General features: G+C 38.8%; 1 protein-coding gene across 1 annotated transcript; it reads left to right on the top strand.

Moving 5' to 3' along the window:
- The first annotated feature begins 23979 nt into the window (after positions 1-23979).
- LOC128127294 (uncharacterized) lies at positions 23980-48315 on the top strand. Its single transcript, XM_052765747.1, has 2 exons — positions 23980-24343; positions 48185-48315. The coding sequence occupies exons 1-2, from the start codon at positions 23980-23982 to the stop codon at positions 48313-48315; spliced, it is 495 nt and encodes a 164-aa protein (XP_052621707.1).
- The last annotated feature ends 23774 nt before the right edge of the window (positions 48316-72089 follow it).

Here is a 72089-nt window from a genome sequence, read left to right as displayed (position 1 = left end):
ACTCAAGGAGAAACACTGCGTGCATACAAGTTAAGCATACTAGCCTAATTTCGACCTCTGCCAGCAAAGAACAAGTCGGGGAAGACCTTCACAAGCTTCAAACCATGCAAACCATGGTGTTTGTCGTCCACACACAGCCTTCTCTAACAGCCCATCTTTTTTCCAGGGCAAAAGAGTTGGGCATGATGGGTGAAGGATACATGTGGATCATAACAAGTAAGGCTACCAACTTGTTGAATTCCATGGATGCTGAAGCAATCAAATCGATGCAGGGGGCTGTGGGTTTCAGATCGTATTTTCCAGCATCAAGAAAGCTTCACAACTTTGCTTCAAAATGGAGGGAGGAACATTATGCAATTAATAAAAGAAACCATTTCAAGAAAGTCAATTATAGACTTCATTCAAGTAAGAATGAATCAAGAAGATCCCTTGAATGAATTGGTCAAGCAATTAAAAACAAGATAGTATTTTAAAGATGTTAAAATTAGGTAAATTTACATCACAATGAAAAGTTCAATCCTACAAGTTTTTAAGCAATTAATAAAAGAAACCATTTCAAGAAAGTCAAACATCTATAAAATTGTCTATTCATGGAAGATGGAACTACCAAAGAATTTGCTGATTAATTGCTTGAAGGTAACAAAGTTCAAACTTTTTAAAGAAACAGAAACAAATTCAAGTAGATTGTAACAAAGAACCCTTGATTAGAAACGTTCAAACAATTGAAATCAAGAAAGTAATGTAAGTTTCATGCACACACTAAGTTCGACCATGGCAAATTTCAAGCAATTCAAAATAACCCACTTCGAGTAAGATCAGATTAGTAAGTTTATTCAGTGATACGACCACATATAAACCAAGATCAGATCTATAAGAACGCTCCACTGATCTACTCAAATAGTAGACATCGAAGTCAAAGGATAGTTTTTAAAAATTATTAAACAGGGCAATCTCTGATCATAATCCTTTTCATCCATGGTAAGATATAGTAAGGTTATAAAGCATAAATAAAGAGAAATTTACCTTGCATAGAAGGTCTAGGGCAAACAAAGCCATCATTCACTAGAGAAATATTTGAAGGCATAGGAACAGCGGGCGAGTCGACTCTGAACTGCGTACCCACAAAATCGACCTCAACCGACATCTGATTCACATCTACAGCAGTTTCAATAGCAGTCTTGAGATCAGCACTTGGAAATCCAGCAAAAACGGTGCCGTTTCCAACCGGACCCGGAAAAGTAGCAGACCCATCAGCAAAATTGACAAACACCCTCCATGATTTAAGCTCTTCGTCGGCGTTATTGAGGACTCTGAGGGTTGATTCGAAGCGGTAGGGTTGATTTGATGTTCGGTTTGGTGGGAGCTTGGATCCGGATGTGTAAGTGTAGGATAAGTAGACGCCGTTGCAGGAATCGAACGCTGGTGGCGGTGACGGTGGTGTTGGAGTTGGAGTTTGGGCGGCGGTAATGGTGGCGAGAAGGAGAAGTGTGGTGGTGATGAGAGAGAAGCTAGCAAATCCCAGGCTTTTAGCGATTGAGCGAGTCTCAGTTTGGTCTCTCACTCTAGAAACCCTAATCCCTCCGCCACAATGAACACCATTACAGTTTCCACATTGCCTTGAAAGCCCTAACCTGAATCTCTCGATCAGAAGCGTATCTAGAAGGAAGCGGGTCAAGGAATAGTGCAAGAAAACTATTGGCGAGTATTCTCAATAACAACAGAGAGATGAAGAAGGTGAAATTACAGCAACGATGAAGTAGATGAATGGAAATCAGAAGCCCTTTTTCTTGATTGAGATGATGAAGTCGAGAGATGGAGATGAAATCGGAACCTTCGATCTTTGATTGAGAAGTTGCACAACAGTGTGAGGAGAATGAAAGATGCGTGAAAATGCTTAGGGCAGGGAGGGTAGCGGGCTTTTCTAATTTTTTGGCTTTTCTTTTCCCGCTTGTAACTAAGGAACGCGCGTTCATTAAAATTATAAAGCGACACATATAGAGGGCGCGCATTTAAGGTACAGCGCCCTCCGTGTTTTTAATTTTTTTTTCTTTTGACACTAATTTAAAGGCACGCAATAATGCGTGACCTAAATCCTTAAATTTTCTAAAGAGATGACAATTTTTTAATGTCACTCTCGTTTGCGTAACATAAATTAATGAGTGTCGTAATTTGCGCGTCGTAAAAGGCTATTTTTCTAGTAATGTGGGACACTTATTTTCCCTTGGCTGAGTTTTCTTACAACAACCGCCATCATTCGAGTATTGGTATGCCTCCCTTTGAGCTTCTTTATGGGAGGAGGTGTTGGACTCCCATTTATTGGGGAGAGGTGGGTCAGCGAGTGATGGGCGGCACTAAGATAGTGCTGAAGACGACCAAGCAGATTCAGCAGGTCAGGCAGAGGTTACTGACAGCCCAGAGTCGCCAAAAGAGTTACGCGGATCGGCGACGATCTGAGCTAGAGTTCCAGGTGGGAGATTTTGTCCTCCTAAAGGTATCTCCATGGAAAGGGCTGATTAGATTCAGGAAGCATGGCAAGCTGGGGCCCGATACATTGGTCCTTTCAGAGTGATCACAAGAGTAGGTAAGGTGGCCTACCGGTTTGAGCTACCAACAAAGTTGAGCCAGATTCATAACACCTTCCACGTGTCCCATCTGAGGAAGTGTGTAGCCGATGAGACGGAAGTGGTACCATTAGAGGACATTCAGGTTGATGCGATCCTGAATTATATTAAGAGACCAATTACGATTTTGGATCCGAAAGTGAGGTTCTGAGGAACAAGGAGGTACCTCTGGTTCAGGTCCAATGGCAACATCGGAAGGGGTCCGAGTGCACTTGGGAGTCGGAGTGCGAGATGCGAGAGCAGTATCCAAAGTTATTTGCGGAGCATGACTTCGAGGGCGAAGTCTGATTCTAGTGAGGGGAGAATTGTAACATCCCAAGTCTAGGTATACCATGTAACCCTTGGTCTTTTGTGTACTTGTCCATTTTAGCCCTTTTTGAGAAAAGGTGGTGAATGAGTACATGGGGGGTATGTGAGTGTACGCTCAGCGTACTCATGTGTGTGCTTTTGATGCGGAAAGTACCTAGTATGTTGGGCGTACCAGAGGGTACGTTGGACGTACTAGGCCCAGAGTGAAAACGCTAATTTAGGGTGTGTCCCTATATAAAAGATATGATGGCCTCATTCCTGGCCACCATTCTCAGACAACAAACTCTCTTAAACCCTAAACCTTCATTCATAGAGCTTGTGAGTGAATTTGAGAGCCTTTAAATGATTTTGTGTGTTCTTGGAGTGATGAAGAAGCTTTGGAGAAGAAGGAGTGAGAGTCCAGGCCCTTGGATCTGAGCATAGCTGTGTTGGGAGCTTCATATAGAGGTATAAAGCTTCAAGCTTCCTCACTCTTTCGTTTTTTGCATCATAGTACAATATTTTAGGGTTTTGTCCCAAAAGTTGGAGACTTTATGAGATATTGTGCTCTAGAGACTATGATCAACCCCTTTGGGTGTATTCAGTGGTGTTGTAACAACCCAATTTCCACGTCCAAAAATTTCATTTTTAAATCAATACTTGGAAAACATTTGTGAATAAACATCATTTGATCATATCATTTCATAAATATATTTCGTGTCTGAAAACCAAAACATAAAAACAACCATAATGTCAGAGTACAAAATCCCAAAATAACTCATGGTGCGGAAAACAATGTGCGTGTATGATGTGCCGCTACCGCGCCAGCTCCTTCCCCTTCGATGAAGAGGTACCTGAAAACAAAACTATAAACTATAAGCACGAAGCTTAGTGATTTCCCCCATCGTACCACATACCATACATTCACACAACATACAAATACTGTCAGGCATATCTGGGTGCCCGACCTACCCCTTCGGTCCTTTCGACCGGATACTGCCTATCATATCCGGGTGCTGGCCTCCCCTTCGGTCCTTTCGACCGGATACTACCTAGCATATCTGGGTACTGGCCTCCCCTTCGGTCCTTTCGAATGGATACTGCCTAGCATATCTGGGTGTCGGCCTCCCCTTCGGTCCTTTTGACCGGATATTGGGGACTATTTCACCCCTCTACTACTACCACATAACATGTATCACATAATCACATTCGATCTAACATGACTGGGCCTGACTACCCTCTTCGGCCCCATCGACCGATAAGCTCGGGGACTATCTCCCCTATAGCTACTAGCATATAACATATCGTACTATCTCGTATCATATCAGATAATAGCAAACCTAGATGATATCACAAAGATCATCATCTAACATACGTCTCCTACTGGTGGGCCGACATTGTGGCCTTAGACCCACCGCTACTTGAAGGCAACTCACCTCGTAGTAGTTGTTGATCTGTGTGGGAAATCCTCTGACTACTTCTGCTGCTACTCCGGAAATCCTTCGACTATAATTCCCACAAAACACTTAGTCATACACTGCCAATTGCTCTTAGGGAAAAATGACCATTTTACCCCCGACCAAGTCAAAGTCAAAGTCAACTTCCAGTTGAACTGACTCGCTGAGTTGGTTCGCCAACTTGCCGAGTCCCTATCCTTCTATTGTCCTTATACCCGTCTCTACTCGTCGAGTTAGGCGATGACTCGACGAGTTTTCCTTCTAATTGAACATCAATTGAATCTTCATCCGACTCGCCGAGTTATATGAACAACTCGTCGAGTTCATCTTCAACTGATGAACAGGTCCTGTCCTTGACTCTCCGAGTTGTATGAACAACTCGTCAAGTTCATCTTCAATCTTAAGAAGATTGTCTTGGATTCGCCGAGTTGTTCCTGCACTCGCCGAGTCCCATGAATTCCAAGACCATGGCTTAGTCCAGAACGTTGGGTCACTCCCCGGGACCTCCCTGAAACCTTTCCACACTCAACTGGGTCCTTGACCCAGAACAGAAAAGGGAGTCAAGCCTCGGACTCGCCGAGTCCCAAGAACGACTCTCCGAGTCGAGTATGACCAAGTCTCATTTTTCTCGATTTCTGGTGTACAACACTTGACCAAAAGGTAGATCTTGGCTCCTAGGACCGTTCTAGCACGTAAAGTTACGAACTTTACGTGCATGCATGGGACTTTTGAGCCTAAAAGGCCTTAAAATGGCTCCTACAATGCATGGGGCCTTCCTTGAGTGCAAAAGCCACTCCTTTCTGCCTTGCAACCCCTCCAAGGACCTAGATCTGAAACTTCAACCCTTAACCATGCTTGCAATCATGGTTGGTGACCAAAATGGCTTAGAAAAGCCCTAAAACTTCACAAAATGGGATCTATCAAATGGAAGAGCAAGGTACAGACTTTTTACCTTCACTAAGCTGAAAATGGTGCACAGACTCGGATCCCTTTAGCCTCATCTTGTTCCTTTAAGCTTTTCCTTCCTTCCTAGGATCACAAAAGCACCAAAGTCACTCCAAATGCCTTAGATTGCTTCAATAACGGATAGGGTTTGCTATGGGGGTCTTCTGGGAGCAAAATGGGACGAAGGACGCCGAGTTAAAGTGTTTAAATAGGGTGCAAACCCTCAGATTAGGTTTTTCGTCAAAACAGGGTCTACTCGCCGAGTCCGGGACCCGACTTGCCGAGTCCATCGCTTAAGTCCCGCATCCCCCCTCGCTTCTACTCGGCGAGTTGGTCCTTCAATTCGCCGAGTCCAAGGCCAAAATGCAAAATATTTAAAGAATTAATAAAAGAATACATACCAAGAACCATGTGCTACAAATCTCCCCCACTTATTTTAGACTTCGTCCTCGAAGTCTGCTGCTCGTTCCTGAAACAGCTCGGGGTAATGCTCCATCATCTCGTCCACCGGCTCCCAAGTCCACTCCGACCCCTTTCGGTGCTGCCATTGCACCTTTACAAGTTCCACTCTTTTGTTCCTCAGGTCCATCGACTTCCGGTCAAGGATCGTTACAGGTTGCTCGATGTAATTCAGACTGTCATCAACCTGAATGTCCTCCAAGGGTACCACTGCTGAGTCATCCACCAGGTACTTCCGCAGCTAGGAGACGTGGAAGGTGATGTGGATCTGACTGAGTTCGGCTGGCAGATCCAGCCTGTACACCTCCTTGCCCACCCGGGCTACAACCCTTAACGGTCCAATGTACCTCGGGCCCAACTTGCCTCGCTTCCTGAATCGAATGACGCCTTTCCAAGGCGACACTTTCAGGAGGATCATATCCCCGACCTGGAACTCCATGTCTGATCGACGCTTATCGGCATAACTTTTCTGCCGACTCTGAGCAGTCTGAAGCCTGCTCCGGACCTGCTGAATCTTCTCTGTCATCTTGAGCACTACTTCGGTGCTCCCCATTACTCTCTGTCCAACCTCGCATTAACATATCGGGGTCCTGCACCTCCTCCCATACAACATCTCGAAGGGAGGACGGTCGAAGCTTACATGGTAGCTATTGTTGTAGGAGAACTGTGCTAATGGAAGGTAGGTATCCCAACTACCTCCAAAGTCTAACACGCATGCCCGCAACATATCCTCCAGATTCTAGATGGTCCACTCGTCTGCGGGTGAAAAGCGATGTTAAAGTGCAGACGAGTACCCAACTCATCATGAAACTTCTTCCAAAACCTGGAAGTGAATCGCACATCCCTATCCGAAATCACCGAAACTGACATTCCGTGCTGCGCCACCACCTACCTGATATAGATATCGGCCAATTTCTCGGCCGAGATGCTCTCCTGAATCGGGATAAAGTGGGCGCTCTTGGTTAATCGATCGACGATGACCCAGATTGAATCCACTCCCCGCGCGGTCCTGGGAAGCTTGGTGATAAAATCTATCGTGATGCCTTCCCATTTCCACACCGGGATATCCAACGGCTGCATCTTGCTGTGTGGTCTCTGATGCTCGGCCTTGACCTTCCTGCAGGTCAAGCACCGCTCCACGTACCATGCCACATCCTGCTTCATGCAAGGCCACCAATAGTCCAGACGAAGATCCTTATACATCTTCGTCGCCCCAAGATGAATGGAGAATCGGGATTTATGCGTCTCCTCCATCAAAACCTGAAGCACACCCCCATGGTATGGCACCCACAACCTACGATGTAGTGTCAGTAATCCTTTACTGTTGTAGTCGAAGGAGGAAACTTGTCCCATAATCCGCTCGCTCTTCCGATGTTCCTCCTTCATGGCCTCCCAAATCTGCTCCAACAGCGGAGTCACCACTGTCATCCTCAGAAAAATATCCTTGATCGGCGCTGCCTTGCGGCTAAGCGCGTCAGCCACCACATTGGCCTTCCCTGGATGGTAAAGGATCTCGCAATCGTAATCCTTTACCACATCCATCCACCTACACTTCCTCATGTTCAGATCCGACTGATCTGTAACAGCCCGGATTCCTAGGTATTATTTATTCTTATAATTTTTGGTGATTTGTAAGGAGACTCGGCGAGTTGGAGCTCAAACTCGCCGAGTATGATCGCGGATTAGGCAAGGGTTCGCGTCCGGACTCGGCGAGTCCACGCTGTTTAATGAAACCCTAATTTCCAGGGTATGAGACCTATTTAAAGGGGCTTATGGCCGTCATTTGCGGCCACCAACCCCAGAGAGAACCCTAAAGAGTCTTTGAGCGTTTTGTGAGAGAGAAGAGGAAGATCCTTGACTATTTGTGGGTGTTTTGCTTATAGAAGAGGATCAAGGCAAGAGGAGACCAAAGAAGGTGCGAATCCAGTGATTCTTGAGCTCAGAGACTTCATTTGAGGTAACCATTCGTTCCTTTCTCAGTCCTTGGTGTAAATCTTAGAGTTAGGGTTTCTTTGTGGAATGATCCATGGAGTAATTGGCCTCTTCTTGTGTTGGTGCTTTAGATCGGGACCCAAAGAGGTCCAGAGACTCTTTTCCCTCAAGCTTTATGAGTGTTAATGGAGGCCATGAGCTTAGAATAGCATTCTAGAGACCATATCATCAAATAAGGCCTTTGGACCTTTGCATGAGCACCAAGATTGTAACTTTACGTGATGTATGTGCTTGGAAGGACTGGATCTATGAGTTATTGGAACGGATCTGACCTCAGGAGTGAGTTTGATTTTATGCATGGCATAGACTCGCCGAGTCCGAAGAACAGACTCGGCGAGTAGCATGAAGATTGTCCATAACCACTCAGCGAGTGGTCTTGCCGAGTTAAGGGGTTGACTCAGTGGGTCAGGGAGAGTTAGAGAGGGTTGACGGGTGGACTGAGTCAAGCTGGAACTCGCCGAGTTGTTCTTGAGACTCGGCGAGTTGAGTCGTGGTGGCCCCGTGATTCATGCCAGGTGGAACTCGTCGAGTCAGGGAAGTACTCGACGTGTCAAGAGAGGATCCTAGGGAGTCAGTGAACACGTATAGACTCGACGAGTCGCTCTAGTGCACTCGCCGAGTCCGGTCAGAGTTGACCATTGACCGTTGACCAGAGTTGACCAGTGTTGACTTGATAGGGGTAGTCAACCTTGGTTGTGAAAGTGTTAATTAGAGATATATTGTGTTATAGGAGGATTATAGCTCAGGGGATCGAGCACGAGTGATTTCCGGGATTTGCGAGTTATCGAGATACGCGAGGTGAGTCTTCTCACTATACTTTACCTTGAGTAGGTGATCAGAGTTATGTGACAGAGTATTTGTATGCTATATGTATGTTATGTGTTGTACTGCATTATTTCTATGTGATTTATGCTGTGCATGTTTATAGAGTTGGAACCGGAAGGTTCAATGAGTTAGAACCAGAGGGTTCACAGAGTAGGGTCCACGGACCCACAGAGTTATAGCCTCGAGTGGCTAATATGTGTTATGTGTGGTATTTTGGGGAACTCATTAAGATTTGTGCTTACAGTGTTGGTGTTATTTGTTTCAGGTACTAGTGATGACCGTGGGAAGACGCCGGCTTGATCAGTACACACACACGGGATTTTTTATGTTATTAGATCTTGGGATTTTTATATAACATGGATTGAGTTTCAAACATTAATGTTTTTATGAATGTTAAATGAATTGTGTTTTTATGAAATGCGAAAAATTGTTTTGAAATTTACGGTGTTACATGATCCATGAGGTACCTCAAACTCGTGTGGTTCGTGTATATGGTACAATGAACCCCATAGAGGTAATGGCGCCAAATCTTGAGGGCGAACACAACAGCCCCCAACTCCAAGTCATGCGTCAGGTAATTCGCCTCGTGAGGCTTCAGGTGCCTTGACGTGTAGGCGATGACATGCCCTCTCTGCATCAACACTGCGCCCAAACCTAAGGTGGACGCGTCGCAGTACACAACAAAATCCTCCATGCCCTCTGGCACGGCTAAGATTGGCGCCTCGCACAATCTCTGTCTCAGAGTCTCAAACGCAACCTACTGCTCAGGCCCCCAACGAAAGACCACGACCTTCCTTGTTAGCCTGGTTAAGGGCACGACTATCTTGGAGAAATCCTGGATGAATCTTCGATAATGGCCAGCTAATCCTAGGAAACTCCGAATCTCAGATGGAGACTTCGGAACCTCCCATCTCATCACGGCCTCCACTTTGGCCGGGTCCACTGAAATCCCATGCTGGTTGACGAGATTCCCAAGGAACTGCACCTCGCGTAACCAGAACTCACACTTGGAGAACTTGGCATACAAGTTCTCCCTCCTCAAGGTCTCTAAAACCTCTCTCAGATGCTCCTTGTGCTCCCCCTGCGTCTTGGAATAAAACAGGATGTCATCAATAAATACTATCACAGACCGGTCTAACATTGGTCTACACACGCGGTTCATGAGGTCCATGAACGCGGAAGGAGCATTGGTGAGCCTGAAGGGCATCACCACAAACTCGTAATGGCCATATCGCGTCCGAAATGCAGTCTTATGTACATCCTCCTTTCTGACCCTCATCTGATGATATCCTGAACTCAGATCAATCTTGGAGAACCAAGATGCTCCCCGTAGCTGGTGAAAGAGGTCATCTATCCTCGGGAGTAAGTAACGGTTCTTCACCGTTACCTTGTTCAGCTCCGGATAATCTATACACATCTGATGCGACCCGTCCTTCTTTTTCACAAACATAATCGAGGCTCCCTAGGGTGAACTGCTCGGTCTAATGAACCCCTTATCTAACAGCTCCTGCAGTTGTGTAGACAGCTCTTGCATCTCAGGATGAGCCAACCGATAGGGTGCCTTAGCTATCGGAGCCGCACCAAGGACTAGGTCGATCCTGAACTCCACCTGTCGCTCTAGAGGTATCCCAAGAAACTCCTCTGGGAACACATCTGCGTAATCTCGCACCACCGGAACCTCGCTCACCGTCGCCTTACCCGCCTCCTAGTTATCCATAACATACGCGACATACCTGGTGCAGCCCTGCTGAAGGTAATGCCTAGATCTCATTGCTGAACATACATCTGGTCCTGACTGTGGGCTCTCACCCTAAACTACCAACTCTCCCCTACTCGGGGTCCTGATCCGCACCAGCTGCTGTGCGCAATCTATCACCGCCCCATTAGGGCTCAACCAATCCATGCCTATAATCACTTTGTTCCCTCTCAACGGAATAGGAACCAAGTCTACCAAGTAGCCCTCCTCAAATAGCCACAACACACAATCTCGGAATACCGCCGATGCTCGCACTGATCGGTCATCAACAATCTCTACCTCTAAAGGTCAATCCAACATGCCCGAAGGCTCAGGAAACGTCTTGCTAAGCGCAAGAGAAATGATTGGGAAGCACCCAAATCAAACAATACATGCACTAGGATTCCGTTCACATGGAACGATCCTAAATAGGGCACATACATCACATCACAACAGCGAATCATAAAACATAAATAAGAAGTCATACATGTCACTACATCGGGTGCAGCACGTGCCTCCTCGGCAGTCAACTGAAATGCCCGACTCCTCACCACTGGAGCGTCTGCCTTGCCCTATTGGCCATCTGTAATCCGCAGGGTCGCTGGAGCCGGCGCCTTCACTGGCGCGGCTGCTGACAATTGGGGGCAGTTGGCCTTCTTGTGGCCCCTCTGGTTGCAGTGGAAACACAACAACTCAGACGTTGAAAAGACAGGTGCAGGAGCGGTACAATCCCTGCTAAAATGCCCCGTCTTGCCGCACTTGTAGCAGCCCGACGATCCCAATCTACACGCCCCCTTATGTGCCTTGCCGCATTTCCTACAGTGGCCTCGGCTCTGTTGGCCTTTCGGCACATCATTTGATCCCTTGGGCTTCTTCCCCGAAGCCCCTGCAACCTGCCCCTCCTCTACCTTCCTGTTCCGGATATGCTCCAGATCAATCTCCTTCTCCCTTGCCTTGGCAATCATGGAATCCAGGGTAGGGCAAGCTGAAAAACTAACATGCTCCCGACTGTCAGCTCATAGCATGTCATGATAGCGGGTCCTCCTCATGTCCTCATCACCCGCATACTGGGGCACCAGTAACGCCCTCTCTTGGAACTTGGCGGTGATCTCCGCCACAGTCTCCGTGGTCTGCCTTATATCCAAGAACTCCCTGGCTAACTGCAGGTGCAAACTCCGCTCTAAACCGAGTCACAATGTCTGACCATGACATAGCCTCAACAACCGAGGCTCCCAGAGAGTCACCAACCGACTCCCACCAATCCCTAACCCGGTCCCTCAGACATCCTGCTGCAAATCGTACCTTCGACCCCTCAGGGCAGAAGCTGGTCAGCTGTGCAAACTTAATGTCTGCAATCCATCGTCTAGCAGCCATGGGGTCCTTCGCCCCATGGAAATCTGGTGCACCACTGCCCTTGAAGTCCTTAAAGGATAGTATGTGAGATCCTGACTGGCCAGATGCCATGTCACTCCTGAACGCCCTGAGGCGGTCCTCCATCAGCTCAACTATCCCTTCCTTGATCGACCCGAAAATGATGGGGGTCGACTCAAGGATGCCTCTGGTGATCTCTAACGTGATGAACTCGCGCAGTCTTTCATCTACTGGCTCGGAACCTGATCCCAAACCCGATCCCTCTCCTAAACTGCCAAGTGCTGGCATCGGACGTTGTACCACCATTCTGGATTACATACATGCAACCATTAGTGATATTGATACCTCTAAAGGGATCATATCTACTACAAGTTCCCTGGTCTTGCCTCAGCCCTCCTTAATTCGGTAACGAATCCTTTGCTTTCAGTAGTACGTGCCCATACTACCTTCCACATCTATCCGTACCTTCCTCAAGGACAACTTTGACTCCACCAGATCACTATTACCACTGCTGATCACTGCTATTCTCATCCTAGGCTTACCCTAGGGAACCTCTAACTCTACCCAAACTAGTCCTCAGCTGCTGAAGGCATCTTTGTAATGCCAATTAGCCATTACATGAATACAATCACGTGCAACGAGGCTCGGATAATCCTTCGAGTAAGGGACTCATCCCTACAATGGTTAGGACTCAGACAAAAGCTACGCAATAGGGTCAAATCCAACACTTTGAGATTATTCAACCCTGATCACATGTGACTTTAACATATATGCCTAACAGCTAACTCCCATCACTCCAAGCCCCTCAAAGCACAAAGCAAGCAGCATTCAGACAAGAAGGGAACAATCTCATGCAAATCTGTCCTCATAATGAGAAACTGTACTAGCATACAATGCTGAGCTCATACTATCAGGCATAACCTAAACATGCTATCCTACTACTATCTACTCAATACTAGCATGCAATTCTCATAAGCTAAAGCACATAAAGCAGGCACATAAGGCATCATTCTTAGATCCTTAGTCCTATTCTAGCATGTTGTTCTACTGAACCTGATAAACATAATCCAACCATTGTATGGGTACTTTGGGGAATACTTACTTGAGCTGGGCCGGTTGCGCACATCACACACTTGTTCTTTCTCAAAAATTCTTTTGTCTTATTCTTTAGAAAACCATTTTCTTAAAAAAAAATCTTTTAATCCCTCGATTTGAGTCCAGACACCCCCGAAGGTGTGTCTGAATCCCTCACACCAGGGCTATGATACCAACTTGTAACAACCCAATTTTCACGTCTAAAAATCATTTTTAAATCAATACATGGAAAACATTTGTGAATAAACATCGTTTGATCATATCATTTCATAAATATATTTCGTGTCTGAAAACCAAAACATAAAAACAACCATAATGTCAGAGTACATGTCACAACTAGAAATTTTGGTGCCTTGTAACTACAACACTTATAGCAACTATGAATCAATAACATGAAAGCATGCATGATGCTTATTCTATAACAACAAAACTTCATCAAATACTTCATTCTAGCCCTACAAATGGTCAACAAAGAATTGGAAACCTTTGAAATCCCAATTTGAGTCCATTTTGGACTAGGATTTCCTTATTGGGCCTAATAGACTAATAAACTTCTAAATTATCCATCTTGAATCTAGAACTCTCTAATGGGCCCTAAATGGACCCATATACATGAAGCATAATATTTTGGGCCTTAATGGGTCACAACCAAATTAATTTAGCCCTATTAGGTCATAAAAATTACACTTTGATTTATTTGGGCCCAAACATCATCTAAAGTGAGTCATAATATTGGCTAAGCACTCAAGACCCAATTCTTTCTCTTTTCCCTCTCCATTCTCGACCCAAGCCCACAAAGAAGGAAGAGTTGACTTTGTGTGTGCCAACTCATTTTTATTTAATGGTCTTCCATGCATACTCTCATATTTCCATGCAACCATCCTTCCACTCATCTCTCTTCTCTCTTTCTTCTTCTTGGCCGAGAGTCTCCCAAACACACACACACACACACTTCACTTAAAACTCTCTCAAAGAAACTCTCTCCATTCCTCTCCAAATTTTCGAGATCTAGGAAGCTTTCAAAGAGATTATTCCACAAAACTCATTATCTAAGGTAAGTTCATGCATGGATCTATGACCTAGACTCTTTGTTTTATCAAAAACCTCTTTCTAATCCATACAAAATCATGATCACTCTCTTAGAAATCATTTAAGTTCGAGATCTTCCAAGAAAGGTTGCTAAAGTTGAGAAATAACATCAAACTTCTTCTATTCTTCTTCAAAACCGAAACTACAACTCAAGGTGAGCTTCATACCCCCTTTTTTTTCGGTTTTCATATGTTTTATGGGGGAGAATACCAGAAAATGTGTAGATCTATGTGTTGGATTAGGTGTCTAAGCCCATAACTATAATTGGTATGTACTTGAATTGATAGCAGCACAGTCCTTTTGGGTTGCCCTCAAACCTAGCAATTGGACAAGGAAATTATGAAAAGAGAGATATTAATTTATAATATTAATAAATTAATATAAATGATTTATTAATATGTTAAAAGATTAATATATTAATTAGAAATCATTATGTTTAATTAATAGTTAGCCAGATTTAATCAGAATTAATTTTGGAATTAAAAGTATTAATTATAAAGTGTAGGGACTGGCTTGCAATTATCAGATAGTTGAGTGGAAGGCTCCAGAACCTCCTTGGAAGGAGGTGGATGAAATCTATAGGGGAAACCCTAAGGATTTCGTCCAAGGGGACTTGGATAAGGCCTTGGATTAACTTAGGCCCCAAGCAAAGGAGTATTAGGGTTTTCCCTAAACCCTAGATCCCTCAGCTATATATAAAGAGCCTCCTGACTCCCAAAATTGGACACTCCTTCTTTGAAGAAACCCTAGGGCCAAAAATTGCATAGTCCATCTACCCTCTCTCCTTCAAGTTTCCTTCTTGCTAGTTCTTGGGTGTGATTCCATTAGAGGCATTACATTTGTGGTGCTAGGCTTCCAAGAAGATCAAGTTCAAGAGGATTATCAATTGTTTACTATAACAATTGAAAGGTATGTAACTCTTAAACCCTAGTTATTTTCGAAAATAGCCTCTCTCATCTAGGGTTCTTGTTTGCAATTCAAAGTTATATGTCCAATAGTTAAAACATAGATCCAAAGTAGGTTGCATGTGAACTTAGGAATTATTTTTCTAGTTTATTTGTTTTACCTAAAACCCATCAGTGGTATCAGAGCCATTGTTGTTTTAAATTGAATTGCAAATCCAGGTTTATAGCTATTAAACCCTAGAAGGCCAAATTTTCGATTTCTAGGGTTATTGGTTCAAAGGGTTTTCTAAAAACCCTAGCCTCCATGAACCCTAATCGAAATTAGGTTAGGGTTTTGGAAACCCTAGCCACCTCCCTTGATTTTCGAGATATGCTAGAAGAATTAGGGTTTCTTTGTTTTGGATAATAGTTGCCTTATTGGATAATTGAGAAAAATAAGGAAATTATCCTATCCCCATATTTTCGAAATCTAAAAGGGATATGGATTAGGATTAAATTAATTGTTTAATTTAATTAGATAATCCTTACAAGATTTAATGAATTAATTAATAGATAAATATTAAATCTAGTTATTTGATTGAGAAAAATAAGGAAGTTATCCTATCCCCATATTTTCAAAATCTAGGAGGGATATGGATTAGGATTAAATTAATTGTTTAATTTAATTAGATAATCCTTACAAGATTTAATTAATTAATTAAAATTTAATTAATAGATAAATATTAAATCTAGTTATTTGGTTTATTTTAAATTTAAAATTAATGTCTTAATTTCCCAAATTTATATATAAACCCTAAAGTTTTAAAAAGTTTAAAACACACCTTATATATATTATAATTAAAATTTAAATATTATATATGTATAAGAATATGGTCAGTCAAATCGCTAGTATGCCTCATTCACGAAGTTAATCTATAAGTGGGGTATATGGAAACTGCCTATAAAATGATAGTTGAATGGGTGTCCACTCTCACCCACCGTTTCCTTGATTAGTGGAGGGTCGTTAGCAGAACAGGTTTGATAGGACAACTACATCTCATTAAAAGTATAATGTTATTAAAGAAAGTACTAGAACATTATTTTACAAAATCCCAACTCTAGTTACTTTAGGAAAAATGTGAAAAGTATGCTAACCCATGAAATTGCACATTATGCTTTATTGGTCGTTAGTGGAGCGTGTGTGGTTAACCAACACACTAAAAGGCACTAATAAAGAGTAGTAATGGGTATCTCATAATTGTCATTTTGATGGAGCATGTGTGGTTTACCAGCACATCAATAGTCAATGATAAAGACAATGAGGTTACCAAGCACATTTGCATGGTTATTCACATCTTGTTTGTGATCCTCGGCATCCTAGTCACAAATAAAAGAGCATAATCTGAGATTTAAACATGCCATTGAAAAGTTCAATGAATCTCAAAAGATCTAGGAGTTTCCAATACATTTAAAACTTAACCTTCTTTTTGTTTTTTTATGGTGGAAATTGGTAAATCGTCATTTACCTACCTTCAAATATTCTGCAAATTGGATTACGGCATCTCTCTTCCAATTTGTGGAATGTTGTGTTGGATCCTAGCCTTAATATCTCTTTTGGGTGTTTTATTAAGGATTCAATCGACTAACTTGATTTATCCCGTTTTGTAGATGTCTGAATCTAACCATGGTCTTCCCGAATCCAAAGGAAAAGGTATTCCTGCTCAAAGTGAAAGTTTGTTCCACAATAAAGGTGAAAGATCAATCACTGCCATGTGGACTAGCTTGATTTCACTTCCTCCACCACCTCCCGTTGTTCTCCCAAACCCACAAGACCGAAGGATTGAAAAGTTCAATATCACTAATGCCCTATTGGCAATGAAACATGAAGATGGTAAACCCGTGTGTGCTCACGTCGTAGGGATGAAGTCACACATCGATAGGTTGGTAATGTTGGGTGCAACCTTTCCCAAGAAGTTGGTTGTGGACTGGGTTCTTCAGTCACTCCCTGAATCATATAATAAGTTCAAAAGAGAGTATTATATGATGGATCTTGACGCAACCCTCATTTACCTAACTTACACACTTATTGCTGCTGAATCAGAAATGATTTGGCATAGCAATGGAGCATATTTGTTTGGTGAATCAACCAACCATGCTTTCAAGGACATTCCAGGAGAACCCACTTGTTTCTGCTGCCAAGAGAAGGGGCGTTGGATACAAATCTGCCCTGAGAACTTGAAGAGTCCAAGAGATGGGAGAGTCAAGGAATATGGCTCTGCTTCAGGTAAAATCCACTATCTAACTCCATTAAGTTCCTATTCGTTGATTCTTAATACATAATGTGATAAGATTACATTTGAATGTTTTGCAGGACCAGAGAAAAGAGAGGAAGCTTGATGGAAAAGCAAGATAAGTCTGATCACAAAGAAATGGATCACGATCGCATGGATTCGAAGATCAGATTTTGAGCTTAGAAAGTTATGATAGATTTGTTAGAAATATTTGATTACATAGTTTTTAAATTGATTTTGCATTGTAAGGACATGTTTTCTGCTGCTTTTATGAATAAAATATTTTTTTTGGGTTGAATAATTTTATATATCCTTGCAATGAAATCAATACGAAAAATTGATGTTTGTGTATTATTATCAATAATGGATTTGATTCTTAATTATGTCATTTGTGGAAATGTTGAGAATTTGCCAAATAAAGGAAGATTCTCATCGCCCAAGTTTCAGTTGGACAGAAACTTGGAGTCATGCAACTTGGTTGTGTGATGAATGAGAAACTTCATAATTGGAAATTAGACTAATTCTTTGACAAAGTGTCAAGAGAAGGACTAGGGGATCGAGTACACTAGGTTGTACATTGATCAAGTCCACCATGAGAGTGATAAAGATATTCGTATGATTTACTAAAGTTTAGTGAATATGGTAAGATTAAATATAATTCTGAGTTGATTGAAAGAGTTTCAATCAATAGCAGAACAAATAAGAAGAATCAAGAAGGCAGAAAGATAAAAGCTTCTCTATTCTAAGAAGAAGGGAGAGTACCTTTTATTGTATTTTGTGATAAGTCTTAACGATTTAAAACCACATCTCAATTGATCCTCCAAGTGAGCCTTAGTGCATTTGTACGACCAAGAAGAGGAATCAAGAATTATAGAAATGGTTAAAATCAAGAAGTCAATCATACTTCGTTCCAATAACAAGTCTAAGAGTTATATTCCAAGATTGTGAATTCAGTGACAAGTCTTAAGTAGGTTTATAACACTCATCAAATGTGGAGTTTGGAAAAGGCTTTCTTATTCTTGCACATTTGCAATTGGTAAGTTGTGCTGTCTTGGATAAGACAAAGACCAACTAGGACCAATTATGTAAAGTGTTTTGTCTTGATAAGAACTACACTAACTCTTGAATATTTGTTTTGTCTAGGAAAGGTTCCTGACGAGAGAATCATATATGTCAAGAGGTCAGTAGGAGTCTCAATTGTCTTGAAAAAGTTTCAAGAACAAATCAAGAATAAACCGATAGTTAATCACTAGCACACAACTTGAGGTTTCTAACCTATCGTGTTCACATATTATTGTTTCTGTGCCATTCGAGGTTAGTCAACTATGCATGTGAGTTCTATGAGATCTCAATGGGTTGCATAGGGGCAAGGCACCTTGATCAATGGAAAGTACATTGAAAGGTAGGGGGTGAGTTGCTAAATAACTTGGAAGCAAAGGTGGGACCCTTGATGGCAAGAAATTAAGAATGGACAAGTTCGATCCATAAGAGTTTGGATTTGTCACAATTATTGTCTTATGATTATGGTTTTGACAAATTCACATGGATAAGAACACATACACCACAAAATCGAAGTGTTATAAGGTTTCTCTCCTTCATGAAAATGATTGTGAGGAAACGCTTTCACTAAGAAAGATTTTGAAGATAGCATTATGTAATTTGTATTTCTCAAATTCGATTATGATTACGGCATCCCTCTTCATAGTTCGAATTGTGGGAAATGGAAAATAGGTCTGAACATTTTTGACTTATTCTAGAAATGTTTAAACACACATATGGGTTATCTAAGGAAAGGTGTATGAGTTCGAGAAGCTTAGATAAAGGCTTATTGAATCATCTCGGTTTCAAAAATCTGAACTTTGGAAAAGAAAGTCAATAAGTAATTGGTTTCTAGACGTCCAGCTAATTTTTGAATACATGTCAAAGCTAGTGGGAGCATAAATGTTATGCTAGGATATATATAATCATCATGTTAGTGGGAGCATGATTATTATTTTAAGTATTGCAAGTTGGCAATATTAATTATAGAAAAATAAAAGTTTCAATTTGCAAAGTTGCAAGAGTTGAAAAGTTATTTTCGCTATAATTAAGGGAGAGAATATTATACTTCGTTTCAAAATCTAAAGCTTAGGTTAAGAAATTTTAATAAATTTAGTCAAAGGATACATAGTATGTTCTTAAATTTCGATTATGATTACGGCATCCCTCTTCATAGATCGAATTGTGAGAACGTGACACATAAAATATTATGGCAGAAGATTGATAAAGTATCATATCTTTATGTAAGAATGTTATGCATCGTGTCCCATACGCTTCGGGTATAGGATCGATTGCAAATGCTATAGTATTTGACCATTCTTAAATTTTTCCAAATGTCTAGCACATCAAGAGGGAAAAAGGACTAGAATCGGTTTTGACTAAAATAATTAAACAACTATCAAAGAATGATCCAAGTTCGTTGAGGATTGGTCGCTTGTGAGTAGTTGGAAGTATGGTATTGGATGGACCATATCAACATTATTATGAATAGATAAGATTCTATTAAGAATGAGTTGTCATATGGCAAATATGGAAATGTTTCCATATTGGGAGTTGGATGTTAAGAGTCTATGTCTAGATTAGAAACTTTTATGCAAGAAGGATGTTCAAAGGAATGTACTTTGAATGTGAGACTTCGCGTCTATGGAATTGTCTTGTAACAATTTTTGATAAGAGTACTTTGTAATTTCATTGGCCAAGTCTTGGTGACTTTTGTGCTATGACTTTGCGAAAGGATCGTTGCATAAAATGTTAGAATCTAGCATATTCTAGTAGTAGCAAGAAGCTTGTGTTCTAATGCTAATAATAATGATTGAGAATTGTGAAATGACCATCATTGGAAAGGTTTTTCAATTGATCTATTTCACAAAGTAAGGACCATAGGAAACAAAGTGTGCATGCTTGGAGCATGAGACAATTGTTGTTATAATTCAAGTGATAGGTTGATTACTCGAAACATTATACAATGATTAATGTGTAATTAATATGGTGACTAAATAAAAGGAGTTTCATTTATACTCAAAAGTTTGGGGACATATTGGATTCGATTATTATTGTGTTTCATATTTTGCATGTTTTACTTCTCGAATAATATGATTGTTCAAACTCCACAGTCGCTCGTACTTTTGGAAGTAAGTAGTGAATTAAGACTGTCATGAATTGGATTGCAGATTGTCTAAGGATAGACATAGCAATAAAATTGCTGTAATGTTCATGAGTACCCAGAGAGTGAGATTTGAGTATTGGATAAACCCACGCTCAGAGTATTACTTCATGGAATTCATCATGAGTAATGCTGAGACAGTAATATCTATGATCTTAAAACAGAGATATATGAGTTGTAATTTGCAATTCGGCTATACATTGGTGATACGAAAACGCATCAGTAACTTGGTGTTATAAAATGTATTGTCATGTATGGTTTGATGAGTAAAAGATACAAGCATATGAGTCAATGTTTATTCGTTCCTTTTGCCCTAACGGGAAAAGCGATATCTGTGGGCCCCTCAATGATTTGGTGTTGATTTATGTGTTGGGCCCAACCAGGACTAAATTTATGTGTTCGATTAGAAGTCCTATATCATCACAAATCAGAAATCGGGAAACATAGATTTTGGACGAAGAGATTGATTGTATTCCATGTCTTATGTCTAGGGATATCTAGTAGAACGAAGGGTCATATGATCACTTATCTTAGGACACGTAACTGACTGGGTCAGAGTTCGGCAGCAACTTTTGGAAGCTACAATTTGATGGTCAAATTTAGAAGTCATACTAGCAATTATAGTTAGAGACTTATCCAAGTGGGAGACTATTAGATTAGGTGTCTAAGCCCAAAACTATAATTGGTATGTACTTGAATTGATAGCAACACAGTCCTTTTGGGTTGCCCTCAAACCTAGCAACTAGACAAGGACATTATGAAAGGAGAGATATTAATTTATAAGATTAATAAATTAATATAAATGATTTATTAATATGTTAAAAGATTAATATATTAATTAGAAATCATTATGTTTAATTAATAGTTAGCCAGAAATTAATCAGAATTAATTTTGGGGTTAAAATTATTAATTATAAAGTGTAGGGACTAGTTTGCAATTATCAGATAGTTGAGTGGAAGGCTCCAGAACCTCCTTGGAAGGAGGTGTATGAAATCTATACGGGAAACCCTAAGGATTTCGTCCAAGGGGGCTTGGATAAGGCCTTGGATTAACTTAGGCCCCAAGCAAAGGAGTATTAGGGTTTTCCCTAAATCCTAGATCACTCAGCTATATATAAGGAGCCTCCTGACTGCCAAAATTGGACACTCCTTCTTTGAAGAAACCCTAGGGCTGAAAATTGCATACTCCCTCTACCCGCTCTCCTTCAAGTTTCCTTCTTGCTAGTTCTTGGGTGTGATTCCATTAGAGGCATTACATTTGTGGTGCTAGGCTTCCAAGAAGATCAAGTTCAAGAGGATTATCAATTGTTTATTATAATAATTGAAAGGTATGTAACTCTTCAACCCTAGTTAGTTATTTTCGAAAATAGCTTCTCTCCTCTAGGGTTCTTGTTTGCAATTCAAAGTTATATGTTCAATAGTTAAAACATAGATCCAAAGTCGGTTGCATGTGAACTTAGGAATTGTTTTTCTAGTTTATTTGTTTTACCAAAAACCCATCATTATGTGGATGTGTATGCTATGTGTGATTTTATGCATGTATGTGTGTGATTTTATGTGTTTTTATGATAAATATGTAACCAAAAGGGGTGTTAACTTGAGATCTATGACATGAGAAAGGAAACAAACATAATCTAAGTTATTTTACACTAAACAAGTCAAGAAAAATAGCTTATAAGGTTATGAGGAACATATTCTAACATAAAACCCATTTTAGGGCTTAAATTGTCAAAAATACAAAACTTGGGTTAAAAACTGTCAAGTCACGGTTTCTTGAGGGTTAAAAGAGTCAAAACAGTTTCTATAATTATTTTTCTGAATATTAGAATCTTCAAAGGACTTGAAATGCAAAAAATTAGCTTAATGGGCTAAATTTGGGCTTTTCGGCCCAATAAGTCCAAAATTGCGAAATTTGAAGTTTTAAGGGGCTGAATTGTAACATTATGCAAAACAGGGGATAAGAAGTGAAATAAAACTATTTCAAAGGTCAAAAATGCTTTTCAATTCCAAAAAGGATCAAAAATGTAAACTTTTTATATTTTGGGCCAAAACTGTAAAAGTTGCGAAATAGGGGGTTCTAACCGAGAAACTCCATTCTGGAAGGGCTAAAGCTGTTTACAAAATAAATTTTGGGTTAAAATGTCTTTTCAACAAGTTTATGATACAAAAGTGTCAAGAAGATGTTTTAAGGACTAAAAATGAAATTCTTTTATATAAAGGACTAAAAGTGTTATTTTTATAAAAGAAAGGTAGTGAAAAGGTCAAAATCATACTGTTAAACAAATTAATTCATTAAGATAAAATACAACATACCCGACTAGTGACAAAACGGAAAACGAATACACCTTCAATACCAAATATCGTTATAAACGAATTGATTCGGTCTCGAATCAATACAAAACAACAATCGCTAAATCAAAACTCTCCAATAGATATGTGATGACTAAAAGGAATAAACCTACAAACTTTGGGCTTATGAGTTTCAAATCATGCTTGTTGGGCCTTACAAGCCCGCCAACATGATCTTTTGGCCCAAAGGGATAACGCTTATATGTTATTGGGCCTTCAATGACCCAATATTCTATAAAAGGACTTTCAATAGCTTTTATGTGCTAGCGGGCCAAAGTGTCTCGTTAGAAAAGCTAGTAAGGTCATAGTAATCAAATGCGAGTTGGACCATCGTGTCTTTCGCATCCGCGACAGCCTAAGGTACTTACGATAGTAGTGGGACATAATGCCCCCTTCTCTTCGTTCGTTAAGGCTTACGAGAAATCAAAGTAGACAAAACTAGGATGATATACCATGTGGATTAATCAATATTCATTCGTTAAGACAATACAAAAATTCAGTAATCATGAATACATTTCAATATCGGAAACATCGGGTTTTCCGTGGAATTCAATACTACTCGGTCGAAATTTTATAACTATAACACAAAATACCCTTCATATATATATATATATATATATATATATATATATATATATATATATATATATGTTTTTGAAATCATTCATGCATCAACTTATGGATCTTCACACTTTGATAAACAAAAGTCTCTTTAGAAAATATCAGATTTTCTGGGTTTTACAAACTACACAAATCATTTTATCACAACATTGCTTATGAACTCACCAACATTTCATATGTTGATATTTTTCCAAAATAACTTGTATTCTCAGGTAACAGGTAAGTGGAAGAGTATTATGAAGTAATGTTAGATGTTATGTTGTTAAAAACACTCAAACTATTTATGTTATGAATGTGTAATGTTAAAACAATGTACTTGATGTGAAGAATTCCAGTTGTAATATATTGATGCATGGTGACGTTTATGTTATGATTCATGTATATTCATTGTGATGATATTCAATTTAAGTCACGCGAGCCCTCGGACGTTTCCGCCGTCTGGTTCGGGGGTGTGACAGGTTGGTATCAGAGCATTGTTTATAGTGATTTAGCATATCTAACCACACATTGATATGCAACTATAAACCAAAAAGGGACTAACCCAACTATGAACAAAAAAAAACAAATAAAAACACAACTATAAAACATCTTTTCCTATGTGAATTAGGAAACATAATATAATACCAAACCAAACAAGATAATGCTATCATCTCGGGTAAGTCGGGACTGTTCATGGTTGTATCAAGGAGAGTATGTAGCTTGATCAGCTACATTTCCTCCAAGGTACAACTAACACGTGTCCCGAGGAAATTGTGATGGTAGGAAAACCTAAAAGCATACCCATTTATCCCCAAAGAGAACAACAACTCAACCTATACGTCTTAGGAATGATATTGGCATGTTTATACACCCTTGCAGACAGCATGGTTGGTTTCCATCGCCCTGGAGATCCTTATTTCCCTAATCAGGGGAATAACGAATGGCTGGAAGAATCCGAGGAGGAACCTGAAGAGGTCCCCAAGGAGGAGCCTGAAGAGGAACCCGAGGAAGACACCGAGGAGGAATCCGAAGGGGAACCGGAGGCGGAAGCCGAAGGCAGACCTGTCGAGCCAGTGGAGGACCAGGAGGAGGAGGAAGCCGAAGGAGGTCTCGAGGAAGAACCCATCGAAGACGAAGATGGTGATTCGGACGCGGAGTCCGAAGTCATCAACCCCCCTTATCTGTCACAACTAGAAATTTTGTGTCTTGTAATCACTATACTTAAGTAAAATGTTGAATCAAAAACTTAAGAGCATGTGTGATACCTATTATTATGACATCAAAAACTTCAATCAAATACATCATACAAATACTACAAATAGTCATCAAGCAATTGGAAACCCTAGAAGTTCTTGTTTAGGTCCATTTTGGACTAGGACTTCCTTATTGGACTCAATGGACCAATAAGCTTCCAATTTGACTATCATGGGCTTAGAACCCTTAAATGGGCTCTAATTGGACCCACATTAATTTATTTCAACATTTTGAGCCATATTGGGCCTAGAATGAAATAAATTAAAAGTTTTGAACCATGATTAACCTAAACTAGCCCAACAAAGTGTAAAAATCATGTTATATTTCTTTTTGGGCCAACAATCATCAAACTTAGCTATAACATGGGCTTAAGGGCAAAAAGCCCAAAAATCTCCTCACACCCTCCTCATTCTCGGCCCAAGCCCAAAAGAAGAGAGGGTTGACTTTGTGAGTGACACCTCACCATTATCCAAGGGACTTCCATGCAACATATCACATACCTCCATGCATGTATCACCTCAAAGATCTATTCCTTCCTCTCTCTCTCTCTTGCTCTCGGCCATTTTCCAACACACACACAAATTCACTCACTTTTCTCTCAAGGAAACTCTCTCATAACTCATCCATATTTCAAGATCTAAGGAGAAATCAAGAGGATTTTTACATAAAAATCATCATCTAAGGTAAGATATCTCTTAGATCCTTAAACTAGCTACTTCATTTCATCCAAAAATCACCTCTTAATCCATTCAAACTCATGATCTAGCACCTAAGAAGCATTCAAGTTCGAAATCTTCCAAGGAAGGTTGCTAAGGCCGAATTTCTTCCATCTTTTCTCCAAAAACCGAAACCACACCCTAAGGTGAGCTTCATACTCCCTATTTTCTGTTTTACAAGTTTTGTGGGGGGGGGGGGGGGAATACAAGTGAAAGTGTAGATCTATATGTGTTTTGTATGCCTTGTATGATTTCTATGCTTAAATGTGTGTTTTTGTGTGATTATGATGTTGGATCTAGACATAAGCCCCTAAAAATCGAGATATACATCATGTTAAATGATACTAGCATCAATTATGTTTCTACATACAAAGTATTTCAAGAAAAATAGCTAAGTGGCTTAATAACATCTTCTTTGGGCTAAAAACTCAATTTTTGGACACAAAATGTTAAAAATATAAAGTTAAAGGGCCCAAATTGACATATTACGAATTCTGATGGATGAGAGGAGTCAAAACAGTTTCAATAAAATATTTTCTGGAAATATACTCATTTGGAGGATTAAAAATACAAATTTCAAGCTTAATGGGCTAAAAATGACATTTCCGGCCCAATAGGGCCCAATATGCGAAATTTTCTGTTTTGGAGGGCTGAAACTGTGTTTTTCGGTAAAACAGTGGACTGTTAGTGTCATAAGTCCTTTTCAAAGGTTAAAAATGCTTTTCATAATTAAAAAGGACCAAAGTTGCATAAATTTTCCAATTTGGGCCAAAAGTGTAAAAATTGCGAAAAGAGGGGTTATAACCTAGAAAGCTGTATTTTCAGGGACTAAAACTGTTTTCAACTAAAAATAGGCTGAAAAATATCAATTTCAGTAAGTTTTGGTGTTAAAATGTCAAGAAAAATGGTTTAGGGACTAAACCGGAAATTTATTTATTTAAAGGGTTGAAAAAGTAAATTTACAACAAAAAGAGGGGCTGTAACAGAAAAGTTGAAATGTTAATTCAATACATCCGTTGTGATCAAACACTGGCACTACGACTACCGACGAATTATATTACACAACAACACCAAAAATCGTTACCAAACGAATTGATTCGGTCTCAAATCAATAACAAACCCGAAACTACTAACACGACGATAACTCGACTCATACATGGAAAATTTGGGAAATCATTACACACGTGAGAGTGCACAGACGTCGACGCACCACCTTTGGGCCCAAAAGTGTAAAATCTTGTTTGTTGGGCCTAGCTAGCCCAATGACTTGATCTTTAGGCCCGAAAACTTCAACCTTACGAGTTGTTGAGTCTTACATGATCCAAAACAACATAAAAGGACTTTCAATGGCTATTATACTATTGGTCCCCAAGGGTCCTTTGGTACTGCTAGTAAAGTCAGTTATGCAAATGCGAATCGGGTCAAGGGCCCTTCGCACTCTTTTTATCCCCAATCGACCAACGGAGTTATCGAGGTCTTCGTGCCCTCTTTCTCTTCGGATGTGGGACTACAAGAAGTCAGCGCGGTTGGATTACATGAATAGTACGGACGACGCCTACGGGATCGTTAGTATAGTTGTAAACTGGTCATTTGTGTAACGCGTATTTATAGCAATTCACCATGCGCAATAATCCGACGTCGCCTGGAATCAATCACTTTACACGCCGCGATGGTTCTACAACTACATGGAATTCAAAGTGTTAGGAAAACATCGGGTTTTCCTAGGGTTTTTTTTTCAATACATACGGTTTTCGAAATGTACACAAGTTCAATGAAAATTTTTTACAACCATAGAAATAAACAAGCATACTCATGGATCTTCACAAACTTTTTCATAAACTCTTTTCAGAAAATATCGGATTTTCTGGTAGTTTTTCAAAACAATAGAAAACGTTGCTTTTCAAATACCGCTTATGAACTCACCAACATTTCATATGTTGACGTTTTTCAAAATACTTGTATTCTCAGGTAACAAGTGAACCGAAGGAAAATGTACTCAGTGATGGCTTGCAGTTTGTTTATCTATGAACCGTACAATTTATTTTTGGGAATGTAACGCTAAAACAATGTACTTAGTGTAAACTTTATCAGTTGTTCTATATTAATGCATGGTGATGAATGATGTTATGTTTCATATATATTCAATGTTATGGTATTCAATTAAGTCACGGCAGCCCTCGGACGTTTCCGCCGTCTGGTTCGGGGGTGTGACATTATCGGATTAGGGTGCCCGCGTATCGGGTAGGTCCCACTGGCCCTACACCCCCCTGTGGTATCAACCTTTGGAGGTGGAGCAGGCAGCAGGAACAGCGACCCCCGTTCGGCATGTCACACAAGTTCTATAACCTGAGGGATGGAGGACCAGTCGATCGTGCTCTTTCGGTCATGGTGAGACGATTGCGGAACACTGGCGACTTAGCCCAAAGCACCGCTGATCAGATGCACCAGATACGGACTAGGGTCGAGCGTGCGGAGCAGGAAACGCGAGAGCTTATCCGAGAGTTCCACATGAGACAAGCGAGGTGGGAGGGTCGACTCCGAGATGCGGAACGACAGGTGGCTCGCCTTCAGGGAGCGTCCACTTCCTCAGCACCACTCCCTGGCACATCCCACCCGTCTTTAGTACTTTGTCACTAGGATCTATGCTATGTACCCCGACTCTATGTTTAAGTGATTACACTACTCATAGAGCCGTTATGCTGCCGAATTTGCACCACTTATGTATTGCTCTTCCGAGCAAAATTTTCATGTATCAAAAATGCGGATAATATTAATGAAAGGTTTTATGTGTTCCACTGTGATGTTGTAATCTGCTATGTGTTATATATCCATGATTGTATGCTAAATTGTGAAATTGCTTAAGTTCGTGCTACACACCTAGTTTATAGGATCACAACCTCCCAAAACCATAGGCACTCAACATCTTTCTGTTCCATGACAGAAAAATGCCTCGACGACCAACTCGCGGTAACCTTGGACCAACCCCTCCAGAAGTTGACTCAGCAACATTCCAAGTAGCTGTGTTTGCTGCGGTCACCGTAGCAATGGCACAGATTCACCAAGGGAACAATGGAGGAGTCAATGGACAAGAGGCAGGAAGTTCGAACAACGGGATCAATCAAGGACCAACCAAAACATGCTCCTACAAAGATTTCACCAATGCCAAACCGTGAACCTTTAATGGCACAGGTGGTGTAATAGCCCTGAAAAGGTGGATTGAGAAGGTGGAATCAGTGTTAGAAATATGTGAATGCCCCGAGGAATTGAAAGTGAAGTTTGCCGCGTGCACCTTTATCGACCAGGCTCTCACCTGGTGGAATGGACATATAAAGGCCATGACTCTCCCTGTAGCCAACTCTATGCCATGGACGGAGCTGAAGGAAATGCTGATGGCTGAGTACTGCCCTCGTGGCGAAATTCAGAAGATGGAGCAAGAGCTGTGGGATCTCACCGTCCGAAACTCTGATATAGATGCATACATATCAAAGTTTAGCGAGCTGTCATTATTGTGCCCTGGCATGATTATGTCTGAAGGAAAGAAAATCGAACGACTCATCTGGGGACTAACCTCCCCAATCCAAGGAAATGTGATCGCTGCAAAACCTGAAACGTTCGACAGTGCCAAGAGATTGGCCAAGATGTTGTACGACCACAACAACAAAAAGGGCGAGAAGCCAGCGGAAATCGAGGGCAAGAAAGAGAATGACAACAAGAAAGGAAAGAACAACAAGAGAAAAGGGCGACAAGGCTCGGAATCGGCAAAGAAGCAACAAACGGTAACGATCAATGCTGCAACCACTCAAGTACCCTTCACACCACATGCTCCAGCCTCAGCTAATCCAAGTGCCCCTAGGCAGTATTCGGGAACTCTCCCAAAGTGCAACAAGTGGAACTACCACCATAATGGAGAATGCAGGGAAATGCATTACACCAGTTGCAATCAGAAGGGTCACACTGCAAAGTATTGCAGGACATATCCTCCCCAGAATTAACCACGGGATCAAGCCCCACTTGCTACGGATATGGAAGGACAGGGCATATCCGTCGGAATTGCCCCAACACCAACAACCCTGGGAACGCAAGAACAGGAAGGGTGCTAGCTATGGGTCAGGGAGAAGCGGTTCAGGATCCCACTGTTGTTACTGGTACGTTTATCCTAAACCAAACTTATGCATGCATCCTATTTGATACTGGGGCAGAACGGAGTTTTGTGAGCAATAAATTCAAACACTTGTTAAACCAACAACCCCAGAAGCTTAATGAAACCTTCATGGTGGAAATAGCTAATTGGAAGACAGAATCCACTGGGAAATCTATATCGGATGTACCCTAGCCTTAAATCACCACGTCTTTCAAATAAACTTAATGCTTGTTTGCATTAGGATTTTTGAGATGATTATTGGCATGGATTGGTTAAGCCCCCACCATGCTGAAATTATGTGTCACGAGAAGGCCGTTCGCCTTCATCTCCCAAATAGCGAAACCCTAGTTGTTTATGGGGACAAACCCAGCATGAACCTTCGTCTTATCTCATGCATTAAAGCGTAGAAGCACCTACAAAAGAAGGACTTGACATTCCTGGCTCACATAGTAGACAAATCCAAGAAAGAGGTCAACATTCAAGACATTCCAGTAGCTTGTGAATTCCCAGATGTCTTTCCTGATGATCTTCCAGGGATACCCCCAGAAAGACAAGTCGAGTTTCGAATTGACCTTGTACCAGGAGCTACCCCCAGCGCCAAATCGCCCTACAGATGGGCTCCTGCGGAGATGCAAGAGTTGTCCAGTCAACTCAGTAAGCTTTTGGATAAAGGATTCATCCGACCCAGTTTCTCACCTTGGGGAGCTCCAGTTCTCTTTGTCAAGAAGAAAGACGGTACATTCAGGATGTGTATCGACTATAGAGAACTTAACAAGCTTACTATCGAAAACTGATATCCACTTCCACGAATCGACGACCTATTCAACCAGCTCCAAGGAGCTAGTCACTTCTCAATGATAGATCTGCGATCTGGATACCACCAACTCAAGGTTCGGGAGGAGGATATTCCAAAAACCACCTTCCGAACTCGTTACGGACATTATGAATTTGTGGTAATGCCCTTCGGTCTAATGAATGATCCTGCCGCATTCATGGACCTAATGAATCGAATCTGCCGACCTTTTCTTGATAATTTCGTAATCGTTTTCATCGATGATATCATATATATTCCCGAAGCGAAGAAGAACATGGCCAACATCTTCGACAAATCCTGGAAACCCTACGAACCGAAAAGTTGTACGCAAAACTCTCCAAGTGCGAGTTTTGGCTCCGAAGCGTGAACTTTCTGGGACATGTTGTTAGTCAGGAAGGAATTCATGTGGATCCTTCCAAAATCCAAGCTATCGAAGGATGGGCAATCTCAACAACACCCACAGAAATTCGCCAATTTCTGGGTCTCACAGGCTATTACAGGAGATCCATCCAGAACTTCTCTAAGACGGCCAAACCGCTTACCATGCTTACACAAAAGGGCGTACCCTTCGTATGGACGGACTAGCAGGAAGCCGCGTTTCAATCTCTAAAGCAAGTGCTCTGCAGTGCTCCGATGCTATCGCTACCCGAAGGAGCGGATGACTTTATAGTCTACTGCGATGCGTCAAATCAGGGTTTAGGCTGTGCACTCATGCAGCGTGGAAAGCTGATAGCTTACGTGTCCCGACAACTAAAGACGCACGAAGTGAATTACACGACCCACGATATGGAGCTAAGAGCAGTGGTCTTCGCCCTGAAGATTTGGAGACACTACCTGTACGATACCAAGTGCACTATCTTCACCGAACACAAGAGTATCCAGCACATCTTGAATCAAAAAGAGCTAAACATGAGGCAACGAAGATGGGTCGAACTGCTAAACGACTACGATTGCAAAATCAAGTACCATGCAGGCAAGGCTTACGTGGTAGCCGATGCCTTGAGTCGGAAAGAATACTCAAGTCGTCCTGTGAAAACTCTCTCGATAACCATCCAATCCCACCTGACCTCGCAAATCAGAATGGCCCAGTCAGATGCCATGAAGGCGGAAAACAAAAGAAGTGAAGCGCTGCGTGGAATGGAAAAGAACGTGGAGGTGAAGGAAGATGGATCATACTACTTCATGAACCGCATATGGGTCCCTAAACTTGGGGGATTCAGAGAGGTAGTCATGAACGAAGCTCACAAGACGCGATACTCCATCCATCCGGGTTCAGACAAAATGTACTTGGATGTTAAGCAACATTATTGGTGGCCAAATATGAAGGCAGAGATTGCCACTTATGTGAGCAAGTGCCTCACTTGTGCTAAAGTAAAGGTGGTATATAAGAAGCCCTCTGGATTACTACAGCAGCCAGTAATTCCCGAGTGGAAATAGGAAAGGATCACCATGGATTTTGTGACCAAACTACCCAAGTCGACGGACGATTTGGACACGATCTGGGTAATAGTTGATAGACTAACGAAATCTGCCCATTTCCTACCAATAATAGAATCATACAAGATGGAGTGCCTGACAAGAATCTACATCAAAGAAATCGTGAGACTCCACGGAGTACCAGTATCTATCGTCTCAGATAGAGATAGTAGATTTATTTCACGCTTTTGGCAATCGCTTCAGAAAGCTATGGGAACACAACTCGATATGAGCACTGCCTACCACCCACAAATGGATGGTCAAAGCGAGCGAACCATTCAAACACTAGAAGATATGCTCCATGTGTGTGTAATAGATTTTGGAAGATCATGGGATACCCACTTGCCTTTAATCGAGTTCTCGTATAACAACAGTTATCACTCGAGTATCAAAGTTGCTCATTTCGAAGCATTATACGGGCGTAAATGTAGATCACCGTTGTGCTGGGCGGAGGTAGGAGACACCCAGCTAGCGAAAGGGAAAACGCCAAACAACGCCTTAACAGGACCGGAAATCATACGTGAGACGACCGAGAAGATAATTTAGATCAGAGCACGACTGCAATCGTTCAGAGACAGACAAAAGAGCTATGCTGATAAACGACGAAAGCCCTTGGAATTCGAAGTCGGAGATAGGGTGTTACTAAAAGTCTTTCCTTGGAAAGGAGTGATTCCTTTTGGGAAGCGGGGCAAACTGAACCCTCGATACATTGGACCCTTCGAGATTCTTGCCCGAATCGGTCCAGTGGCCTATAGATTGCATCTACCCGCCGAGCTCAGTAGTGTACACCCTGTGTTCCACGTCTCCAACTTGAAGAAGTGCTTATCCGACGAGACCCTCGTAATTCCATTAGAGGAAATCAAAATCAATGAGAACCTTATATTCATCGAGGAGCCGGTTGAAATCATGGACCGAGAGGTAAAGCGTACCAAGCAGAGCCGCATTTCAATTGTGAAAGTTCGATGGAACGCGAGACGCGGACCAGAAATCACATGGGAACGCGAAGATCAAATGAAGCAGAAGTACCCTCATCTATTCTCGCATTCTCAAATCTAGCTTTCAAAAGAATTTTGGGACAAAATTCCCTCTAACGGGGGGATGATGTCACAACTAGAAATTTTGGTGCCTTGTAACTACAACACTTATAACAACTATGAATCAATAACATGAAAGCATGCATGATGCTTATTCTATAACAACAAAACTTCATCAAATACTTCATTCTAGCCCTACAAATGCTCAACAAAGACTTGGAAACCTTTGAAATCCCAATTTGAGTCCATTTTGGACCAGGATTTCCTTATTGGGCCTAATGGACTAATAAACTTCCAAATTATCCATCTTGAATCTAGAACTCTCTAATGTGCCCTAAATGGACCCATATACATGAAACATAATATTTTGGGCCTTAATGGGTCACAACCAAATTAATTTAGCCCTATTAGGTCATAAAAATTACACTTTGATTTATTTGGGTCCAAACATCATCCAAAGTGAGTCATAATATGGGCTAAGCACTCAAGACCCAATTCTTTCTCTTTTCCCTCTCCATTCTCGGCCCAAGCCCACAAAGAAGGAAGAGTTGACTTTGTGTGTGCCAACTCATTTTTATTTAATGGTCTTCCATGCATACTCTCATATTTCCATGAAACCATCCTTTCACTCATCTCTCTTCTTCTCTCTTTCTTCTTCTCGGCCGAGAGTCTCCCAAACACACACACACACACACTTCACTAAAAACTCTCTCAAAGAAACTCTCTCCATTCCTCTTTAAATTTTCGAGATCTAGGAAGCTTTCAAAGAGATTATTCCGCAAAACTCATCATCTAAGGTAAGTTCATGCTTGGATCTATGACCTAGACTCTTTGTTTTATCAAAAACCTCTTTCTAATCCATACAAAATCATGATCACTCTCTTAGAAATCATCTAAGTTCGAGATCTTCCAAGAAAGGTTGCTAAAGCCGAGAAATAGCATCAAACTTCTTCTATTCTTCTTCAAAACCGAAACTACAACTCAAGGTGAGCTTCATACCCCTTTTTTTCGGTTTTCATAAGTTTTATGGGGTAGAATACAAAAAAATGTGTAGATCTATGTGTATGTGTATGCTATGTGTGATTTTATGCATGTATGTGTGTGATTTTATGTGTTTTTGTGATAAATATGTAACCAAAATGGGGTTAACTCGAGATCTATGACATGAGAAAGGAAACAAACATAATCTAAATTATTTTACACTAAAAAAGTCAAGAAAAATAGCTTATAAGGTTATGAGGAACATATTCTAACATAAAACCCATTTTAGGGCTTAAATTGTCAAAAATACAAAACTTGGGTTAAAAACTGTCAAGTCACGGTTTTTTGAGGGTTAAAAGAGTCAAAACAATTTCTATAATCATTTTCTAAATATTAGAATCTTCAAAAGACTTGAAATGCAAAAATTTAGCTTAATGGGCTAAATTTGGGCTTTTCGGCCCAATAAGTCCAAAATTGCGAAATTTGAAGTTTTAAGGGGCTGAATTGTAACATTATGCAAAACAGGGGATAAGAAGTGAAATAAAACTATTTCAAAGGTCAAAAATGCTTTTCAATTCCAAAAAGGATCAAAAATGTAAACTTTTTATATTTTGGGCAAAACTGTAAAAGTTGCGAAATAGGGGGTTCTAACCTAGAAACTCCATTCTGGAAGGGCTAAAGCTGTTTACAAAATAAATTTTGGGTTAAAAATGTCTTTTCAACAAGTTTATGATACAAAAGTGTCAAGAAGATGTTTTAAGGACTAAAAATGAAATTCTTTTATATAAAGGACTAAAAGTGTTATTTTTATAAAAGAAAGGTAGTGAAAAGGTCAAAATCATACTGTTAAACAAATTAATTCATTAAGATAAAATACAACATACCCGACTAGTGACAAAAACGGAAAATGAATACACCTTCAATACCAAATATCGTTATAAACGAATTGATTCGGTCTCGAATCAATACAAAACAACAATCGCTAAATCAAAACTCTCCAATAGATATTTGATGACTAAAAGGAATAAACCTACAAACCTTGGGCTTATGAGTTTCAAATCATGCTTGTTGGGCCTTACAAGCCCGCCAACATGATCTTTTGGCCCAAAGGGATAACGCTTATATGTTATTGGGCCTTCAATGACCCAATATTCTATAAAAGGACTTTCAATAGCTTTTATGTGCTAGCGGGCCAAAGTGTCTCGTTAGAAAAGCTAGTAAGGTCACCGTAATCAAATGCGAGTTGGACCATAGTGTCTTTCGCATCCGCGACAGCCTAAGGTACTTACGATAGTAGTGAGACATAATGCCCCCTTCTCTTCGTTCGCTAAGGCTTAGGAGAAATCAAAGTAGACAAAATTAGGATGATATACCATGTGGATGAATCAATATTCATTCGTTAAGACAATACAAAAATCAGTAATCACGAATACATTTCAATATCGGAAACATCGGGTTTTCCGGGAAATTCAATACTACTCGGTCGAAATTTTATAACTATAATACAAAATACCCTTCATATATATATATATATATATATATATATATATATATATATATATATATATATATATATATATATATATATATATATATGTTTTTGAAATCATTCATGCATCAACTTATGGATCTTCACACTTTGATAAACAAAAGTCTCTTTAGAAAATATCGGATTTTCTGGGTTTTACAAACTACACAAATCATTTTATCACAACATTGCTTATGAACTCACCAACATTTCATATGTTGATGTTTTTCCAAAATAACTTGTATTCTCAGGTAACAGGTAATTGGAAGAGTATTATGAAGTAATGTTAGATGTTATGTTGTTAAAAACACTCAAACTATTTATGTTATGAATGTGTAATGTTAAAACAGTGTACTTGATGTGAAGAATTCCAGTTGTAATATATTGATGCATGGTGACGTTTATGTTATGATTCATGTATATTCATTGTGATGATATTCAATTTAAGTCACGAGAGCCCTCGGACGTTTCCGCCGTCTGGTTTGGGGGTGTGACAGTACGAAATCCCAGAATAACTCATGGTGCGGAAAACAATATGCGTGTATGATGTGTCGCTACCGCGCCAGCTCCTTCCCGTTCGATGAAGAGGTACCTGAAAACAAAACTATAAACTGTAAGCACGAAGCTTAGTGAGTTACCCCATCATACCACATACCATACATTCACACAACATACAAATACTGTCAGGCATATATGGGTGCCCGACCTACCCCTTCGGTCCTTTCGACCGGATACTGCCTAGCATATTTGGGTGTTGGCCTCCCCTTCGGTCCTTTCGACCGGATACTACCTAGCATATCTGGCTGCTGGCCTCCCCTTTGGTCCTTTTGACCGGATACAGGGGACTATTTCACCCCTCTACTACTACCACATAACATGTATCACATAATCACATTCGATCTAACATGACTGGGCATGGCTACCCCCTTCGGCCCTGTCGATCGATGAGCTCGAGGACTATCTCCCCTACAGCTACTAGCATATAACATATCATACTAGCTCGTATCATATCAGATAATAGCAAACCTAGATGATATCACAAAGACCATCATCTAACATACGTCTCCTACTGGTGGGCCGATATTGTGGCCTTAGACCCACCGCTACTGGAAGGCAACTCACCTCGTAGTAGTTGCTGATCTGTGCGGGAAATCCTTTGACTGCTTCTGCTGCTGCTCCGGAAATCCTCCGACTATAATTCCCACAAAACACTTAGTCATACACTTCCAACTGCTCTTAGGGTAAAATGACCATTTTACCCCTGACCAAGTCAAAGTCAAAGTCAACTTCGAGTTGACTTGACTCGCCGAGTTGGTTTGCCAACTCTCCGAGTCCCTATCCTTCTATTTTCCTTATACCTGTCTCTACTCGTCGATTTAGGCGATGACTCGACGAGTTTTCCTTCTAATTAAACATCGACTGAATCTTCATCCGACTCGCCGAGTTATATGAACAACTCTTCGAGTTCATCTTCAACTGATGAACAGGTCATGTCCTTGACTCGCCGAGTTGTATGAACAACTCGTCGAGTTCATCTTCAATCTTAAGAAGATTTCCTTGGACTCGTCGAGTTGTTCCTGCATTCGCCGAGTCCCATGAATTCCAAAACCATGGCTTAGTCCAGAACGTTGGGTCACTCCTCGGGACCTCCCTGAAACCTTTCCACACTCAACTGGGTCCTTGACCCAGAACAAAAAAGGGAGTCAAGCCTCGGACTCGCCGAGTCCCAAGAACGACTCGCCGAGTAAAGTATGACCAAGTCTCATTTTTCTCGATTTCTGGTGTACAACACTTGACCAAAAGGTAGATCTAGGCTCCTAGGACCGTTCTAGCACGTAAAGTTACGAAATTTACGTGCATGCATGGGACTTTTGAGCCTAAAAGGCCTTAAAATGGCTCCTACAATGCATGGGGCCTTCCTTGAGTGCAAAAGCCACTCCTTTTTGCCTTGCAACCCCTCCAAGGACCTATATCTGAAACTTCAACCCTTAACCATGCTTGCAATCATGGTTGGTGACCAAAATGGCTTAGAAAAGCCCTAAAACTTCACAAAATGAGATCTATCAAATGGAAGAGCAAGGTACAGACTTTTTACCTTCAATGAGCTGAAAATGGTGCACAAACTCGGATCCTTTTATCCTCATCTTGTTCCTTTAAGCTTTTCCTTCCCTCCTTGGATCACAAAAGCACCAAAGTCACTCCAAATGCCTTAGATTGCTTCAATAACGGATAGGGTTTGCTATGGGGGTCTTCTGGGAGCAAAATGGGACGAAGGAGGTCGAGTTAAAGTGTTTAAATAGGGTGCAAACCCTCGGATTAGGGTTTTTGTCAAAACAGGGTCTACTCGTCGAGTCCGTCGCTTAAGTCTCGCGTCCCCCCTCGCTTCTACTTGGCGAGTTGGTCCTTCAACTCGCCGAGTCCAAGGCCAAAATGCAAAATATTTAAAGAATTAATAAAAGAATACATACCAAGAACCAGGTGCTATAGGTGTAGTGTCATAAAAATCTAGACTTGGACGTTGGAATCAAACCATGCATGAGATATGAGCATTTTGAGTTAAGAGAGTGAGGATTTTATGTGTTTGTGACCTTATTAGCCATGCAAAGGCTTAAAGTCACTTACTTTATGGAATAAGAACCCAGGAGTCCAGATTTGTGATTTGAGCCAAGGTCTTAACTGATTCAGACCAAAAGAGTAGAAAGAGAAAACTGGGGCGTACGCCGAGCGTAATCCCAGTACACGCAACGTAGGGTTGATAATCCCTGATGCGTGTGTGGCATCAGGTACGCCCAGCGTAGAGATCTTGTACGCGCAACGTACTCGTTGGCGTTGACTTTTGGTTGACTTTTAGGGTTTGGTCAATTTGTGGACTATTAAGACCATTGAGGGGTAAAATGGTCTTTTACCCTTCTATGAGGTTGTAGAAGGGTTAGTTTAGCTTCTTGAGAACCATCATTAATTAGGGATAATTATAGTATGTGATAGGCAGAGGCTAGACCGGTGATTTGAGTTCGAGATTATCCGATTTCTTGCGAGGTGAGTCTTCTCACTATACTTACCATGAGTGGTATCTTTGTGTGACTGAGATGTCTTATGTGCTTACCTATGTATTGTGATATTCTGAATTATGTCTTTGTGATTTATGTTGATTATTATAAATATGAGCTTATTGAGTTAGGACCGGAGGGTCCATCCGAGTTATGGGGTCGTGGGGTCTCCACTGAGACATATTGACCGGAGGGTCGTATCGAGTTAGCCGCTAGTGGCTAATGTGATGTGTGTGTGGTATTTTGGGGAACTCACTAAGGTTCGTACTTACGCTGTTATGTGCTATGTGTTTCAGGTACTTCTTCGGATCACAGATTTGTGATATATATATATATATATATATATATATATATATATATATATATATATATATATATATATATATATATATATATATAGATTTGGATTGCCCTGCCTTCGGTGCAAGCGTTATCTATTCTTTAAGATCCCCAATCTTCTCAAAAAACTTTCTGAAGCTCAGATTGACAACCTTGGTCATATTATCGCATGCATCTACTATAGTGCTTGATTCTTCAGTTCATCTATAGTTTCATCCATCACCTAGTACTTCATCAAATGTATAATTTGGAATGTCGATGAAGCGCTTGGCGGATTAGATGGTTCGTATGAGTAGGGATGGTTTGAATCATGGATCATAATGATGCAAAATAAAAAAATTATAATTGAATAATGGATCAATTTTAATGATGCAAATTTTTTTCTACCGGAAATAGATCTATGCTCGATTTTATGATTTTTATTTTTTTAGATTATTTTTCAATTTTTTAAGGTGTCCTCACAGGTTCTGAACCATATATATATATATATATATATATATATATATATATATATATATATATATATATATATATAGGTTCAGGTTCATTTGAGATCATTCTATTTTTGTGAGACCGTGAGACCAAATCTAAAAATAATTTTAAAATGCAAAAAATAAATGGAAAAATCCAAAAATTCTTTTTTTAAATATTATTTTCGGAACTTGAATTAACTAAAAAAATATAAAAAAATACCCTTTTTTTTTTCAAAAATACGTGAAATATTCTAATAGAATATTACACTGACATATTCTAAAAAATAATTTTAAAATGCAAAATAAATGGAAAAATCTAAAAATTCTTTTTTCAAATATTATTTTCGGAACTTGAACTAACTAAAAAAAATAAAAAAAATGCGTCTCACGGTCTCACAAAATTAGGTCGTCTCACATGAACCTAACCATATATATATATATATATATATATATATATATATATATATATATATATATATATATATATATATATATATATATGATCGGGTGAGGACTCATTTTAAAGTGAAGACTCGTGAGTACACCTTAAAAAAATTGAAAAAAAATCTAAAAAAATACAAATCATAAAATCGAGCATAGATCTATGTTGGGGAGAAAAAAAATAGGAAAATAAATGGATCATTAAAATTGAATCATGGATTATAATGATGCAAAATAAAAAATTAAATTTGAATCATGAATCAATTTTAATGATGCAAATTTTTTTTCTCCCGGACATAGATCTATGCTCGATTTTATGATTTATATTTTTTTTCAATTTTTTTAATGTGTGGTCACGAGTGCTCACTTTTAAATGAGTCCTCACAGGAACCGGACTATATATATATATATATATATATATATATATATATATATATATATATATATATATATATATATATATATATATATATAGTAAATAGTCTTACAGCGTAAAAACATTATTTTTATTTTATTATTCTGCACTGAATTTTGTATCCACGGTTTTATGTCATTTTTCAATAATGAATAAATGAATAATCACATGTTAAAACTAAAATTAGAATTTACTACAAAAATACACATATATGAATTTATAATAGAATAATAACATTTTAATGAATATACGAATAATCAAACGTTAATATTCATATTAGAATTACTTCAACAATACACATATAGAACATTCATTACAAAATAATACCATAAACATAGTATCGATAAACTAACATTGCTAAGTATAATTATAGCATCTATGTGACAACCCGATATTTTGAGACAATATAATGTAACACCAGTCAAATTTAAGCCAAAATATAACTTTCCAAGATATTATTTGGGTTAAATAAAGTGGTAGGAATTTTATCAAGGTTTTCGTACATATAAAGAACACTAAAATCCGAGTTATAACAAAAAAGTTATGACCAATCTAAAATTCGCGGCGAAACCCGGCAACACCGATTAAGCGAAAAATGCAAAGTTTCAATACAATAATTTTTAGCCTTAGGTATATAAACGAAAGTTGTATATTTTGTTAAAACGTGATCATGCATAAAAAGAACGCCCAAAATGGACGTCGTATGAAGAAGTTACAAATTTTCTAAGTTTCGTAACAGCGGTAGACAGTTAAAAACTCGAAATAAAGATCGATCGATTTTTAGTCGACACAACTTAAAAGAGAGTTGAAGGCCTCGACAATATTAGTTCAATGGTAAAAAGACAAACGAAAACAGACGTCGGATAAAGAAGTTATGGATTTTTAACGCAGTTATCGTTTCCCGGCCTATTAATTAAAATATAATTAAAAATAAAATTCAAAATTTGCCAACAGAGTCTAAATAAAAGTTGTAGAGTACTTTCTCACCTTCGCGTGGATATAAAGAACGTCAAAAACGGAGCCCGTGTGCGAAAGTTACAAATTTTACAAGTTCGTGGCACACACACCGAAACGATTTACGCCCATCGTACTCGGTTGCTAGGCTCCGGATCGCCCACGTCGACCAAACACTTCGCTCGAGGATGCGGTCAGCAGTGATGCAAGCGAACGCCCAACGTAACCTCGGAGTACGCCCAACGTACGAGGTACGCCCTGCGTAAGCCCGAAGTACGCCCAGCGTACGAGGCCTCTCCCACCATTATAAATAGAATGCGAGGGTGCCGGCCATCCATGCTCATTTTCTTCATTTCACTCACATTTTCACCTCGCTTTTCGTGCCGACAACATCCCGACTTCCCGGTTGCATATCTAAGCCCCGACGAAGGTCCGAAGCCCCGAGAATCTCGTCACTTTCCGGTCGAGGTGCCGCCCGGGAAAATCTCGTTTTCTTCAACTCACGCACTTTCTTCGGTGAGTTCATACCCATATAAACTATATTTTCAAATATGTTATCAATGCTTTTTATACACTTTTAAGGGGGGGGGGGGGGGGAGGGTAATACAAGTAAACACACGGTTATTATTGTGTGTAACCTGCAGTTTCATTATATAATCTTTTTATCAAGTAAACCATATGTGATTTATAACTACTACATGGAAACTTTCGTACACAAAATATATCACGATAACATCTTGTCTTTTTAAATTAAATATGTTGTTATACATATACGAATCAAACACTTTATCTATACTTTGAGTATATGTGTTCATTTATGTCACTACAAAAGTTACACTTTACATAACGAGTGAGCGTTTCACTAGGGTTTACTATACAAACGAAACAAACTTTTGGAAAAACTATAATAGTTTACGACAAACTTTTTTTACATGTTAAAAACTCTTTATCAAACTGTCTTACATACTTTATGATTCCTTTCAAACGCTGTTAGAATCATGTTTCTAACAAAGGTCTTCCTATATTTAAAACTGTTCTTATCAAACAAACTGCTTTCAAATCATTTTATAAACCGACATCAAGTCATCATTTCTTATTTATTAAACTTTTCAAAGTTTTTACAAAACTTCTTTTATATTTTTATATTGGCAAATGCATGCCTATATATGTATAGTTATATAAGTAATGTTTGAAGGACTTAGGACGACTAGCTCGCTTTATTTCCTTTTCCTCATTGGGATGTGGCCTTAGGGCATCGGTTATTCGTCCGAATGTCGTCTAAATATTAGTTATGTATATCATATGTACATATATAGACATAAAAGTTTCCATCAGTTGGTTCAGTACCTTTGAGTAGTAAAGGCATATTTCGGTTATACACGTACAATACTAGTAACTATAATAGGTATAGTTAAGAGATACTACTTAGCATTCCAAGTATAAGGAATCACACAAGAGTCAGTTTATTTATGAGTCTATACTAATACATTACATACTATATGAAGAGATACGATTACATACAATTACAAGGCCTACAATTTCAAGACATACAATTACAAGAGATACGATTACATAAGATAATGTATTAGATATTCATGAAAATTTCACATACTACAAGTACCATATCAAAGAGATATTTTCATATACAAGAACAAATGGACATTTTCATACGTAAATTTGTTTTATACTAGGTTTGTGAGACATTTCACGTACTTTCGAGTATGCATTATTAATTCTTGTATTATATACCATAATCCCTTGTAGGGGGAGCGTGATACTTGTGTATAGATCTATACGGGATTGACAATCCCACACCTAAGCTGTTAGCTACAGCTAGGTCGACAGGCCTGGGGTGACAAACGTCATAACATTCCAACGCCTGAAGAACGTTGTTACAGGCAGTCTGGGTCATTAGCATGGTTATAAAACTCACATGGAGTATTAAAAACACCTTGATTTACGAGGTTATCAAATACCTTAGCGATTATATACGTACACAAATCTACTACTTTAGACATGAAAAACACCATTGTAATTCATTTTTGGGACTTTTAAACTACCACCCACTTATGGGCAAATATTGGACTTCTAATAGCAAACATTTAAACCAGTAGGGTCTTGGTAGAAGGCTACTTTTTATACTAGTAGAAAATATGGGATTTTCTAGAGTTTCAAACGTTTACAATTACTTACAAACATGTTCATTGGTACAAACTTTCCTTCAAACATTTACAGGTATTTCTTTACAGCTTTACAAATCAAAGTCACATAAATACTTATGAATTCACCAGCATTATTGCTGATACTCGCTTTCAAAATAACTTGTATTCCCAGGTCACAAACAGACAGGTATGACTACCAGGTTTTGTGAAGACGAAGCGGTCAAGACTCGTCTTTTATTTTGAATATTCATTTTTGTAGAATTATACTATGAAAGAACTCTCATGTAATTAAAACTATACTATTAATGCAATGGATGATGTTGTTGCTTGTTTACTACTTTACATTGTTGTGATACATTACATGACGTCCTCCGCCCCAGAACGTTTCCGCCGTTCTTGGTTTTGGGGTGTGACAATCTATATATATATATATATATATATATATATATATATATATATATATATATATATATATATCATATCATCATATCATCATATAATATCATATCATACTATATTATAAAGGAAACATTTTTCCTTTCACCACATTCGTTTGTAACTCCCATGCATATTTCCTTTCACCACATTCATTTGAATCTCCCATGACTTTTCAATTTCTTTCTAATAATAATTATAAGTTAGTTAATACGGTTAAATAAATATCAAACCTAAAGTGTAATCATATATAAAGTAAATTTCAATATTAAAATAATATATTTACTTCTACTTATAAAGTTGTGTCTTTTAACTTATAACGTATTATACTTATTTTATTAGTTTTAATATATTAGTGGATGTAAACCATTATCATTTTAAAGATACAATTTTGGAACAATTTGTGTAAAATATTTAAATTATTAATTTGAATATAACATTACATTGTCAACTTAAATATAAATTTTAGTTTAACTTAAACAACACAAAGAATATTTTGTAAATAGTTAAAAGTGATTAATTGTAGTGTCTTTCTAATAATGATTATAAGTTGGTTAATAAGGTTAAATAAATATCAGATCATAAATATACTAAATTTTAATTTTAAAATAATATATTTACTTCTACTTTTAAAGTTATGTCTTTAACTTTTAACATATTATACTTACTTTATTAAATTTAATATGTTGTTGTATATAAACCATTATCAGTTTAAACCTATAACTTTTGAACAGTTTGGACAAAATACTTAAATTGTAAATTTAAATATAACATTACAGTGTCAACTTAAATATAAACCAGTAAAGAAAAAAAGACTAATTGGTTAACCAAAATTCTCATCTAAAGACATATTTTACCATGAATCCATGTGTAGACTGACAGTGCAATGTAAACAGAGCACAAGAAATCTTTGTTTTTGAAACCTACACAAACTTTTAGTTATAAGTTCATATATAAAAATAAAAAATTAATTTAAAAACTTTTACTTATAAAATTTGGAATATGAAGTATAAACATGGATATAATGACTTACCTATCTGCTTTCATCTTTTTCTACCATGCCCATTGGTGTATGTTTAACAGCTGCATTATCAATATTTAGCGATCAAACTTTAGTAGCACAGGTAAGAATATGCAGAAAACAGATAAAACCCATCCCAAGAAACCAAATCCAGTCAACGTACAACATAACCAACAAAAATACACAAAGAGCATGGTATGTAATGTAATAAAAATCACAAACCAAGAAAAACATTGACTTTGATGGTGCCATCTGGAGCAATCAGCAAGCTGTCTTAACATAACATCTGTAACAAACAAAAAACAAATATCAGTAAGTTAAATATGAAAAACTATAAGGATTGAAAACCGGTGAGGCGACAGTAAACACGCGAATTTGACTACATATTGATTGATTTTAAGTCATATTAGTGATAACCTTTTGAAAAACAAAATTCAATAGTATAACCTTATCAATTCAGGTCAAATGTCGTTTGCATTGGTTCTTAATACATCTCAGACATTTCATCGAACATGTGGTGAGCAATATGCTTCAACATTATGAACTCAAGCCTTTTTAGTTATGACCCGAATTTGGTAGCAATCCAAACCAATTTGAAATCAAAGAAAAAATGGCATGAGTCAAACAAATTCATTGAAAAGAAGAAAAATTAAAAGTTTGATCGAAGAAATATAGAAGTTGGTAAATTAAATTACCATAACTAAAGAGTTAATAAAAAATTAATTTAAAATTTGTGTTTTTATTTTTTGAATAAATTAAATATGATTAAATTAAGTATTTGGATATATATGTAATTTTATAGATTTTATAAGGATATATATGTAATTTAAAATTTTATAAGGATATACATGTAATTATGAAAGTTTACAGGGATATAGATGAAATTTTCCCTTTGTTTAAAACTATTTTATCGATTATTAACGAAGAAGAAATGAAAACTGAATGATTTTATTGTAGGGGTGAGCACTTGGATCGGACCAGACCGGATCGGTTTCGGAGAATATTGTGGTCCGTGGACCGGACCGGATGATACTTACCGGGTTCAGGTCTAGGTCCGGGTTTTCCGGTTCTTGGACCCGTTTCAACCGGTACAACTTTACATGCACACTTTACAATTTGTTAAAACACATTTTTGGGTTTGATACAACTCGTTAACACGAACATGTTGTTGGGTTTAATACGTTACAACTCTTTAAAATGAATATCTTTTGGGTTTGATACGGCACAACTTATAAAAATGAACATGTTTCTATTTCTTGTGCCATTTGGACCGGTTGAACTTTGATTGTTTATACTTTATTCCATTTGTTTGAAGGGTTGTAACTCATTGAATATAACACCCAAAACAACAAAATTATAGTCTAAACTCATCTACAAACTATAAATTACACGTTAGAAAAAACCGCATGTCAATTCGACTTAAAACAAATAAGATATGCTTGTTTAAAGAATTTAATAGAATACAAAAGTTTAAATTTCTTGTTGAAAAGCTGAAATATTAAGCTTTAATATCTCATCTTTGAAGGATTGTAACTCATCAAATATAATACCAAAGACAACAAAATTATAGTCTAAAATCATCTACAAATTCTAAATTATATGTTGGAAAAAACCGCATGAAGATCCAACTAAAAATGAATGAGATATTCTTGTTTAAATTTTTTCATAGAATATAAAAGTTTCAATTTGTTGCTGAAAAGCTGAAATATTTCAGTTTTGATATCTCATCTTTGAAGGATTGTAACTGATCGAATATAAGACCAAAAACAACAAAATTATAGTCTAAAATCATCTACAAACTCTAAATCACACGTTGGAAAAAAAACGCATCTCAATCCGACTTAAAACGAATGAGATATGCTTGTTTACAAAATTTTACAGAATACAAAAGTTTAAATTTCTTGTTGAAAAGCTGAAATATTTCAGCTTTGACATCTCATCTTTGATGAATTATAACTCCTCGAATATAATACCAACACAACAAAATTATAGTCTAAAATCATCTATAAACTCTAAGTTACACATTGGAAAAAACACCAAGTAAATACGACTTAAAACGAATGAGATATGCTTGTTTAAAGAATTTCATAGAATACAAAAGTTTAAATTTTTTCTGAAAAGCTGAAATATTTCAGTTTTGATATCTCATCTTTGAAGGATTGTAACTCATTGAATGTATCACCAAAAAACAACAAAATTATAATCTAAAATCATCTACAAATTCTAAGATACACGTTGGAAAAAACTGCATTTCAATCTGACTTAAAACGAATGAGATATGTTTATTTAAAGAATTTCACATAATACAATTTTTTTAGAAAAATTATAAGCCGGTCCAAAACCGGTTTTTACCCGGGACCGGCCCAGTTGTGCTCAAATCCTAGAACCGAGAACCGGCCAGGTGTCCAAAAAACGGTATGGTTCGGTCCGATTCACCGGTCCAGTCCGATCCACATGTCCAAATGCTCACCCCTATTTTATTGTATTCAAAATTGCAAAACCCGTAGGTACATCAGCAAATTATATTGGAATAATAATTAAACTACGCTTTCTATGTTATTATGCATGTAACATAACACCCTAACTAGCCAATTAACTTTGAACCAACTTCTAACGATAATTAACTAATAATGGTTAACTAACGGAAGTAGTGTCCAATATCCCCTTAAGATGTACTCATAAAGATGTTTTGCAGAGCCATCTTGTAAATAATTGGCAAAATCTTGGACGAAGATAATGATTATGTAAAATTATGGGCTAGCATACATGCAATATGTATGTGTATCAATTTAATAGTATGAAAGAGAATCTTTTCTCAAATAAAATGGCAATCAGGTTCGAAATGTTATGTTCGTTTGTGGAATATTGGATTTAATACAAGCATGATTGCAAATTTGTTGTCAAAGAAAACCAAAGTACGATCATAGAGATGAACTCTAAAATCCACTAAGTGATTGTAACCAAATAATCTCATAAGTAATGACAAGAATATTTCTGATATGTAGCTTCAGTTGATGATCGGGAAATGACGACTTGTTTCTTAGATATCCAAGATATCATTGGGTCACCAACAAAAAATAATAACGTACCTTTTTGTATCAATGCAATGACCCAAATCAGAATTAATAAAATGCTTTGAGTTGAAGAAAACTTCTTGGATGAAAGAAACAAACCTTGACCCATATATAGTTTAAAAATATGAGAAGATGATGAGAGCATGTAGATGAGGATGTCTTGGTTGTATAATGTATTGACTTAACCGACAAACGATATAAGCAATGTCACATCAAGCAGGGGCAGAACTCGAGCTTTATAACCAGGGGGCCAAACTCAAAATGTTAAAACAATAACATTGTAACACCTCGTTTATTAAATAAATAAATGGATAAAATTAATAAACAAATAGTAGCCCTAAATCCATAATAAGTTACCAGTGTTAGTCATAAGGAGCTAAATGACATAATTTGTAGAAAGTGGGATCTTTATTGTAATATTTGGACTTAAATTGTAATAAATTGTGGGAAGCAAGGGCTAAAGAGTAAAATGGGGATTTAGATGCTAATGATTAGAGAAGGAAGGGTGGAATATGTCATAATTGAGATTTCGGGGGTTAAAAGGTAATTTCCAAATTTGTTTTGCAAAAAAATCTGAAAGTTGGGGGTTGTTTGGTAAATTATGGATCAAAGTTGAAAGGAATTGAGGGGGAGGGGCTAGAAGTGTAATTATCGCTAAAGGTTTGAATGTGGATAGGGTTTATAACCCGTCACTCCCGTAACCCTAACCCTACTTCAACATCAGCCGCCACCCTTGTTCCTCCACCCCTCCAGTTGCCACTACCTTCACCATCGAGGTCAATACCACCGATGATGTTGCCGACGTAAGCTGAGACCGACGAGTCAACGTTGTGGCAATGAGAAGTCAGAGGAGCAGAGCTTGTAGCCACTGTTGTCGTGTTCCGGTGGAGGCGCAACCTCCGTTTCCCGGTGCATTCACTGTCGTAATCACTCCTCCTTCCTCTTCTGTCTCGTTGTCAGTCACACCACCGGTACTGTCAAGCGTTTACGCCGCCACCGACATTAGTGCTACAGTTGCCCGCCATTCCGAATCGTTGTTGTCGTCGTACGCCACCAGGTGGGTGGTGGTGTTCATATTCCGAGCAAGATGTGTGTGTGTGTGTGTTTCTACTGCTAGTGTGCATGTCGTGGGTTTATTGTGCTTGGCCGAACCTCACAAGATAAGCCATCACCACCACCGTGAGGTGGTGGTTATCAACTCTGACCACCGCCTGCTGCCACGAGGGTAGTTGTGTGTGTACGTGTGTTTTATTTTGTGTGTGTGTGTGTTTCTTTTGGATATTATGTTGTATAATCGTATTTTTTGGTTGGAATAATCAAGGAAATCCGCCACCACCACCAGCCATTGTGTTGGGTGGCAGTGTGCATTGTGTGTGATTGGATGGCTATTTGGGATGCTTAGACATGATTTGGACTAGAATCATAACCACCACCACGAGGTGGTGGTTGCCGCCGTGAGCCGTCGTCGACCACCACCGCTCGAGGTGGCAGTAGGTGGCGCTCGGCCTAATGAAACCCTAGTTGACCTAATGAAACCCTAATTGATCTAAAATCCTAACCATTTGACTAATTGGCGCGCGATTGGGTTGAAAACCATAATTAGGGTTTAGAAAACCCTAATTTTGGATATGTTAGTTTTGGAGTGTCTGGACCCGCATTTTGGACCATTGGAATTGAATTACAAATTACGCCCAACCACACCACATGATTGACCTAGTAGAATGATGGACTTAATGGATTAAGTCCTTAATGGGTTAATTGTTTTAATTAACCCTAATCGTCATTTTATGTGAAAACCCTAATTATGTTTGGGCTTCAAGTCGGGCCTTCTATTGGGCTTTAGTGATTGGGCTATTGATGGACCATCAAAGAACAAGTATATGAACTAGAATATTGGATGGGCTTGAGGGTAAGGCCCATGTGAGGGGTTTGGGCCCAATTTGGGAAATTGGGCCTTGATTTATTATTTGGCTTTTGAGCCTCCAGAGTTTGAGTTTGGGCCTTGATTTTGGTCCAAGCTAGGTTAGGGGTAAAATAGTCTCTTTACCCCAAGTATGGAGTTATGGTTATGCATTGGAACCTAACTATTAATTGGGTGTTGTTTTGATGATTGACAGTTTGGGGATCTGCCAGCCAACAACTACAACTTTATCCGCGGGACTTCAGTAGTGCGAGGTGAGTCTCCTTACTGTTTGCATGGGTCGAAGGCACCAATACTGGCCCATTTGGTTGATGCATGGTAGGAAGACCCGGGGGTTAGCCCTAGGCATTATGTATAAAAGACCAGGAGGCGGCTATTGGCACACTGTATCCTATTATGTATGGTAGGAGGACCCGGGGGTTAGCCCTAGGAATTATGTATGAAAGACCAGGAGGTGGCTCCTGGCACACTATATGCTAATTGGCTAAGTAGAGTAGTATGTATGCTAGTTTTCTTTGTGATACTTGCATGGAAGACCAGGAGGTGGTCTTGACACTTGTTTGTAAGACCGAGGGGTGGCCACCGACTTGGCAAGAAAGACCACGCGACGGCCCGTGGCATAATGACAAGACTATGTATTGGCACATAGCATCTTATTTGATTATGATGTATGAATGATATGTATAGCTTACGTTTATGTATGGTAGTTTTCAGTTGAAAGAGACCGAAGGGGTAGGAGAATACCCAGATATGCTAAGCAATATATTTATTATATGGTATGTGGTATTTTGGGAACTCACTAAGCTTCATGCTTACAATTTTCATTTTTGGTTTCAGGTACCTCCAATTTTCAAGTAAAGGAGCTTGGGACGATCGCAACGCATACTCCTGTGTTTTTCCGCAATGTGTGATTTCTGGGAATGAACTCTGTTAAATGTTTTATTTGAAATGTTTTTCTATGTGTGAACAAAGTTACAATAGTGTTTTAGTTATATTGAAAATGAAATTTTTGGTCCTGAATTTTGGGTTGTTACAAACATATAAACAAATTTTTATTTGGTTAAATTTAATGAACACTAGGCATAAGCATTCAAAACGGTGGTGTCTATTCATCTATTTTCTTTCATCAGTTGTGTTTTTCTATTTTGATGTAGACTACATGATTTAATTTATTAATAGTTAACAAATAACAATTTTTAATTGCATTTTGACCACACTAATTACATTAACTTTAATATTGTTTATACAGTCTATAATTATACATACATATATATATATATATATATATATATATATATATATATATATATATATATTAATTTAGAGGTATCTTTGTGAACAATAAATCTTTCCTATTGGTCCTTTAATTTTTTTTTGTGTTCTCTTTCTCTGCAATTAAATTACCTTTCCACGTGCTCTTCTCTCCCTCCACCGACTCCCTGCTTCCAACACATATCCTTCACCGTTTCTATTTCCCAATAACATTACTCCATCACACCCCCTAATTATCTATGAATCTATTATCGTTAATGCCTCCAGATCCTTCCAAACTGCCTCTTTGAAATACCCCCACCTTACCGTCTCCACCTTTACCTTTCCATCCGATTCTTTCTCCTGTGAGATCGTCGGCCCTCACACCGGCGACTGCTCAGCGCCTCCATCCCCACTCTTCTGTCGATATCTGTCACCAACAGCAAACTACAAGTCACCACCAGCTGTTGATTCCAATTTTCGGATATAACACAAACCCAAACCCTATCATTAGCTATTGTTTCCGACGCCTTCAGCCTTCCTGCACCAGGATACCATCGTCGGTGCCTTCACCTTCCGCCGAAACCACCATAGCCTACACCGTTGATCACACCAACTGACGACCACCACCACAATTCGCACCGGATAAAGTGAATCTGAAGTTGATGCTTTCGAAATCAATAAAGTCGCTTTTAGTTGACAAATTGATGCTTCCAGACCAATAACCGAAGATGTTGATTCTCCTTTCTTGGTATTTCATGTTCCTTTTCTTTCTAGAGCTTACTTCATTTTTTGTTATTTTGTTACCTACTGGTGGCTTTCTTTCTTCATTAGAATGATTTCAAAAGAGATTTGGCTCCATATTGAATTTTCATTACCCTTTTCAATCTCTCTTTTGCAGCGTTTTTATAGCATCTTCCCTAATTTTTTTTTGCTTTGTGGTTTTTCGTCGGTTGAAGTGTCTTTGTATATCCCGTTTGGAAACAAGGTTCGTTCATATAAATTTATATTCATTTGTGAACAAGAGTATTCATTTGTGATTACATGTATTCATTTGTGAAAACTGATAAAATTTTAGACAATTTTTATTTTAAATTGATGAAAAAACATTGGATTCATGTTTTATGTGTACTATTTATGAATAGAAGTGTGTGTGTGTGTGTGTATATATATATATATATATATATATATTCATTTGTGATTGTGAATAGAAGTTTAATCATATGTGATGGAGCATGAACCTGTTTGCTATATTAGTTTTGAACAAAAAAAATTATTTGTAAATACAAGTGTATTTATTTGTGATTGAAGTTGTATTCACTTCTTCGTGAACAGAAAAAACACAGGTTATTTGTTTGGGGAAAAGAGATAAAAAAAAATATTTTTTTTGTTCCATTAACTAGTAACACCTCAAAATTTATCCCAAATTTTCATCTTAATTTACCAAAATTAGGGTTTCACAAACCAAGTTATCAAATACATAATTATCCAAAAACAACTAGTATCACAAATATCGTAGTTCATAAACATGTCCTAGCAGTACATCTCCCAGCACGTGTGTATAATCAAACCTTTGCCTTCCCACGGTCCTCGGAAGTACCTGCCACATATAAATCAACAAATATAAGCACGAAGCTTAGTGAGATCCCCAAGATACCACATATTGCACAACATAAATAAACAACTACAGGTTATCAGTAACCCTTGGGACTATCAACAGTCCTAGTGGGCTTGCAACACGTCCTATGGGTTATCAGTAGCCATGGAGACTATCAGCAGCCTCAGTCACATATAAATAGTATAACATAATCATAACAACAAGACGCGACTAGTCATTACATATACAGCTATTCTACCACACAAGTAGGAATAAGTGAAGAGACTCACCTGATACTGACGACAAGTAAATCTAACACCTGAACTGTTAGATCTAGACTCCGCCTAGTCAACAAAATAATTAACCATAATTAATAATTAAGGTCCAAAACTCACTCTCGAGTCCAAATCCCACAACTAAATATTCTAAGGGAAAAAGGACCATTTCCCTTCTCATGGTCCAAAACCCTAAATCTTGACCAAAGGTCAAAAGTCAACTGCTTGCGAGTACACTGAGCATACCACTTCTTATGCGAGGCATACAACGAAATCAGCATCCATTGGGGGCGGAACAGGCTATGCGGGACGTAGCTAGGAGTACCCCCGGCGTACTCCGTTGGCCTCTATTTCCACCAACTTAGTGTCTTAATCCTTTAAGACAACCAACCCAACCTCATATATGGCTAATCTAATATGTCTTAACCCATAAAGTCGTTTTCTTTAAGCCTTTGCATGGCTAGGAAGGACCCAATGCAACAAGATTTAGCTTCTAACACATTCTAAGCCACTTTACTCATGCACGAGCCAAAGGGAATGATCAAGCAACTATTTTATTCATCTATAGGTCCAAAAATGCATGAAACGACAACTATAATTTCTTGGAGTGCTCTAAACTCACAGAGGTCCAATCTTGGGGACAAAAGTTTATGAAACTTCAACCATAAAGATCTAGTGAAAAGCTTGCCAAGGTATACAATTTATACCTGAAAATAATGCATAAAGAGGAGAAGTTTTTGGATCTACAACCTTGCTAGCACCCACTCCTTATTCTCTAGTCTCTTTCTTCCACTACAAGCACCAAGAACACTTAAAAAGTTGCAACAACTCACACAAGTAACACAACTCGGGATTAGGGTTTTAGGGGGGTTTGGTGGCTGATAAAGATGATCAAATGAAGACATAATGTTCTTTAAATAGGGGGAAACCCTTAAAATTAGGGTTTAAAGTCCAGGATAGTACGCACGTCACACCACACGTACGCCCAACGTACTAGCTGGTCATCCGCATTCCAAAACTGCATGAGTGCATTGCACGTACTCTTACATACACCCTGCGTACAACCAATTCGCAAGCCCTTCTCTCCAAGGGACCAAATGTGCCACCTTTGATAAATATTCAATAATTAATAAAAGTACCTGAAATTGGGATGTTACAATTCCCCCTACTAGAATAAGACCGTGCCCTCAAAGTCATCCTTAGGAAACAACTCATGATATTGCTCACGCATCTCGGACTCAGGTTCCAATGTACACTATGAACCTCTCTAGTGTTGCCGCTGAACTTTAACCAAGTTCACTACCTTGTTCCTCAAGGTCTTTAGTTTCCGGTCGATAATCACCATGGGCCTCTCAACGTAGTTCAGGCGATCATCGATCTGAATGTCCTTCAAAAGGACTGTAGTTGTCTTGTCAGCTATACACTTTCTCAGCTGGGAAACATGGAAGGTATCATGAATCTGTCTCAGCTCCTCCGGTAGCTCCAACCAGTAGGACACCTTGCTCACATGGGCCAAAACTCGCAAAGGACCAATGAACTTGGGCCCCAGCTTCCTAAAGCGGATAACACCCTTCCAGGGTGACACCTTCAGGAGCACTAGATCTCCCACCTAAAACTCTAGCTCAATGCATCGCCAATCCGCATAAATCTTCTGGCAACTCTACACTATCAACAATCTTTTTCGAACCTATTGTATAAGCTCAGTCGTCTTGAGCACTACCTCCATGCTCCCCATGACCCTCTATCCCACCTCGCCCCAAAAAATAGGAGTCCAACACCTCATACCATAAAAGAGCTCGAATGGGGGCTGTAACACTCCAAATCATGTAAACCATTCTAACCTGTTTTAAATGATTTAGTTGGCAAAAATGGTCCCTTTTGTATGTTAGACGTACCTAAGGGTACGCTTAGTGTACTATGGAGGAAGGATCGTGGAGGAGTAGTGCATACGTCGGGCGTACACGATAGAGGACCAACACCCTAATTTTCGGACTTGACACCTATTTAAGCATCATTAAGTCATTGGGACTAAACCGTAACTTGCCCCTTGAGCCTCATTTCATCCCTTTACCTCAGTTTTTCATTGAGAGTGTGATGTTGGAGCATAGAAGTGTGTTGAGAAGAAGAAGTTAGTGAGCAAGCTTGGAGTAGCATTGTGTGTTGGATTAGGTGTCTAAGTTCATAACTATTCCTAGAATGTACTTGACCCGATTAGCATGGTCCATTTGGGTTGCATGGCATTGCAACATTTGGATAGACTAGATGAGAGAAAGGACACTTAACGATTATTAATATATTATAAGTTCTAATATATTAATAATATTATTTAATTAGTATTGATCAAAGAATTAATTTGGAATTAATTAAGTGTTAAAAAAGAAACTAATTAAATATATGGGATTGATTGTGTAAATCATCTAATCTTGTATAGTGGGCTAATGATCCATGGTTTGTATGGATTGGGTTAAAACCCATAAGGTGCTCCATGGATAGTACATGGAGGTTACAAACTCATGGATCACGGAATATGGAAAGCCATGGCAATTCGGGTTTACATGGTGTAACCCTACTTGTGCCACAACTATGTAAAGACCCCTAGTCTAGCAAAAATCGGCACTTGTACAAGCAAGAAAGAGAGCTAGCTGATTTTGAGGTGTTAGTGAACTTCTCTCAAGGTTATTCCAAGTATTGTGGTGTTGTGTGAGACATTTGAGGCATCACACTTAAGGTGATAGGCTCACAAGGTTTTCAAGGAATCCAAACAACAACAAGGTATGTTCTTCTTCTAGCATTTATGTTTAAATGTTCCCCACGCTATGCTAGATAGGTTAAGAACCTTAGAAAAAACAAATTGCATGTATCTTAGTAAAACATAGATCCACGGTTTCTAGGGTTGCATGTACACCTTAGGAGTGTTAGAAAACTCAAATCCTTTCAGTGGTATCAGAGCCTAGGCTAGTTTATTTGATACTTGATGCAATCTTGTTGAAAAAACTCAGTTTTCTGCATTCTGCAGCATGAACCCGCCAAGTCCATGGGGAGACTCGACGAGTCCATGAATTAATTTATCCTACTCGTCGAGTAGGTTCATGCACTCGACGAGTAGGAGCCCCAGAATGCAGATTTTCGAGTTTTGCTGCTGGAAATGGACTAGAAACATTACCCTAAACCGTTTTGGTTCTATAAAACTTGTTTTAGATGGTGTAATGGTTATGCTCATCCATTTTCAATAGCTATTATCAAAATTTCAAGTTTTATATGGTTTATTTTATGATTCTTGAAATTGTTGATATGTATGTTCATGCACTTATGAGTTTAGAAGATCATAGGAATTATTTGTAACTTGCTTGTTAGTTTAATTCTTTATCATTATGTGTTTTAATGGAATCCATAATTTGTCCTCAAGTTATGGATTACCAAAAGTCACTCTTTTAAAGTCCATTATGAAACACATATGTTACATAACATGAAAAGTCTTTCATTTTAATAAACCATTTAACTCATAAGTTATGAAAGATGAAAAGTTTTGAAAGTTATAAAATTTGCCCTTAAGTTTTGGAACATGTAAAGTCACTTTAAAAACTCTAGTTCCAACGCCTAGAATTTTAAAAGTTAAAATTTAACCCTTATACTTTATAATATTATAAGTTTAATAATAATTATATATGTATAAGAATAAGTCGTTTTACCGTTAGTAGGCCTCATTCACGAAGTCGGTCTATAAGGGGGTATAAGGTTGTTGCCTATAAAATGGTAGCTTAATGGGTTTCCACTCTCACCCACCGCTTCCTTGACTGGTTGAGGGTCGTTAGCCGAACAGGTTGGACAAGGACTTTAATTTTTCATTAAAAGTACAATGAATCTAAAGTAACTAAATGTTTTTATAAATTCCCAATCTTAGTTACTTTAGGAAAATGTGAATAAGGTGCTAACCCATGAAATTACAATTTGCACTTTGATTAAGTCGTTAGTGGAGCGTATATGGTTAACCGGCACACTAACCTGGACTTAACAAGGTAGGCAAAGGGTGGCTTAAGGTTTATCATAGGTCAGTGGAGCGCGTGTGGTTAACCAGAACATCGATTGAGTGATAAACATTAAGGGTACCAAGTAATTTGCATGGTTACTTCACACCTTGTTTTGTGATCCTCGGCATCCCAGTCATAAAACATGAAGGGCACACTGGAGATTGAAACATGCCATTGAAAAGTTCAATGAATCTCAAAGAATCTAGGAGTTTCAAAACCTATTAGAAACCTAATAATTTATTTCGTTTCTCATGGTGGAAATTGGTGAATCGTCATTCACCTACCTTCAAATATTTTATAGCTTGGATTACGGCATCCCTCTTCTAAGTAATAAAATATTGTGTTGGGTCCTAGCCTTAATATTACATTTGGGTGTTTTATTAAGGACTATCTTTGTATCTAATCTAAACTTGTATTTCTTCCTTTTTCAGATGTCTTCAAACAATTCTGATTTTGGATTGAACCCTACCGGCTCCTTCTCTCTCATGAACCTTTGTGGGAGAGTCATCTTTGATGGATCCAACTTTATGGATTGGATTAGAAACATCAGGATGGTCACTCGGTATGAGGACAGGGAATATGTCCTAGACAAGAAGCTTAAGGAACTAGAGTCGTCTACTACTCCTGAGGAGATCACTGAATATCAGGCACATGAGAGAGATGCTACCAAAGTGGCATGTATCATGTTGGCCACCATGACAGCAGAGCTCCAAAAGTCCTATGAGGACTACTACCCATTTAAGATGCACCAGGACTTGATGGACCGCTACCATCAGAGTGCTCATCAAGAGCGGTATGAAATAATCTCCTCCATGATAACAACCCGAATGAAGGATGGTGAACCCATCACAGGCCACATGCAGAAAATGCAAAGGTATATGGACCGTTTACTGAAGCTAAATGTATACTTCCCTGAGGATTTGGCAATTAACATCATTTTGCACTCCTTACCTTCGTGTTATGATCAATTTCGGATGACATACCACATGAACAAGGAGGAAGTTACACTCAACAAACTTCAAGGACTTTTAAAGGCCGCAGAAAGTGGTCTTAAAGGTAAGTCGGCTGTTACCACTCCTACTCTTACCGCGGCCACTGTCTTGGCAATCAGGCAAGGCAAAGGAAAGAAGAGGAAGAGCCCTTTGAAGGGTACTAAGGGAAAGACCTTGATGGCTCCTCTTCAAGTGGAACCAAGAAAGGCTTCGTCACTCCTTCTGCCAAGCCTAAAGAGGCTGAATGCTTCTATTGCCATGAAAAGTCCCACTGGAAGCGAAAATGCCCAAAATACCAGCAAGATGTGAAGGATGGGAAAGTGAAACCCAAACATAAAGGTATATACACTATATTGTCTAATAATTCACCCCATTCTAATTCTTGGGGTCCTTGATACAGTTTGTGGTATTCACATATGTACTGATTTGCAAGAACTAAGAAGAAGAAGTGAGAATGTGGAGCATGGGAAGATGAACTTGATCATGGGGAATAGGAAAGCTTCACGTGTCACCAAGATTGGAGTTTATTCTTTGTTGCTAAGTAGTGGATTAGTGTTAGATTTGAATAAGTGTTGTTACTTGTCTGAAATGGTGAGAAATATTATTTCCTTTCATGGTTTGTACAAACAAGGTTTTACTTTTTTGTTTGATAATGAAAGTGGTGGTATTAATGCTTTCTTTAATAATGTTCTTTATTTTAAAGCATTACCTTTTGATGGTGTGTATGAAACTGTGTCGGTTGTAGATAAGCTAGGAAATAATGTACTGTGTATCGATTCTTCCACTAGTTTGGATAAAGCATCATTATGGCATTGTCGTCTTGGACATGTATGCAAGAAACGCATAGGCCAACTCCAAAAGGATGGAGTCTTGGAGTCATTTGACCTAAAGTAAGATGATAGTTGTGAATCTTGTTTGCTTGGGAAAATGAAAAAGTCACCCTTCACTAGTTCTTGTGCTAGGGGTGAGGGTTTGTTGGATCTCATACATACTGATGTGTGGGGACCCTTCAGAACCGCCACAAGGGATGCTAACTGCTTCTATGTGACTTTTACTGATGATTTTAGTAGATATGGATATGTCTACTTAATCAAGCATAAGTCAGAGACCTTTGATAGATTCAAAGAATTTAAACAGGAAGTGGAGAATCAGTTGGGCAGGAACATTAAGATGCTTCGATCCGATCGAGGTGGTGAGTATCTTAGTACAAAGTTCCTTGACTATCTTAAGGAATGTGGGATTATCTCACAACTGACACCTCCCAGGACACCACAGCTTAATGGTGTGGCTGAGAGGCGCAATCGAACCCTGTTGGATATGGTTCATTCCATGATGAGTCGAGCTTCACTACCAATCTCTTTTGGGGGGTATGACTTAGAGATTGCCGCCCATATCCTTAATCTAATCCCTACAAAGAAGGTTGCCAAAACACCTCATGAGATGTGGACCGGAAAAGTTCCTAATCTGGACCACATCAAGATTTGGGATTGCGAGACTTTTGTGAGGCGTGAGACTCATGATAAGCTCGAACCTCAAAGTGAGAGGTGTATTTTCATTGGATACCCACAGAGATCCTTCGATTACCTCTTCTATAGGCCTAGTGATAATGTGGTCTTTGTAGCAAGGAGAGGAGTCTTTCGCGAGAGAGAATTCATGAGCCAAGGAAACAGTGGTAGGCAATTTGACCTTGAAGAAATTCAAGAGTCAAGTGGTGAAGGAACCTCAAACCCTAGCAATCAACCTGAGGAGGAAACTCCTGTTGATCCGACAGAAGAGTCTGTACCTCTGAGGCGTTCCACGAGAGTTAGGAATGCACCTGAGCATTACTATGGTTTCCATATTACTGCGGAAGGTGATACACTTATCAGCAATAGCACACTGGTAAGTCTGGATGAACCTAACAGCTACTTGGAAGCCATGGTAGGCCCTGAGGCTGCTATATGGAAAGAGGCTATGGATTGCGAGATAAAATCCATGTATGATAATCAACTTTGGAACTTGGTTGACAATGTACCAGGTCGTAAGACAATCCCGTGCAAATGGGTCATCAAGAAGAAGACCGACATGGATGGTAATGTACACACTTATAAGGCGCGAATAGTTGCAAAGGGCTTTTCTCAAACTCCGGGAGTTGATTATGATGAGACCTTTTCACCAGTAGCGAAGATTAAGTCTATTAGGGTTATGTTAGCCATTGCTGCATTTCATGATTATGAAATATGGAAAAATGGATGTCAAAACCGCTTTCCTTAATGGAAAGTTGGCTGAGGATGTTTACATGAGTCAGCCAGAGGGTTTTGTCAGTACAGAGTACCCCAATAGAGTGTGTAAGCTTGAGAAATCCATCTATGGATTAAATCAAGAACCTCGCAGATGGAATCTTTGTTTTGATGAGAAAGTCAAAGAGATTGGCTTTTCGAGAAGTGAAGATGAATCTTGTGTATATGTCAAGGCTAGTAGGAGTATAGTTAGCTTTTTGGTATTGTATGTGGATGACATACTACTCATAGGAAATGACATCCCAACTCTACAGGAAGTGAAGTCCTGGCTTGGGAAGTGTTTCGTTATGAAGGACCTTGGAGAAACTGCCTATATCCTAGGGATAAGGATTTTGAGAGACAAGAGTAAAAGACTAATTGGACTTAGTCAGAGTACCTACTTGGAGAAGGTGCTGAATCGATTCAGCATGCAGAATTCCAAGAAAGGAGAGTTACCGATCCAGAGTAACGCCAGACTGAGTAAGACTCAGAGTCCGAGTACATAGGTTGAGATAGCAGAACTGACTAGAGTACTGTATGCTTCCACTGTAGGCTCGATCATGTATGACTTTTAGTCGTCCTGATGTGGCTTTTGCATTGAGCATGGTTAGCAGATATCAGGGGAACCCTGGCAAGGCTCACTGGACTGTGGTAAAGAACATTCTCAAGTACCTACGGAGGACTAAGGACTGGGTCCTTACCCTCGGTGGGAGTGATGAATTGAGAGTATTAGGGTATAATGATGCTAGCTTTCAAACTGATAGGGATAATTTCCGCTCTCAGTCAGGCTGGGTCTCTACATTAAACGGAGGAGCAATTTCTTGGAAAAGTTCCAAGCAGGAGACAGTAGCTGATTCAACTTGCAAATAAGAGTATATAGCAGAAAACAAGGTAGCAAAGGAGGCTATACAGCTAAAGAACTTCATTGGAGACGTTGGAGTTGTACCAACTATAAAAGAGCCTATAGAGTTTTTTTGTGATAGTGAAAGTGCAGTTGCCTTAGCCAAGGAACCAAGGGATCACGGGAGATCCATACACATCGATAGAAAATACCATTTCATCAGATATCGAATATGTCACACCCCAAAACCAGAACGGCGGAAACGTTCTGGGGTGGATGACATCATGTCAAGTATCACAACATATGCAGTATAGTAATCAAAGTACAACAACCATTGCATTAATAGTAATAGTTTTACATAAGTTACATTCATAGAGACATCGAAGTAATACAAGTAATAATATAGGTGCAGATCGGTACTAGGCTGTCTCTACAGAAGCTCCTGGGATGTACCTGTCTAATGCTAACCTGAGAATACAAATTATTTTGAAAGCGAGTATCAACATTTTTATAAATGCTGGTGAGTTCATAAGTATTTAGTGTCATTTATGTAAGTAAGCGTTTATTCAAAATAACTTTATAAAGAGTAGTAGTTTAGAGTCTATAGTGTATTAGAGTCCTTTCAAGAAAATCCTATATTTTCTAATTAAAAGCAGTCTTCTATCAACACTCGACAGTGTTATGTTTTAAAGAGAAATTTTCCCTGAAATACTATCATTACCAAAATACGGTATTTGATTTTGAAGGAAGTAGGAGAGTATCACCAGTAAAAAAACATTAGGGAAAAATAACATGTCTCAGTAAAAAATACTGCTGACTAAGACAAAAGAAATCATAGACTCCAGGAGAGTATCGACTGAATGATACGCCTGGCTCAGTCTAACATAAGGAAACACAGACCCCAGACGGTATCAAGTGTACGATACGGCTAGCAAGGTCTAAAACAAAGAAACACAGACCCCAGATAGTATCAAATGAAAGATACAGCTAGCAAGGTCTAAAACAAAGAGACACGGACCCCAGACAGTATCAAATGAAAGATACAGCTAGCAAGGTCTAAAACAAAGAAACACAGACCCCATACAGTATCAAATGACAGATACAGCTAGTAAGGTCTAAAACAAAGAATGGTCTTAAGAGTGTTGTTTCAGAAATACATTGTTAATTCTATTTACCTTAAGGCCATGAATTATAAGGTAAACATGGAGATACTCGTAACCATACTGATTGACACTAGAGTACTTGATACCCTGCAAGCGTCGGAATAAACATGACATTTGTCACCCCTTGGCTTGGTAGGCCGTGGACTGTAGCTAGCAGTCAGGGTGCGGGGGTATCAATACCATATAGATCTATACACATAATGCCCGCTCTCCTTACAGGATACTCTGGTTACCAACTCGACAACGGGGAGATCCGCGTCTTGAAGATGCATCTCGTATAGTGAATTCTGATGTAAGTGTTGGACTAACGATAAAGACTCACAAATGAACTGACTCTTTTGGAATTCGTGTACTAGAAAGAGTGAATAGAGCCTCCTAACCATTCCTATAATAGTTACTAGTGTCCTTGATCTATGAGTGACGAGTGGGAGGATGCCCTTGCTACCCAAGGAACATGAACTGGCCGATGGAAACCTTTATGTCTATACATGTATACATGATATATAATTAATGATTAAATGACCTTCGGACGGATATCCGATACCCACCATACCACATCCCAACGAGGAAAAGGAAATAGGGCGAATTAGCCTTCCTAAGTCCTTTAAACATTATTTTTATAATTATACAAGTACGGGCATGCATTTAATGAAGTAGAAGCGTTTAACGTAGTAGAAGCGTTTAACGTAGTAGAAGTACTTAACGAGGTAGTAGCATTTAACGAAGTAGAAGTACTTAACGAAGTAGTAGCATTTAACGAAGTAGAATCATAGAAGCATGGAAGAAAACTTTGATGAAAACTTTGGAAAACCTTTACACTTAAGAAAATCGTGACTTGGTATCCTTTTGTAAAATAAGTTTGAAGACCTTTAGAAATCCTTGAAAATCTTTCATAAACAAGTTTTGAATATAACTTTGATAAAACAATTTGAGTAAAGAAAAATCTTTGTTTCAAACACTGCTGTGACTGGTTTTGAAGTAAAACATACAGCGCGAGAGTCAAATAAAGATGTTTTGGAAAACCATTTATGGTACCATACTTGGTAAAACAACTGATAGTGCAATAAACCCTTGTGCATGCGGGTTATCAATCACATATGATTGATATGATAACTAGCATGTTTTAACTTGTATTCCCCCCCCCCATAAAAGCATGTAAAAACATTTAAAAGGTTAATTCAGGGGTATGAACTCACCTGTTGTAAGTGGATCGGATGGAGGTGCCGGTTGGGTGCTCGGTGTCAAGTGAAGACTTAAACACACTTAGTGACCTATTAACATATGGTGACATATGTGTACATACAATTAGTAATTATTATACTAATTAAACACGTATACGCACCCTAATCAGCGGAAAACACTTTGGTCAAGTGCTAGGAGTGTCCGGGGTAACATCTAAGGGAGTGTATGGCCTGGTTAGGGAGTTTACTCTTCAAGAGTAAACTCTTTATAGAGTTTACGGCCCAAAGACCTTATCCCCATGAGTTTACGGCCGTAAACTCATGGGTGGTGTGTTCTTTGATGCTTTAAGGTCTTATCTCACTCATGGAATTAGGCCAGGTTCAATTCTAGGGCATAGGAAGTGGTTTAGGCTCCAAATGGGCCATTTTAGGGAGTTTACGGTCCATGACCACTCCTTGAGGAGTTTATGGCCATAAACACATGATTTTACGGTCATAAACTCATGTTAGCCCATTCCTTTTGTGTTTTGATGGTTCTAACTCATGCACGCAAGGTTCTAGTCACTTATATGAGCATAGAAAGGTGTTAAAGGCACTTAAACACCTTGGAAAGGTGTTTACGGTCTATGAAGATGTTCTTGGGGAGTTTACTACCTTAAACACATGAGTTTACGGCCGTAAACTCATGTTGGTCCATGAATCATGTTTTTGGTGCATCAAACGAAGAATTACAAGGCTCTAGGCACTCATGGGAGCCTTTGGAGGTGTTTAAGGTGTATTTTAACACTCAAAAAGGGGTTTATGGCCCTTGTAAATGGCTTTACGGTCTAAGGATGCTCTTAGACCGTAAAATCATGTTTACTCCCAAAATGCAAGGTTTTGGTGTTCTATGCTCGTGTGTGTAAGTCCACAAGTCCTATCTAAGCTCCGTAAGTGGTTTGGAAGGGTTTTTGAGCATTAAAACCCCATTTATGAGTGTTTACGGTCCATTAAGGTGTTCCTGGACCGTAAAATCATGTTCTTGAGGGTTTTGGGTAATTTAAATACGAATTTGTAAGTTGAATGGGCTAGATAACAAGCTAGGAAGGTTAACTTACCGATTTGAAGCTCGAAGGGGGGATTTTTGACCAAAACCCGGTTTGTAGAGAGAGAAAGTGTCTAAGGTGGGAAAAAGGTGGGAATGAAACCCACTCAACCCTTATATAGGGTGGAGTTTATGGCCTGGTTGGGGATTTACTTGACACCAACCGCGAACGGGGTTTTTCACGACTATCGTTTATCATGACAAATTTTAAAATTATACCGCCTTAAATTTGGTTTGCTTGACGAATATTATTTAAAATATTCCAACGGGTTTAAATCCGGTCAAAAATATTTTCGGGATAAATTTGGCTAATTTTTGACATAATTAATTTCGACGTTAAAACTAACGGAAATTTTTGGGTTGTCACAGAATAGAAGGACTCCTCGTGGCAAAGAGGGTATCATCGGATGAGAACCCGGCAGATCCGCTCATAAAGGGACTGGGTAGGTTTAAGCATCTCCAACATGCGAGGTGCATAGGGCTGAAGGATGATATTAGTTTTAGTAGTTAGATAGCTTTGAAATGTGTAAAGTGTAATTGACATTTGATGATGAATAAAAGTTGTGTTTATTTATGAGTAAAGTGTTGCTATCTTTTGTCAATCGTTTACTATCGTTTCATTTTTGCATGTTTTGACTTGCAGAATAATTATGTTATTGTATTTCTTATTATTCAAACTCTCCACAGTCGGTCATATGTTGGAAGTAGATACGAATCAAGATTGTCATGGGTTGGCTTGTAGATGTCTTAGATGTTGGACATTGCAAAGTGTTGCTATAACACTCATGAGTGCTCATAAGTTCTGAGTATTGGATTCAACCCACACTCACTAGTATCATATAAGTCTTCAAACCTAGACATATGACTTGTTAGCTATGAGTTGGTTATATATTGACTGTACGAAAAAGCATTGGTAACTCGATGTTATAAAACGTGCCTTTTGTGTATAATTCAACATGTAGTAGAACAAGCATATGATTCAAAGTTTATCTGTTCCTTCTTAGATTAGAAGCGATATCTGGGCCCCTCGATGATTTTGTGTTGACCCATGTACCAGGACCGGTCAGAACTATGTTGATGTGTTCAATTAAGTTCTATGTCAAACAAATCGGAAATCAGGAAACAAACTGTTGGACAATAAGTAAGACATTGTTCCATGCATTTTTCCTACTGATATCTAGAACAGAGGATTATATGATCACTTATCTTAAATGGCGTATCATCATCATCTCAGTTTCGCGAGACCTTGAAAGAGCTACGATTACTGATCGGTTCCTAAAGTCATACTTGCAGTTATAGTTATTAGACTTATCCAAGTGGGAGACTATTGGATTATGTGTCTAAGTTCATAACTATTCCTGGAATGTACTTGACCTGATTAGCATGGTTTATTTGGGTTGCATGGCTTTGCAACATTTGGATAAACTAAATGAGAGAAAGGACACTTCAGGATTATTAATATATTATAAGTTCTAATATATTAATAATATTATTTAATTAGTATTGACCAAAGAATTAATTTGGAATTAATTAAGTGATCAAAAAGAGACTAAGTAAATATATGGGGTTGATTGTGTAAATCATCTATTCTTGTATAGCGGGCTAATGATCCATGGTTTGAATAGATTGGGTTAAAACCCATAAGGTGCTCCATGGATAGTCCATGGAGGTTACAAACCCATGGATCTTGGAATATGGAAAGCCATTGCAATTAGGGTTTACATGGTGTAACCCTAATTGTGCGACAACTATATAAAGACCCCTAGTCTAGCAAAAATCGGCACTTATACAAGCAAGAAAGAGGGCTAGAGTATTTTGAGGTGTTAGTGAACTTCTCTCAAGGTTATTCCAAGTGTTGTGGCGTTATGTGAGACATTTGAGGCATCACACTTGAGGTGCTAGGCTTACAAGGTTTTCAAGGAATCCAAACAACAAAAAGGTATGTTCTTCTTTTAGAATTTATGTTTAAATGTTCCCCATGCTATGCTAGAAAGGTTAAGAACCTTGGAAAAACAATTTTGCATGTATCTTACTAAAGCATAGATCCAAGGTTTCTAGGGTTGCATGTACACCTTAGGAGTGTTAGAATGCTCAAACCCTTTCTTTGTGCTCCAAGAATTTGCATCTAGATCACCTTGAAGAGCTTCTAGAGGTATAAAGTCTTGATCTTTCCGTCTTATTCATTAGATCTAGCTAGGGTTTTCCATATTGTCCCTTTAGTTGGTTTTTGGACCTTCTCTTGAGATTTGAGTAACTCCAGAGACTAAAATGGTTAGATCTGAGCTTTGTGAGCATGCCAGATGCATAAAGGTCTAGCTTGAAGGGTATCTAGACTCCATGCATGAGTTTGAAGCTTTATATGAAGTCCTAATGTGAAGAATGAAGTTTTCAAGTCCCATATAGCATGCAAGGGCATAAAGTTTCCAAATTTATGCCCTAGGACATCTTAATGAACTCAGATACGATATTGGACGTTAGAACATCAAGTATTAGGCACTTAATGGAAGTAGGTGCTTAATCTGTTTGTACACTGGGTGTAATTAGTGTAAGTAGCGCGTACAACTCAGGGACTCAGTACGCTGCGCATACAAGGGTGGTACGCAAGACATACGCACTCAGATGGGCTTGGACTCCTTTTGGGCTTGTAAGCCCTTTGTGCCTTAATCAGTCATTGGGTCTGGTCATGGTTTGAGTTAGTAGGTCAATTTATCTGTTTTGGGTCATGGTTGCTATGATTGGGCTTTATTAGGCGATGGGGCCCATTAATGATTTTGGACATGGAATTTGGGCTCATTATCAAAGGGAGACTTTTGGGCCATTGTGAAAGATTTGGTGCTTGGGTTCTTTAATTGGATTATATTCAACCCTAACCTTAGGTTAATGGTATTATTGTTAAGCACGGGTAGTCACGAACAATTAGGAGAGCAACTTTCAAATGCAGCAGACAGAGGTGAATCTCCTCACCATACTAATGGGCCGAAGGCACCAAGGCCGGCCCATCTAGTGATATGTAGAATACTAGTTGACGTAGTGATATACGGATATGCTAGTTTTTATATGCTATATGTTACATGCTATGTGGTATGCTAGTTATTTATGTGATACGTGCATGAAAGACCATGGGGGAGCCCATGGCACTTGAATGTAAGACTGGTGTGTGTGAAACGAACTAGTTTTTAATCCTACTACTTCAAACACAATTAAACTCACGAAAGGCAGTGTACCTATCGTTTAGCAATATAGTTCAAGCAAGCAGGGTATCGAACACAGGAAAAGGTAACAATTAACTAACTACTAGAATTATCTAATTAAAACTAACAATAAAAAGAATGGGTTTCTCTAGTTTTGCAACACTAGAAACTTAAACAAATGACTAACACTCAAACAAAACAATTAACAACTAAAGCAAATAGAAGGTAATTAAATTCAATGATAAAAGAGACTTCTATTCAGGTTCGATTCACTTGTTTCTATAGTTGATTTTATGGCAAGTGCAATTGATTATTTTGTCATTGACTACCTATTAACGTGATTAGATTCATGTTCACTATTACCAATCCTTAGAAAACAAATTAATTTAAACAGTGGCCAATTGGTTAAACTAATGAATTTCCTAGTATTTTGATTCGGATTAAGTAAGACTTGTAGCTGTAGCTAATTAAATTACTAATTCAATTAACATCTTGTATGGTTGTTCATCACACATGCTTACACATTAACTTACATATTTTCTAATTAATCCTAGGTTCATATTCACTAATACTAGGCATATAACATTGTTTTCACATAAATCATATGAAGCAAGCAATTAAGAGGATGTCCATGCAACTTAATAGACTTGATAATTAACAGAAAATAGTTATTGTCAACACATAAGGATCGTTTACAAGCTTAACAAAACAATTTTCACCAAATCAAATAATACACGCCATAAATTCAATCTATATTAACAAGATAATCTACCCTAAACAGAAGTAATGAGTTTTAGCTCATATATACAACAAGTAATATCTCAAAAACGAAATCCATAAGTAAAAACATAGTCTTGTGCAATAGATTAAGAAAGAGAGAATATATGTTGCCTTTGATCTCTTCCAAATCAATCTCTAGGATTGATCTTCGAATTCTAGAGCTTCAATAACCTTCCAATCGCAGATAAGTCGCCAAAAGATCCAGAGAAAAGTCCTTGTCTCGGGAATTAGTTCCCTTTATATAGTTTTCTGAAAACAGGGGCGATCCGTCGAGTCCATAGACTGACTCGTCGAGTCCATCACTTAAATCTCGTGTACGATAAGGCACCTGATGGTTCACAAATATTCCTATCCACTCGATGAGTTGAGGACCAACTCGTTGAGTCCTTCAGCTTTTTGGCTTAATTTCTTCTTTCTTCAATTCCCGAGATTCCGATTGCTAATCTTGCTTCCTTTTTAACTTGTGTATCAATGTAAATTTCCAAAATAATTTTCCATTTTTAAAACATACTTCTATTCATAAGATAATATCAAAACATAATGTACCTACGGTTATCATAACAAAATCATATCCTAAAATCTCAAAATGTAAACTCTATGAGTGTGTACGGATCATGCCGACGCCTTCCCGCGATCCTTGCTAGTACCTGAAACACATAACACAACAACTATAAGAATAAATGCTTAGTGAGTTCCCCAAAATACCACATACAACACATACGCCACTTGAGGCTATAGTACGACCCTTCGGTCGATGTGTCTTAGCGGGACCATCCAGTCCCGTAGCTCGTTGGACCCTCTGGTCCGGTCATAGCTCGTCGGACCCTTCGGTCCAGTCTGTATCGTTGGACCCTTTGATCCGGTCTATATCGTTGGACCCTCCAGTCCGGTCTATACAACACATAGCATACATATAACAAAATGCACATAGTCTCATACATACACATAGCATACAAGACCCTCAGGTCTACACATAAATACCACTCTAGGTAATGTATAGTGAGAAGACTCACCTCAGGTATCTCGGATAATCTCGCACACGAATATACTGATCTAGCCCCCGCCTAATCACATAAACAGTATCCTCAAATAAATAATGGCTCTCAAAGGCTAGATTAAATCCCTTCCTACAATCCCACAGAAGGGTAAAAGACCATTTTACCCCTCCCTGACCCAAAAGTCCAAATGTTGACCAAACCCCTAAAAGTCAACGAAAGTCAACAGGGGGCAGTACGCGGTGCGTACCATCTCTGTACGCGGGGCATACGCCGGCGATCCATAATCGGGGTCTCAACCCCTTACGCTGCGCGTTCTGAGAGTTACGCCCAACGTAAGTCTCGGTTTCAACCCTTTGTGGATTTTGGTCTTAAACGGTTAAGACTTAAACTCAAACACCAGATCTGACTTCTCTATGGCCACTTAATCCATAAAGTCGAAACCTTTAAGCCTTTGCATGGCTGTAAAGGTCCCTAATCACTCTAACACCTTTACTCTTTCCTCATAAGGTCTAGATCTCATGCATGGCTCAATATTCACGTCCAAGATTGGATTTTTATGAACATACAACTCATATTACCCTGAAATATGGCAGATCTAGGCTTATGGAGACAATTTGCTCATAAAGTCTCCACCTTGGGACCAAAAACCCTAAAAATTGGTCCAAGAAGCACAAATCAAAAATGACAAGGAAAACTTTGAGCTTTTCACCTCAGAAAGAAGCTCCAACCTCTGTAGAACTCGGATCTACTTTTGTCCACCAACTTCTAGCTCCTATAATGGCCTCCTCTTCTCCTTCACCACCTACAAATGACACTTTCAAGCTTAAGAACACACACACAAGCTAAGAACAAAGGGTAGCTCTCTATTATGGTTTCACACTCTGAAATGGTGGCTGAGGATAAGGCCTTAACATTCCTTTTAGGGAGAATTTCATTTATATCCTTACAAACTTTAGATATTACTTTTATATCCTTACAAATAATACAATTACACATATGTCCTTCTCAAAGTATAAAACTCACATTTATAACCAAACTTATAATTTAATTTGGATTATATAAATTAATATTAAAAAACTTATCTAAAATTCAAATTTTCATACAAGTTTACCAAAATGTCCTTCCCAAATTAAAGATTAGCCAATACCCACATCCTCTCCCCCTTCGTCTCCTTGCACCCAAACCGTTGCCGGAAGTGCCGTTGCACATGTCAAACTCACCAATCACTAACATGGCCTTGTATATGGCCTCAATTCTTTATTAAAGTAAACAATTTTTCTAAAGACATACTCATTATTGACTTACGATTACATAAGCAAGAAACTGGACCATGTATATTCCAACTTACAAACATAAATTAAACAAACTTGTACGTCGATAATGCACAAATTTATTTGTGTAAACATGAAACATCAAGATATTAAATCATAATTTATTTTTCCATGGCAAACTATAGAACAAAAAAAAAGAAACAAAAAAACCATCGCCTAACGATACGTAGAAATACCTAATATTATATTTAGGATTTAATATTGATAAGGGTATTTTGGTAAAGTCTTATGGAATTTTTGAAGTTTAGATAAGTTTTTTAATATTAAATTGATATAATCCAAATTAAATTATGAGTTTGGATATAAATGTGAGTTTTATAGTTTCATAAGGATATATATGTAATTTTTAAGTTTGTAAGGATATTGAAGTAATATTTAAAGTTTGTAAGGACATAGATGAAATTTTCCCTTCCTTTTATAGTGCACAAGCCACAATTAGGGTTTGCATCTGGGCCCGCTACGCCCAGCGTAACCCTGGGTAGGCGTACCTAGGCGAGTCCACGTCCAACTTAAGCGCATGAGTACGCGCAGCGTACTCTTCAGTACGCCCATCGTACTCATTTGCCACAATATTTCTTTTAAGGGGTTAAACTTGACAACTTGGAAAAAAGAAGGGTTTAAGAGACGCACCTGAATTTCGGGATGTTACAACTTGAGCATGTCTTTTAGGCTGAAAATACAATTTGAACATAATTAAGTACCTTTTGTCCAATAATCGAGACAAAATAGCCAAAAAGTATTAAGATATTAATTGAAATGTGTGACTAAATATGCACATATCAAAATATCCCACACTTGACTTTTGCTTGCCCCCAAGCAAATCTGAATTTTAACACACTAGTACCACATAAGACAATTATAATCAAACCCATCCATTATGAAAATACCGCAACGCATGCATTTGTGTCTAAATTTTTTCCTAAAGACCCCCCTAATCTTAAATACTCACAATCCTCATAAACACTCCTAATCTTAAATATCCCACACTTGACTTTCGTATGTGTATTGATTATCGTGAGCTAAACAAGTTGACTGTCAAAAACCGATATCCTCTTCCTCGAATAGATGACCTTTTCGATCAACTCCAGGGAGCCAGTTACTTCTCTAAGATAGACCTTCGGTCAGGGTACCATCAGTTGCGAGTTCATGAAAGTGATGTGCCCAAAACAGCTTTCAGGACTCGATATGGACACTACGAGTTCGTAGTGATGCCCTTCGGTTTAACCAACGCACCGGCAGTGTTTATGGATCTGATGAACCGGGTGTGTCGTCCTTATTTGGATAAATTTGTCATAGTATTCATCGATGACATACTCGTCTATTCCCGAAGTGAAGAAGACCACAAACAACACTTGAGGTTAGTGTTGGAGACCCTGCAATCCGAGAAGTTATACGCGAAGTTTTCAAAATGTGAGTTCTGGATATGGAAGGTAACTTTCCTTGGTCATGTGATAAGTGAGGAGGGTATTCATGTTGATCCTTCCAAGATTAAGGCAATAGAGAATTGGTCAGCACCGAAGACACCCACAGAAATCCGACAATTCTTGGGTCTCGCTGGCTATTATCGAAGGTTCATCCAAAACTTTTCCCGAATCGCCAAACCTCTAACCACTCTAACACAGAAAGGTGCACCCTTTTGTTGGAGTGATAAACAAGAGACCGCATTTCAGACGTTGAAGAAAGCTTTGTG

The sequence above is a fragment of the Lactuca sativa genome, chromosome 7 (assembly GCF_002870075.4).
Source record: "Lactuca sativa cultivar Salinas chromosome 7, Lsat_Salinas_v11, whole genome shotgun sequence".
Taxonomy (NCBI): domain Eukaryota; kingdom Viridiplantae; phylum Streptophyta; class Magnoliopsida; order Asterales; family Asteraceae; genus Lactuca; species Lactuca sativa.
This window is presented reverse-complemented; position numbering and strand designations above follow the sequence as displayed.

Bases quoted from the DNA above. Each gene is read 5' to 3' on its own strand.
- LOC128127294 (XM_052765747.1), top strand. From the start codon at position 23,980: ATGGTAGGAAAACCTAAAAGCATACCCATTTATCCCCAAAGAGAACAA. The intron at 24,344-48,184 runs GTGATTCGGACG...GAATGTGGATAG, and splicing joins ACCCATCGAAGACGAAGATG to GGTTTATAACCCGTCACTCC.